This window comes from Mustela putorius, unplaced genomic scaffold, assembly GCF_011764305.1.
Source record: "Mustela putorius furo isolate JIRA1106 unplaced genomic scaffold, ASM1176430v1.1 tig00003881_pilon_pilon_pilon, whole genome shotgun sequence".
Lineage (NCBI taxonomy): Eukaryota > Metazoa > Chordata > Mammalia > Carnivora > Mustelidae > Mustela > Mustela putorius.
Window position 1 is genome coordinate 98,062 of NW_025422030.1, and position 72,089 is coordinate 170,150.

General features: G+C 43.5%; 1 protein-coding gene across 7 annotated transcripts; it reads right to left on the minus strand.

Moving 5' to 3' along the window:
* Positions 1 to 11,009: 11,009 nt before the first annotated feature.
* LOC123388147 (conserved oligomeric Golgi complex subunit 2-like) lies at positions 11,010 to 41,552 on the minus strand. 7 transcript variants are annotated; one of them, XR_006602703.1, is made up of 6 exons: positions 35,710 to 36,086; positions 34,493 to 34,555; positions 30,513 to 30,616; positions 28,129 to 28,237; positions 27,138 to 27,300; positions 24,966 to 25,480 (listed from the first exon to the last, which is right to left on the minus strand). XR_006602703.1 is itself a non-coding variant. In XM_045067361.1 (5 exons), exons 2-5 carry the CDS (start codon positions 35,764 to 35,766, stop codon positions 11,418 to 11,420), a joined length of 402 nt encoding a protein of 133 aa, XP_044923296.1. In that variant the 5' UTR covers positions 35,767 to 35,870; positions 41,515 to 41,552; the 3' UTR covers positions 11,010 to 11,417. The 7 variants fall into 7 exon arrangements, 3 of the variants coding, with proteins under 3 accessions (XP_044923296.1, XP_044923295.1, XP_044923297.1); XM_045067361.1 differs by lacking the exons at positions 27,138 to 27,300; positions 28,129 to 28,237; positions 30,513 to 30,616 and adding exons at positions 11,010 to 11,571; positions 41,515 to 41,552 and having other exon boundaries at positions 25,353 to 25,480; positions 35,710 to 35,870; XR_006602705.1 differs by lacking the exon at positions 28,129 to 28,237 and having other exon boundaries at positions 35,710 to 36,095.
* Between the last annotated feature and the right edge of the window lie 30,537 nt (positions 41,553 to 72,089).

Here is a 72,089-nt window from a genome sequence, read left to right on the forward strand (position 1 = left end):
TTAGGGTAGGGGTTAGTGTTAGGTTCAGGGTCAGCGTTCGGTTTAAGTTCAGTGTCTGTATTATGGTCAGGGTTACGGTTACCTTTAAGGTTAGGATTAGGGTCAGGCACACAGTCACGGTCAGGGTTAGGGTTAGGGTCAGTGTTAGGTCAGCATCACAGTTAGGATTAGAGTCAGGGTCAGGGTCAATGTTAGGGATGAGTCATAGCTAGGTTATCTCAGAGTTAGGTTTAGGTCCAGGGTCCAGATCAGGGTCAGCATAAGGCTTAGCTTTAGGTTTAGGGTTCAGGTCGGGATCACGGTCAGAGTTAGGGTCAGGTACAGGGTCAGGGCTCGGGTTAGGGTTGGGGGCAGGCTCACAGTCAGTGTCTGGGTCAGGGTTAGTGGTTACTGTTAGGGTTAGCCCCATTCCTGGGTCATGGACCCATCCCTTCAGGGTCTCAGTATAAACCCTGGGCAGAAGGGTGTAGACCCTGTACCCCATCCCACTTAACCAGCCTTCATCTGGGGTGTGAACATAACTTGCCCACCAGACATCTAAACCCTCTTCAGCCTGATCCTGCTTGGGGCATCTCCACCCACGATGGCATGGCCAGGTCCTCTTTACACACAGACACAGAAACGCAGAGGCATGCACACACACACACACACACACACACACACACACACACACAGAGAGAGAGACGGGGAGGAGACCTAGGGCTACGCCGGTTGATCAGAAGGTGTGGGACTCTCTGACTCTGAGCCCCCTGGTGTCACCTTTTGATTTTATTAGCCAAAGGTCCTGAGATGTTGGGGAAACCTGGTATGACCTGCCAGGGTGGGGACGTGTCTGGCGGGCGAGCTCTTCTCCCTGCATCCTCTCGGCTTCAGTACAGCAGAAGAACATGTCACTTCCTTTAGGATGTGCCTAGAAATGGGCTGGGCAGGGGTGTTTTCTCTGTAATGGGGTGCCTGGATACGTGGGTTCCATTTCCGTTGGGTTCTGTCATCATGGAAGTGAGGTCACCACTGCCGGGGGGCTCCTTACTGAACTTCCTGCTACACCAGAGCTCCTTGAGCCAGCGGTCCCCAGCTGCTCAGGCTCACCCACCACTGAATGCAGTGCCAATCCAATGACCTCCATACAGCCTCTCCCTAGCCCCTGGAAGACCTGGGTGCAGCTGTCGTCCCCGCTGGAGTGAACAGAACTGGGTTTAGACAAGGTTAGTTTAAGGGTTAGGGTTAAGAAAGACTTAGGATCAGGGTTAGGGTTAGAAGTCCTTGGGGTCAGGGTTAGCGTAAGGCTTAGGGTAGGGGTCAGGGTTAGTGTTAGGTTCATGGTTAGGTTTAGTGTCAGGCTCACAGTAGGGTCTCCGTTAGCATTATGGTCAGAGTCAGTGTCAGGGTCAGTGTTTGGGTGAAGGTTAGGTTTAGGGTCAGGTTCAGGGTCATGGTTAGATTTAGGGTCAGGTTCAAGTTTTGGTTTGGGGGCATGGTTCATGTCAGGTCAGGATTAGGTTTGGGACAGGTCTAGTGTCAGGGTTAGGGTCAGGGTCAGGGTTAGGTTCATGGTTATGGTAATGTCAGCTTTATGATGTTTAGGTTCTGTTTTATGAGTAGGTTCAGGATCAGGGTTAGCTTTAGGGTTAGATTCTATTTAGGATCACGGATTGGGTCAGAGTTAGGTTTACATTCAGGGTTAGAGTCAGTGTTCAGGTCAAGGCCAGGGTCAGGTTTAAGGTTAAGGTCTGACATAGGCAAAGTTCAGTGTTACTGTTATGATCAGGGTCAGGGAGAGGGTCAGGATTATTGTTAAAGTGGGGTAAGGGTTAGGGTAGGAGATAGGTTGAGGGTTAGGGTTAGACCGGGTTAGGGTCAGTGTCAGGGATAATGTTGGGGTTAGTTTTAGTGTTAGGTTCAGCGTTAGGTTTCGGGTCGGGCCCGTGTTAGTGTCAGGGTCAGGGTTATGTTTAGGGTTAGAGTTAGGGTCAGGCTCACAGTCAGGGTCAGGGATAGTGTTAGGGTCGGGGTCAGGGTCACTGTTAGGTTCAGGGTTAGGTTTATGGTCTTTGTCTGGTTCAGGGTCAGGGTGAAATGTAGTGCCAGTGTCAGGTTTAGGGCCAGGTTCAGGTATTGGTTTAAAGTCCACATTCGGGTCAGGGACAGCATTATGTAGTGGTCAGTGTTAGTGTCATGGTTAAGATTAGGGTCAGGGTCAGGTGAAGGTCAGGGCCTGGGTCAGGTTTAGGGTCAGGCTTTGGTTTATGGTCAATATTTGGTTCAGTTTTACAGTTAGGTTTTGGCGGTAGGGTTTGGGATTGGGTTTAGGGTTAGATTTAGAAGTAGGGTTATGGTTAGGGTTAGGGTTAGACAGCGTAAGGTCAGGGTTAGAGTTTGGTTTATGGTAGGGGTTAGTGTTAGGGTCAGGGTCAGCATTAGGTTTAGGTTCAGGGTCCATATTAGGGTCATGGTTAGAGTTACCTTTAGGTTTAGGGTTAGGGTCAGGCTCACAGTCACGGTCAGGGTTAGGTTAGGGTCAGGGTTAGGTCAGCATCAGGGTTAGGATTAGGGTCAGGGTCAGGGTCATGGTTAGGAATGAGTCTTGGTTACAGTAATATCAACATTAGGTTTAGGTTTGGGTCCACATCAGGGTCAGTGTCAGGCTTAGGTTTAGGTTTAGCATTCAGGTCAGGATCACAGACAGGGTCAGGGTCAGGGTCAGGGTTTCGGTTAGCGTTTGGGGCAGGCTCACAGTCAGATTCAGGGTCAGGGTTAGTGGTTACTGTTACGGTTAGCCCCGCTCCTGTGTCATGGACCCATCTGTTCAGGGTGTCAGGATAAACCCTGGGCAGAAGGATCTGGACACTCCATCCGATCCCACTTAACCAGCCTTAAACTGGGTGTGAACATAACTTGCCCACCAGACATCTAAACCCTCATCAGCCTGATCCTGCTTGGGGCATTTCCACCCACAATGGCATGGCCGGGTCCTTTTACACACAGACACACAGACACCCAGAGGTACACACACACACACACACACACACACACACACACACACACACATGCACACACATAGAGAGACGGGGAGGAGACCTAGGGCCACACCGGTCGATCAGAAGGTTTGGGACTCTCTGACTCTGAGCCCCCTGGTGTCACCTTTTGATTTTATTAGCCAACGCCTTCCCAGAGGCGTTGGGAAATCCTGATATGACCTGCCAGGGAGGGGAGGTGTCTGGCGGGCGAGCTCTCTTTTCCCTACAACCTCTCGGCTTCAGTACAGCAGAAGAACATGACTCTTCCTTTAGGATGTGCCTAGAAATGAGCTGGGCAGGGGGGATTTCTCTGTAATGGGGTGCCTGGATATGTTGGTTCCAATTCCGTTGAGCTCTGTCGTCAGGGAAGTGAGGTCACCACTGCCTGGGGGCTCCTTACCAAACCTCCTGCTGTACCATAGCTCCAGAGCCGCCGGTCCCCAAGATGAAATAGGGCAATACTATAGAAAATGCTTGAGAGAAATCTCTCTTATGATTGAGATAACCTGATATTTCCATTGATTCATTCATTCGTTCAACGATTATATCCTGAGTATTATGTATCAAATCCTCTTCTGAACACAGAATAAATCAGGAAAAAGCCCCCACAGATACCATTTTTATAGCACATGCATTCAAATAGAAGAGAGAGAACAGACAGTAAATAAATAAATATATAATATGTCACCTGTTGATAAGAAGTCAAATGTAGAGAGGGACAGAAACTATGTTGATTGTGATGGTGCTGGTGCTGTCTGTGTGTGCAGTTAGGGGAGATTACTCTGATAAAAAGACATTGGCAGATCCTTGAGTGGATTCAGAGAACAAGATGGGTACATTTAAGAAGAGGAAACAAGTGCAACCCCCCAAGGGAGGCACGCACTTGCTGTACTCTGTTAGACACTAAGGAGGCTGGGTGAGCGGAGGCAGAGCAGAGACAGCTGAGTGAAGAGGTAGGAGATGAATTGAGAAGGAAGTTGAGTGTTAAATTTTGTAAGACTGAATTTTGTATTGAGTGAAGTGGGGAGCCATTGGAGATCTTAAAGCAGAGAAATAACAAGGTCTGACTTTTGTCTTAAACGGATTGCTTTAACTGCTGAGTAGAAAATAAACTAGAACAGAGCAAAAATGGAATCCAGAAGACCAGATAGGAGACTATTACAATAACTCAGGCTATAGAAGACGGTGTTTTGGACCACAGTGGGAGTAACTGAAGTGTGGAGAACTAGTCAGATTTAGAATATATTTTGAAGATAGAATCCACAGCTTCTACCAAAGAATTAAACGTGGGCAGTGAAAGAAAGAGATGAATCAAGAATGACTCTACAGTTTCCTGTTTGAGCTATTGCAAGACCAGCAGAGCTCGAGAAGAATAAGAGCTTGGTTTTGAACATGTTGGGTTTAACTCATCTAGGTAGATCTGGAAAGCAGGCAGTGGAAGAAAGCTCAAAATCCAGGTCTGGACTGGAGGTGGAGATGTGGAGTCATCAGGAGACAGATGGTAGAAGAGGGACAGTCACCAAGGACTCAGTGTAGACAGAGGAGAAGTCTGAGGTTGGGTCCTGGAGCACATTCATACTCAGAGATCAGGGAAATGAGAAGAAACCCCAAGTGGAGGGGCTTGTCCTCACTCAGAAGGGATTGGAGTAAGGGTTCCACCCAGGTAAACTTAGTGGGATTCTGTGGGTCTTCTTTCCTTACCGATTTTTCTATTCAAGATTTATTTGACAGAGAGAGAGAGAGAGAGAGAGAGAGCAGGAGCACACACATGCAGGGGGAAGAGACAGAAGGAGAGGGAGAGAATCTCAATCAGATTCCCCGCTGAGCATGGAGCCTGAGGTGGGGTTCGATTTCATAACCCTGAGCTCATGACCTGAGCCAAGATTCACACGCTTAATCACTTAGCCACCTACACACCCACCCAGTTTGTTTTTCTTTCTTTTTTTAAAATATTTTATTCATTTATTTATTTGACACAGAGAGAAAGAGAGAGAGAGAGATCACAAGTAGGCATAGAGGCAGGCAGAGGGAGAGGGAGAATCAGGTTTCCTGCTGAGCAGAGAGCCTGATACGAGAGCCTGAGACCCTGAGACCATGATCTGAGCTGAAGCCACCCAGGTGCCCTCAATTTACTTTTCTCAGTGAAGTCATCAGAATGGTCGGTCATCAGCTGTATCTGATGGAAGGTGTTCAATTCTCACTCTGAACAAAATGGCTGTACATTAGAATCACTGGGAGAATTTTAAAAGCACACTTATATCCAGACCCTAATTGGATATTAATCTAATTGGTTCTACACCAATTAGATCAGATCCTCTGGAGGTGGGCACTCCTGTGTTTTAAAGTCTTCCAGGTGATTCAAAAGTGTGGCCAGTGTTGAGAAGCCCTGGCTTGAGGTTGGAGGAAAGAAGATGTGAAATAGTCAAAATATTTCACGAGAAGAGTGGAGATTCTGTTGGTCAGAGAAACATACTTGGATTTGTGGCTGAGAATTTAATGTGAAAGGGGCACCTGGGTGGCTCAGTGGGTTAAGCTGCTGCCTTCAGCTCAGGTCATGATCTTAGGGTTGGGTTTTTACCAGGGTGAGGTTGTATCAGGTATGTATGATGTATGATGGAGGTGAGAGTATGGGACAGGGATTATAGTTATGGGAGCGGACTCTGTGACAGCTGCGGAGGCCTGTGAGAATTTGGGGGAAGGATCAAGAACCACAGAAAATGAAATAGGGGGACACCTGGGTGGCTCAGTTGGTTAAGCAGCTGCCTTCGGCTCAGGCCATGATCCCAGCGTCCTGGGATCAAGTCCCACATCAGGCTCCTTGCTCGGCAGGGAGCCTGCTTCTCCCTCTGTCTCTGCCTGCCACTCTGTCTGCCTGTGCTCACTCTCGCTCCCTCTCTCTCTCTCTGACAAATAAATAAAATCTTAAAAAAAAAGATTCTCTTCAAAAAAAGAAAATCAAATAGGTAAATGGCTTCTTCTGAGTGACTTAGATAATTAATACTTCTTGAAATAATTTAGTGCAGCCAGACCCCTGCAAAGCAGCACAAACAACTCTGATGAGTGCTTCAATCTACCACTTCTTTCCAGGGCTTCAATCAATTGCTTTCAACAAGTGAACATTGAGATATTTAGAGCAAAGGAAAAAAAATAAATATTGGAAGTTCGCATTTTTTTTTAAGATTTTATTTATTTATTTGACAGAGACACAACGAGATAGGGAATACAAGCAGGGGGAGTGGGAGAGGGAGAAGCAGGTTTTTCCTCTGAGAAGGGAGCCCGACACGGGGCTGGATTCTCAGGCCCCTGGGATCATGACCTGAGCCGAAGGGCAGATGCTTAGCAATTGAGCTACCCAGGCTCCCCTGGAAGTTAGCTTTTTACATTCTTGGAAAATGGGATTTTGTATATTTATGTCCTTTTTCTGTCCCCTTGTGGATATTTTCCCTCTTGAAACACACCCAACCCCTGCTCCACAGTTGTCCAGTAAAATAAAGGGATCTGAGTGCCATCCCCAAAGTTCACTGTCCCCAGTCATTTTACTGGTTCTTGAAATGAGTGCACTTGCCCTAGGATGGCTTGGCCCCTCCCAGCAATCAGAAGCTCCCAGGATGGGTCAAAGATTACTTTATTTCCTATAATTCTGCAAGTTGAATGTATCTCTCAGCCATTTCCTGTGAATGCGTTTAAAGGAGAAACAATCCTGGGAAGCTGTTTTACACAAAAGAGTAGATTTCTCAGTTGTAGAAACTCAGGTATTATAAGAAAAAGGGAGAGATATTCCTTACTAGAAGGGGGACCTGCTCAGCGTTTCTCAATTCACATTGGTAGATTGTTGAACTGTTGTAGGTTGAGTGTTAAAATCACATTTTCCCCTCCGTTTTCTTACAGAGACAATGATGGTTCTTCCAAGATTGTCTGTGAAAGGATAGACACCTGCAAAACCACACATTTGACCTGAGCCATCACCCAAGTAGAATGTAATCCGCTCTCAGATCATAGGAGAAAAAAGAGAGAGAATCCCAAGAAGAAACACACACGTCAGGATTTTCATCAAATTTAGTGCACGTCTCACCATTTATCTTCATTTGCGGTAATTTTTTAAATAAACACTAATGTCGAATTGCCCTGCGTTAACAACGAGCAACTCAGTTATCAGAAAACCACGAGTCTCCAACGTTTGTTCTAATTACTAAAGCAGAAGAGCGGACAGAGTTTAGAAAATTTTCAACAAAGCTTAAACAAGAGAGATTTTCCACTTTTTTCTAATCAGGTCAACATAGATACCACTTTCCCTACAACCTTGTAGGCAGTTGGTATTTTTCAGAGATATCATTTGGTTCTTTATAGAAGGCTTAAAGTTGGAGGTCCATAAAAACGATAATCAACTTTTATGTGTGCCTTCTATAGGCCAGAAACTGTGCTAAATGAACAGTATCTAATTTAATCCTCCTAATAAGCCCTGTGAAGTCAATACTACTGACTATTCTCACTCCAAGGGGGGGCAAAGCAGATGCTTCGAGAGTTGAACTCAGTTTTCCAAGTTCATACAGCTCGTATATGATGGAATCAGGACTTGAGCTCAGTCTAATGCCAGGTTGGACCCTCAGTGGCAGCTACTGTAGTTTTTTTTGACCGTCACCTGCTTCCCTCCCCCCCCCCCCCCGCCCCCATCTCATTCCCATTTAGGGATAATCAGCCATACCTAAATGACAGTGGCCAGGCAGGAAGGGTCGCTACTGGGTTTAATTATTTATATCCAGGGGGAAGAGTCGCCTCGCCCCATACATTCTGCTTCAGCTCTTGCCCTGCCAGGGGAGTAGCCATCCTTCAAACCATCAGTGTTAATTGCTGGTGAGGGATGAATTAGGCGGCAGGGGTCACACACAGTTTACTAGTCATGCATATTTCTTTCAGAATACCTAAGTACCATTCCCTTGGAGATGAGAAGAAATGATGGGAGGGATGTTAAAAGGCACTCCCAGAAATATTTCTGGACCAGTCATGATCACTAGCCCTTATGATACTCTTGGAGTCATTTTACTGGTTCTTGAAATGAGTGCACTTGCCCTAGGATGGCTTGGCCGCTCCCTGTAATCAGAAGCTCCGAAGATGGGTCAAAGATTACTTTATTTGCTATAATTCTGCAAGTTGAATGTATCTCTCAGCCATTTCCTGTGAATGCTATTATGGGGCAGGCACAGGGGGATGACTATGGGACAGATACATATCAGGTGAGAGGAATCCTATACTTTTGTATGAAGGAGAAGCCCATTCTCCTTGGTGATGGGAGTTTCCCTTCTGCTCTGACTCCTCCCCAGCCGGGATCAGTGGGGAGCCTCCTCCTTTGGGCGACAGGTCTCCTTTCTAAATCCTCTTTTTTTGGGCCAAAAAGCAAGACTACCCTTCTTTTCATCTTTCATCTTTTTCATCCTGGCCAACGACACTCAAACACCCTTGCCCCAAATTTGGGCTGCGAGACTATGCCAAGAGGCCACATACTGGGTATATTACCTCAGGCCCAGTGTTTGGACTTCACTGAACCTTAATTGTAACATCTGAGAAGGGTTGGGGAGGCAGATGTTGTGAGGATTCATTAAGACAATGTTAAATTTTTATCACAGAGTCAAGGAAGATCTCTTGTTAGGAATGAGTTCAATCTTACCAGGATAGAAGGCAAAATAGCATTTTACATATATTTTTTTAATAAAGTATTTCTTTTTTAAAAATTATTTATTTGACAGAGAGACAGAGCAGGAATACAAGCAGGGGGAGTGGGAGAGGGAAAAGAAGGCTTCCTGCTGAGCAGGGAGCCCAATGTGGGCCTCCATCCCAAGACCCTAAGATCGTGATCTGAGTGGAAAAAAGACGCTTTAAGGACTGAGCCACCCAGGTTCCCTGCAAAACAGCATTTTTTTAAAGATTTTATTTATTAATTTGACAGACAGAGATCACAAGTAGGCAGAGAAGTAGGCAGAGATAGGGAGAAGCAGGCTCCCCGCTGAGCAGAGAGCCCGATGGGGGGCTCCATCCCAGGACCCTGGGATCATGACCTGAGCCAAAGGCAGAGGCTTTAACCCACCGAGCCACCCAGGCACCCTGGAAAACAGCCTTTTAAACAATATTTTTATTTTTATTTTATACATATATATGTAAACATAGAATTGAATGTATACATATAAATATAATTTGTAAACACATTTGATGTATATTTATGTTTATCCTAGGATGCAACACTGCCCTCCTGAGCAGCGCAAGAGGGTGGGTTTTTACAGAGAATCACCAAAGAGCTTGACCCAACTAAAGGGCCAGCCTTGCGCTGCTGCTTAAGAGAAAGCCTTGAGTTGGGAAAGGTTTGACAAATACTGAGAAAAACCAGTCAATTAATATGTTAAAAACACTACCCAACCACAGTATGAACCATTTAGACATATGGCTTTAATTTTGACTTTAGTCTCCAAAGCCTAGGGGTCCCTGGGGAAAGGGGGCAGAGGGAGAGACAGGACCAGCTTCTCTGTGGGCCAGGTTTCTGGGGTTGCTCCCAGCCCTGCCCCCAGAGGGAATGCCCCCACCCAGGGCTTTGCTCCCAGAAGGGCCCCTCCCCCAGAAAGCCCCTTCCCAAAGGGCCCTGCCCTTTGGCCACACCCTGAGAGGTCCCATTATCCACCCCCAATCCCCTCACACCCCCCTACCCCCGCCAAGCACCGCCCTCAGAAGGGTTCTAAGGTGAAGTCAGTGTGCTTCTCTCTCACTGTCTAGGAATTACTCAGTTTTATTTTTTACTTTGTGTTTTTTGAGCGAAGTGGGTGGTGTAAGGACCTATTTTATATTTTTATATTTTAGCCAGAGGCTTCCATTGAGGTTACACAATAACCTTGTTGTTTAACCCTTAAGCTGTCCCTGCTCCCCTTCTCCCAGAGGACTTACTTAAAAACAAGTCCCGGAAATCAACCTCAGGTAACAAAGCCCAAATACAAGGGTGGGTCAGGCCAGGTAAGACATCTGATCAGTGGAGGGTTGCATACTGTCTCCCTAGCTACCAAGGAGTATGGGTCCCGCCCTTTGTGAGTCTTTTGGGCGCCAATCCTAACCAAGGTGATAGGCTAGGTCAAATATCTACTAAAAGGTAAGTTGTAATTCAATTGGTCACCTAGCATCACTGTGCAGCTTTCTCTGTGTGTTACAATTTCATTGGCCACCTGTGCATGACCAGGCCCAACCACATGGCCTATGTCCTTAAAAGCTAGTCCGTAAAGGAGAGAGGGGTTGACTTCTCTGTAAGAAAAGCGGCCCTGGCTGGTCAGTTTTATTCTTGATGCTTGGTGTGAAATAAAGCTTTGTTTGACCTTCGCTTTGTATCAGTCTCGCTCTTTTAATCATGGACCCATTATTGGGGCATAACAGGTGGGACAGTGGAGCACGTACATAGCGGAGGGGACAGCCCACTGTGGGTATCCACCATTCCTTGCCTCCTCATTTGCATGTACTGCTCGCCCTGCCCGGGGAGCACAGCATGGAAATGGACACCTCGTGAGTGGTGGTCAACGAGACTCGCTGACCACGTGACGTCTATGACCGAGTCAACCGGAGCTCGCCTTCCCTACAGACCAGAGCTTGCTCTGAGCACCGGCAGGAGGCAGTGGCCTCTTGTGAGCAGCCCAGAACCCTGTCTTTTCCTTTCTCACTCATGTCAACTCCCTGTGTTAGCCAAGCCTTGGAAGTGGTGACTTAGGAGGGAAGGGAAAGAAAGGCAGCCCCCGGCTCCTGATCCTGTCAAGTTCCTTACTCATCAGGAAGCCGAGGGAGGCAGGGTCGGTGGAACATGTGTGAGTCCCCAGGTGAGGTAAAGATGGCAGAGCTGGTCTTGTGCAGGGTTTCCACGGTTCTGATAAGAAGAGGGCACATGGGTGTGCCCCAGCTGTGGAATCCCTGCGTGAATTATTTAACACTGACATTGCACCCTGTGAAGATGAATGGCAAGAATCATGCCCATAATCACATTTTAAAATTTTTATTTGCTTGGAATGACATTAAATGCAAATAGAAAACAGCAGCCATGCCCCTTCAGAAGACAGACCATGGAGGAAATGAGCTTTCTATTTTAGTACCTTTAACAAACACTTCCTCCCTGTTTTTGCCCAAAGGGCCCTATATCTTCATTTTGCATGGGGCTTGTAAATTATGTAGCCAGCCCTGGGGAGAGCTGTGCAGTGTCTCAATGACCCAGTGCAGGGAATGGCAGGAGCCTCCCTCCTTGATACAGTAGTATTACACAAGCCCCTGAAGCTGAAACAGAACTTCAGGATAAAGTCTGGGGGGGGGGTCCTCAAATTTCTGAGTCATGGGCTGTCGTAAACAAAATATCAACAGCCGGGTGGCTTAGGCAACATGCAATTTATTTTCTCATGGTTCTGGGCGCTGGAAGTCCAAGATCAAGGTGGCAGTAGGGTTCGATTCTTCAAACGTCTCTCCTTGGCTTGCAGATAGCTGTGTTCTCCACTCTGTCTTCAAACGATTGTCCTTCAGTCTGTACTGTCTGTGTCCTAATCTCTTCTTCCTGTAAGCTCAACAGTCCTGTTGGCTTGATGCCCACCCCCAGTGAGCTCGTTTTCCCTTTATCACCTCTTTAAAAATCCTGTCTCTGAATACTGCCACATTCTGAGATGCTGGGTGTTAGGACGTCAATGTAGGAATCTGGGGGCATCCAACTAAGCCCATAACAATAGTCAAAACTGGATCCGAAACTGAAATTTAGACACATTTTAAAATGCTAAAAGTGTGTATATATATATATATATATATATATATATATATATATATATATATAATTTTTGTGGTAGGCCTGAGATGGTTGGTAGGCTGAGATGTATTTGTAACCTTTGAGGGAAACATCCTTTGGAATGATCAAAGAGAGCTTCTATGTAATTCCATACATCCACAATTAAACCCCAGAGCTTTCTAATTTGGAATTTGGCTGTTTTGTGCTTGGTGGCAACCAAAACCAGCCTAGGGCTTTTCTTTTGTTTTGACAGAAAAGTAGGAGGCAGAGGACTTGAGCATTTAGACATCTTGCTGCTCTTTGGTTTAATCATACTCTACTGAGTTGCCCGAAACTAATTAAGCTCTTGGCTCTGTAGAGGAGAGATGATGTTCATTACATGTCATTGGCCACATTGTTCCTTTTTTTAATTGTTGTTAACATTTGTGTTATTTTTCAGTATAAGAGGCAAGCTTTATCTTAGTTTGGGCTGATGTAACAAGAGCACCATAAACTAGGTGCTTTAAAGACATACTTATTTCTCTCAGTTCTGGAAGCTGGGAAGTCTACGATCAAGACCCTGGAAGATTCCGTGTCTGTTCAAGTGCCCACTTCCTGGGTCACAGATGACCATCTTCTCCCTATAACCTCCAAGGTGGAGGAGGCGAGGGATCTCTGTGGGGTCTCTCTTATGGAGACACTAATCTCGCCCATGAGGACTCCACCCTCATGACCTAAACATCTCCCAAGGACCCCATCTCCTAGTTATGTCCCTTTGGACATTGAGTTTTCAACTTATGAATCCTGGAGGGATACACTGTCTACAGTGAGCTTCGTCAAACATCTTTTATGTTCAAGGCACTGTTTTTTGGCAAAATTAATCATTTCCTACACATCCTTTGAAGCAAGAGTATTTCTGCACTTTGCCTTCCTTTAGAACCTTTCTCTAGAGAGGATCCTAAAAAGTTCAGAAAAGACGCAGAAGAAACCTGCTGGTTAGCTCGTTTTTCACAGTAGAGCAGAATTCAGTTTGAAGTAGGTTAATCTTAGAAATCCAGGCAAAGAAACTTCACTTGAAAATCATCTCAAATGATCAGTTTTGTTAGTATGAGTAATAGTAACTATAAGATCAATAGAACAACTTTTTGTTCTACTGTGGCCTACTGTGTGCTGGGTACCTCGGATCATCTGAGTCGATCCATCTTGTGATCCTTTCAACAGCCCACTGAGGGTCACACTGTCTTCTCCTCCACGTTATGGATGAGCCTTAAGTCTGGGCCAGAAATGACACAACTTTCCCAAAGCCATATTGCTACTGAGGGGCCAGCTGGGATCTACGCCCACTCTGGTGCCAGAGCCTGTGATTGCAAACGTGGGCTGCACTAGCTGTTCAGAACAAAGGACTGTTCATGGAGGTGACACAGCTAACCCGTGAGACCCACCACCCTTTTCCCTAAGGTCATCCCGGTACAGCCTGCAGTGATGGCCCGAGTTAAGCATTCGAACTTGGTGCTGCAGAGGGCGTGTTTTAGGGACAAGATTGATGTTAAGGGGTTCTAATGAAGCCCAGAGGGAATGGAAAGAAACATACTTGGGGAAATATCTGGGTCCCTGGAGCAGTGATCTCCTTTTATTACTGTGCACCTCTCTTTCACAAAAATAAATAAATACGTAAATACATACATACATACATACAAAAATATTTGCGTACATACCACCAATTTAAGCAAATTTTTGATAAATTATAGACTCTACTACTCTAAATTATTATGCACATTATAAATGACATGCAAAAGCTAAACAGTTAAATGGATGACATGAAATATGAATAAAACTTATAATATTTTCTTCCAGCCCCTTACTGGACTATTTCTCAAACTCCCTTTGGAGAAGACTTTTTAAAGATTTGTTTATTTATTTATTGAGAGAGAGAGAGACAGCACGTGTGTGCACATGTGAGTAGGGGGATGGGGCAAAGGGAAAAGGAGAGAAGCAGACTCCCCATTGAGCACGGAGGCCTCACTAGGGCTCAATCCCATGACCCTGAGATCATGACTTGAGCCAAAATTTTGAGTCAGACATTTAATCAACTGAGACACCCAGGTGCCCTGGAGTAGACTTTTTAAGAAAGAGATAGGACACTTGGAATTATAGCAATAATTCCTAGAATTAATCTTTAAAAGTGGGAAGATAGAAATGGTTTTTTTTAATTTTTTAAAAGATTTTCTTTTTATATTCATAAGAGATGGGAGGCAGAGGCAGAAGCAGGCTTCCCGCAGAGCAGGAAGTCCAGAGTGGGACTTGATCCCAGGACCTGGGATCATGACCCTAGCTGGAGATAGACGCTGGAGATACTGATAAACCAAACTTTAGGGAAAAATACTGAACTTTACTGGGAAGATGAAGCAGAACAACAGCATATGGCAGCAACATGAGTTTTAGATAGCTGTTGGTCACCCAGAAGGCTTAAGGTGGAGAGAAAAACAAAAGGCTGTAGTGACCCAAAATTGTCCGAGTTGTGTAATTTGACCCAGGAACTTCCGGGTGACATAAAGATTTGTTTATTTATTTCGCGGACAGCGCCATGTGGGGAAAGAGCGAGGGGGAATGAGAATTCCATACAAACGTGTGAGTGGCTCTTCTCCCATCTCCATGGGGGAAGGAAGAGATTGGGTTTACTCCAGTAAGCATGGTGATGAGTTGGTGAGGTAGGTTGACTAGATGTCTGGACACCTGAAAAAGCCAGCTAAGGCTGGCTTCCTGGCCATCTTGTCAGTGTCTTATTGAAAGCTTGTCATGTGCAAGACTTTCTTTTAACAGGTTGCCAGGTGAATCAGACTACCGGCCGCCATGTGTCATTGCTCAGGTGGTCCATGACACAATGTCCTGCAACTAAGGGGATGCACTTAGCATTACAGACATCGTCCTGTCTTTGTTATTTTGAAATTTAGAAAATATCTTATTAATTTGTTCACTCCAAAGAGGCAATTTATTGCTTACTATGACAGTCTTTTGGTAGAAGACACAAAACTGCTTTCTTTGTTATGAAAATCAATGTGTTACACCAATTTTCTGAAAGATGGAAATAAAGTGCCTCCTTCCAGCTGGGTCAGGACATAAGTGTACCCTATGTATTGGTTTTTCAATAGAGTCCATTTACAGAATGTACATGTCTCTCAATACAGAAGACATTTGCTCACATTTATGTGTAGAACATTCCCGAACCTGGTCCAGGTTGCGGATGAAACCGTCACTCTGACTGGCAAGGCATAACGAAGAAGAGTTTTCCTGTAAACAATATGTGGTCATGGAAGGAATCAGCACTGCAATTCGTGGCTGATTCCAAAGGCTCTAAGAGGTGGTAGATGCACAGGCAAAGTGGTGACTTTTGCAGAGGAAGCAGGCTGGGGAGAGATAGCAAAACAGAAGTTTGAGAGGGCCCTAAAATCTCCTCCTGTGGGATTATTGGCCATTGAGCTTGAGAAAGGCTATGGTGAAAACTTGAAAGAGCATCAGATCAAACCCTTGGCCACTGGAGGTTGAAACTGACATGAGCAGCACTATCTCTATTCTTGACCCAAGGCCACAGGATGACAAGCTTTGCTTTTTCAATGTGGTCTCATGTCTCTATACTGCCGTATAAAGAAATTAATACAAATAAATGCTGAGAGTGTAAAGTGTAAGCAGAGTTCCCCTTGGCCATTTCCTAAGTTTTGTCCACTCCGAAGTGAGTATCACTTTGGTGAGTGCGTTGCAGGAAATGGCCTTAATGATCAATGGCAGAGCTCCACTCCAGAGTGACATAAAAAGCAATCTGCACCTCCTTCCTGATTTGTCTGTAATGAAACTTGCTTTCCTCAGGTCCCAGCATTCGAGGCAGATAAATATGTTCCCTTTCGTTGGCTCTTACTCATACTTCAGCAAGATTTCCCATGTGCTTCCCTTGGCTGGCTGGGAAACTGGACCACAATTTATGGCATCTAAGGGGACAGGCGCGTAGAATTCCAGTGGGATCCCGGAACAGAACCTAATTGGAGATTAGAGACCATTGCGGTGCGAAGCTTTCTTTGAGATCGAAAGAGGTGCATGTTATGCAAATATTAGCAAGTGTAAGTTCACACTGTCTATTGAAAATTTATAGACTCATTATGGTCAAGAAGGCTGGAAGATAAGTAGATTTTGGGAAAGATGCAGGTAAATTCAGGGAGGTGGCAAATTACCCCAGGGAAAGTAGAATGGCTAAAGAGTATGGCCCAAGCTTTTTAAAAAAGATTTTATTCACTTATTTGACACACAGAGAGCCAGAAAGCACAAGTGGGGGGAATGGCAGAGGGAGAAGGAGAAGCAGGCTCCCCGCTGAGCAGGGAGGCAAATGTGTGGGACTCGATCCCAGGACCCTGGGATCATGACCTGAGCTGAAGAAAGACACTTAACCGACTGAGACACCCAGGCACCCCCTGGCTCCAACTTCCAAAAATGGTGTATGAGATACCTTTGGTGGGAAGGAATGAAGATCAGCAACTGTCCTTGATTCTGCTTCTCAGGAAGGCATTGTGATGTGATGCCCAGGACTTTGGAGACAGACACACGCTTGGTGCCCTCCGGCTCTGCCGCAAAGCAACACCTTCCAGAGGGCAGCTGCAGGCACCGGGTGGTGTCACACAGGTCAGACCCGGGAGGCACTCAGCCACGTACCCATTCCACCATCCTGCTGGGTTTGGAAGAGCGCTATCAAAGTCCCTGCTGCCGAAGGACCATCCAGAGTGACATGTCCCATGGGGCACACCAGCATTCCTTTACCCCTTCAGGTTATTGGCAGCAAGGCTAGAATTTTTTTAAATTGCCTGGGAAAATGATAGCAAACGGCTCCAAAAAGGAGTTTCAAAACGCAGACTTCATACTATGTTTTGAGTACATTTCATTCATTTGGCAGGTACTGACAGGGTGCTTAAGTGCCAGGTGCTGCTGCATTAGAAACGGACTTGAGAAGTTAACAGCAGGGGGCTCCAGCCCTCAACCAGCACAAAGTCGATCAATGGATGCATGTGACAGACAGAGCACTGTGACGGGGAGTACTAGGTGCTCTCATAAGAAGGGTGTGCTAGGAGCTAAGGGAACACTCGGGGGGAGCCAGCACCAACACTCGGGGAGAGCTGTGGGAAATATGATGGATGCAGATGGCTCCAGGGGAAACCAGAGAACTGCTCAGATCCCTGCTTCTTAACAGCTCCAAGTGCCCGCTGCTTCAAGAGTGGGGGCTGGGCGAGCAGGGAGCTGGGGTGGGCGCAGCGATGCCTGATTTCCGACCTCCAGCCCCTGCGCTGTTTCACCTGTCCCTTTAGGAGTACAATGACATAGGATTTCACCAACGGAGGATCTACCCCTGCATCCTGGTACTGGAAAAGCACGCGAGGGCTGCGGAGCTGAAAGCAAGAGTTGGTAGTTCCAGTAATGTGTGCAGGGTTTTAAAAAACTATATACGGGAAAATATCCGGTCTTATTTGCATGTGTTTGTATCATGCACAATTTTTAACTGCAATCCTCCTTTTACCTTCTTCCCTGTTGTTAAGACTCTCCTCTCCTCACCGCTGCCTTTGTCCCTATAATACCTGTTGACAGCCTGGTGCTCATCCATGAGCTCATTCGCCTCTATCCACACACGCATGGGGCTCTGTCACTGTTTGACAAATATGGGCTCATTTTATCTACCTCTTGATCTAGTGCTTCCCGGTTAATAATCCCTCCATAACGTCCTTCTGTTTTTATCTTCATTTTTATAAAGAATGGCTGCTCACCTTTTATCAGGTGATTTTTTTTTTTTATCAAATGCATTTATTGCTATGGTCTTAAGAGTTTTTTCACAGTTAATTTAGTGATGAGGTAAATCTTATTGATTTTCTGGTCTTGAGCTCCCTTTATTTTCCTGGAATGAATCCAAGTTGGTCTCAGGATATAGTCCTTTGATAGATGCCTGACTTCTGTTATTTGCTAACATTAGTTCAGTTTCTGTTAACTAATCTGTCCTAAGCCAGATTTGTTAATAGCTTCCCCGTTCCTCCCTCTCAGGTTTGGGTATTAAAATTGTGCTCAGCTTCATCAAGTGAATTGACTTATTATTGTTTAATTGCCTGTTGCCATTTAACAGTAGAATGACAGTTATCCAGCTGCAAACCTGTCTGATCTTGGAACTCATCTTCTGAAATTTCCATTCTTGAATCATTTGGATGATTTTGTTTTCCTAGGAAATCATCGTTTCTTCTAGGTTATCAAATTGATTAGTATAAAGTGCCTTGCAGTTTAGTGATTCTTTTATATTATGCATTTGCTTTTATATCTCTGTTCCCAACCCTTATCTGTTTTGCAAACTCTCTCTCTCTCTCTCTCTCTGTCCCCTCCTCCCTGAAACCCCCCTTTCCCCATCCCCCTTCCCTCTCTCCCCACCTCCTCCCACACCCTATCTTCCCCCTCTCTTATCCTTAATAGGGCATGTGAAGTTTTTTATTATTATTATTTCATTAGTCTTTCATAAAAACAACTTTGAGTTTATTTGCCCCTCATATTTTTTATTAGTTAAAAAAATTATCTTTATTATAACTACTTCCTTTCTTTTGATTGAGCTGCCCTTTTCTGATGGTTTTTAAATGAGTAGTTTCTTTTATTCAAAAAAATGTTTGAAATTGAAGACATTTGACACTAAAGTCTCCTTAGAGTATAACTTCTGGTGTCTTCTGTAAGTTTTGGTATGAAATAGTCTCCTTTCCATTGCTTTCAAGATTTTCTTCAGTCGTCTTATGATTTCTTCTTTGACTGAAGACTGTATTTCTTAACTTGTATGTAGTTTCAATTTTTTGTTACCACGTTATCTAATTCTGATTCTACTGGATTGTGATCAAAGAACTGTTCTTTAAATCTTTAATTTGGAAGGCTTGTAAAGGTTTCCTTTGTTGCCTAGTATGCCATTAATCTTTACAAATATGGCTTTTCTTAGGTGTAAGAAAGAAATGTTTTCCGAGGGAAATAAGGATGTCTATTTTTTTTTTTTTTTTTTAAGATTTTTTTATTTATTTATTTGACAGACAGAGATCACAAGTAGGCAGAGAGAGGCAGAGCAGAGAGTGAGAGAGAGGAGGAAGCAGGCTCCCCGCGGAGCAGAGAGCCACGATGTGGGGCTCGATCCTAGGACCCTGGGATCATGACCTGAGCCGAAGGCAGAGGCTTTAACCCACTGAGCCACCCAGGCGCCCCAGGATGTCTATTTTCTGTGTGTCCTTTGTTTTTCCCTCCTTCTAGTAGATACTCCCATTTGAAAAGCTAAAATTTTACCTTGTTATTGCATTTTTAGAGTCTTTAGGTATTATGTTGTTAGATGTATACCTGCTTATACCTTTTACATCTTCTTTCCAAACTCTGCCTTTAAAAATGTCCCTCTTCATCTTAGTACCTATAACTTTAGACCCAACTTGTCTGCGATGAATTTTGCCATTCCGGCTTTCTCTTTTGCATGGTATCTCCTCACCTGATACATTCTCAATCCCTTTTGCATTTTAAGTATGTTTCTTGAACAGCGTGGATCTGTAACCCCCTGATAGGTGCTTTAATAGAAAAAGTCAGTCTGTACACATTTAAATTAATGATAAACAGTCATGATTTTATTCCTCCCATCTTATTTTGTTTTGTTTTTATTTTTCCCCATTTTTGATGTTTTTAATCAAGTTCATTCTTTTTCTACTTGATAAATATAGAAGTTCTTTGCATTTTTCGATGACAGCTTAATTGAGATATAATTCACAGGCCATACCACTCACCATCTAATGTGGACAATTTAATGGCTTTCACTATAGTTAACTATACTATACTGAACTACCCTACACATTTTCATCATCCTCAAAAGAAAACTTTAGCCATCACCACCAGTCTTAGGCAACCGCTAATCTACTTTCGGTCTCTGTAGATTTAGCTATTCTGGAAATTCCATATAAATCAAATTATGCAATATGTGGTCTTCTGTGACTGACTTCTCTCAATCAGCAGAATGTTTTCAAGGCTCCTCTGTGTCGTGGCACATATCAAAATTCTATTCCTTTTCAAGGCTGAATAATATTCCACTGGCTGGATGGATCACATTTTATTTATCTCTTCATCAGTTGATGAACATCTGGGTTGTTCTCACCTTTTCGCTATTACGAATAAACCCTAAACCTTCATGCACAAGTTTTTGTGTGGGCATAGTTTTTTTTTTCTTGGCTCTATACACAGGAGTGATATTGGTGTGTCATATGGCAACTCTGTGTTCTGCATTTTGAGGAGCTACTAAACCATTTCTAATGTGGCTGCGCCATTTTCCAAGCCCACCAGCAATTTACAGGTTCCAGCTCTTCACATCCTTCCAACACCTGCTTTTGGGTTTTTTGATAGTAGCCATCCACGTGGGGGTGGGAGGTGGTATCTCACCATGGTTTTGATTTGCATTTCCCGAATGATTAGTGATGTTGAGCATATTTTCACGTGCTTATTGTCCCATATATTTTATATATACCTTATATGTATCTTTAATATATATTTATATATATATATTTCATATTTTATTTATATTTAAATACATATTTAAGAATGTAAATATATTTACATAAATATTTTTTATATAAATATATGATAATGTAAAATATATTTATATATACATTTATATATTAATGTATACATTTGAATATTGGAGAAATGTGTATTCAAGTTCTTTGCTCAGCGGCTTTTTTTTTTTTAAAAGATTTTATTTATTTATTTGAGAGAGATTTATTGAGAGAGATCACAAGCAGGCAGAGAGGCAGGCAGAGAGAGAGAGAGGAAGAAGCAGGCTCCCTGCTGAGCAGAGAGCCTGATACGGGGATACGGGGCTCGATCCCAGGACTCCGAGTTCATGACCTGAGCCGAAGGCAGCAGCTTAACCCGCTGAGCCACCCAGGCGCCCCTCTTTGCTCATTTCTTAACTTGGTTGTCTTTTTATTTGAGTTGTAAGAATTCTTCACACAGTCTGAATGCATGTTCCTTATATATGACCTGCAAATATTTTCTCCCATTTAGTGGCTTGTCTTTTGACTTTGTCAATGGGGTCCTTGGAAGCACAAAACTGGGATATTTTGGTTGAGTCCCATTTATTTGTTTATTATTTTTTTTAAGTTGCTTGTACTTTGGTGTTTGGCTGAGGAGCCGTTGTTAGATTCAAGACCACTAACATTTACCTTTGTGTTTTCTTCTGAAAACTTTATCATTTTACTTTATTTTTATTTTTTAAAAGATTTTATTTATTTGAGAAAGAGACAATGAGAGAGAGAGCATGAGCGAGGAGAAGGTCAGAGGGAGAAGCAGACTCCCTGTGGAGCTTGGAGCCTGATGCAGGACTCGATCCGGGAACTCCGGGATCATGACCTGAGCAGAAGGCAGCCGTCCAACCAACTGAGCTACCCAGGCATCCCGAACTTTATCATTTTAATGCTTACATTTATGTCTTTGATGCATTTTGGGTTATTTTCTCTGTATGGTGTGAGGCAGGACTCCTGTTTCATTATTTGCATGTGGCTGCTTGGGAGTAAAATACTGTTCTTACCCCCATTGAATTGTTTGGCACCCTTGTCAAACATTAGTTGACTGTAATTTATTTTCCTTTTTTTTTCCCCATTGAGGCATTTCATGTGCCATGTATATTATATTTCTAGGAAAAAGGAATCCCAGGATTTTCCCTCCTGCCTGGATTCTTCCTTCTTCATGGTGCATGATGCCAGAAGAATTTTTCCATGCAGTGAAACCAAACTGAGGGGATGGAAATATTCTGCCACTTTTCTAGATCTTTCAGTTATACAAGTCTAGGGCTGGTCATGCCACACTTGTTTAACTTGCCCGTGAGGTTCACAGCAGTTTTCCCAGCTCTGTGGTCATCAATAATTTCAAATTTGCCAATGTACTCATGCTTCGTCATCACAGTGAGGAAACGGGACGATGACTTTGGTGCAGGGCCTCCTAAGAACCTGGCCTTCGCCCCCCCTTTCAGCAGTGTTAATGTTCTTGAGGGCATCTGTGGGACATTTGTTCACACTGTTACTGCGGCACGGAAAGATGGCAGAAAAAGCTTTTTTCCCTTTTATTAATATTTGGTCTTGTTCTCCTTCCCTTTCTCATAACCGAATGCGTATTTCCCCTCCGTCATTTGAAAACTGCATACTGTTCTCCAGCTGTTTTCCCCAGACGAGACCTTGTGTATCAAGAATCCTTATTGCACGGTTATTATACACAATCTTAAAGATTTATGACTGTCCTCTTATTTTACACATGCATACACACGAAGCACTAAATACGGACTTTATCTGAATGGCTAAATGTTGGCCAAGACAGAAGCCAGTTGTAGTGGGAACTTCTAGGATAAAGATATAGTCTGAAGTTTTTGTTCTTTAAAAAAAGCCTTCATGGGGCGCCTGGGTGGCTCAGTGGGCTAAAGCCTCTTGCCTTCAGCCCAGGTCATGATCCCAGGGTCCTGGGATCAAGCCCCGCATTGGGTTCTCTGTTCAGTGGGGAGCCTGCTTCCCCCTCTCTCTGCCTGCCTCTCTGCCTACTTGTGATCTCTGTCTTTCAAATAAATAAAATCTTAAAAAAAAAAAAAGGTCTTCATATTTTGTTAAAAATTTTAGGTGTCCGAATTCAAAAGTTTAACAATATAGTACAAGAATAATAATAATAATAATATATCATCTAATAATAATATAATTTCTCCTGCATAGTCACTGCTGCACACTAGTAAAATGAGATGTTTCTTTTCTTTTCTTTTTTAAAGATTATATTTATTTTATTTATTTGACAGACAGAGATCACAAGTAGGCAGAGAGGCAGGCGAGAGAGAAGGAGGGAAGTGGGCTCCCCGCTGAGCAAAGAGACCGACGTGGGGCTCTATCCCAGCCAAAGGCAGAAGCTTAACCAACCCAGGCGCCCCAAGATGTTTATTTTCATTTGGGATTATGGAGGGGCAAGGTGTTTTTGGCTCTCCTGCTGAAGTAGGGACTCAGTATTGTCTCCACCTTTTTCCCAAATAGTAGCTCTGGAAGATGAAGACATCCCTCCATCTCCCAGACATGAGGGTTTGACCAGGACATGGGATGATATAAGCTCATTGACATACTCTCATGAACTAAGCCCTGGTTTATTGGTCACAGTCGTTCTCCAAGTATTTTCAGGAGTAAACTTCAGGTGTTGCCCTTACTCTAATTTTTCTTTCTGAGATTTCTGACTGCAATCGCTACTTCCTGCAGTTACTCGAGGAGAAACGAGGCATGTGGCAGCGCAACAGTGTGTTTTTCTTTCAAGATGACAGAATCACTCTTGATTTCTGTACGCATCTCAGATTTTCATATACGAACATGGATTTTGGTGTCTACCCTGAGGAGATGATACGTACGGTGTGAGGCACACTTGTATTCTCATGACACGTCACCTGGGTTACCCAGAACTTTCTGGGCCCGGCAGAAAGGCAGAAACCCGGGTGAATTCCTCATTGTTCCAGCAGGCTGTCAGCCCTCAAAGGCCTTCTGGATGGTTTTGTGCATCGCAGTGTCTGCTGTGTAAGATACAGAAAGAGCACAGTAGTTCAGGGGGAAAATATCTAGGAACATATTTTCCAGGAGGAACCAGGATTCAGTTTGGGTGACTCTTGACCATTTTTCATCTTCTGACGACTGAAAGTGGTAGTTAATCTACAGTCATGGTTTTAACATGCATTTCGAATGTAATATTAGTTTCCATCAACATAAAACTATAAGAATTGTCTTCCTAAAGGGCATTCGTGTAAGGCCCGTTATTTTCCAGCTTGATTAATGAAAACAAAATTTTTCTGTAATGCTTTCTTCCTACTCTGTATTAGTTTTCAGGACTGGATTGAAAGTGATTTATTGTGGATAGGGTTATACCTGGTCGTGGAATTTTTTTTGTTCCTGGGTTTTTAAAGGTGGCAGAGTTGACTTTCTGATTTTAATTCATCTTCACTAGATGAAGAATTCACAAATAGGACTTTTTCTTGAAATAACCATAGCCTGGGGGCGCTTGGGTGGCTCAGGTCATGATCTCAGGGTCCTGGGATCGAGTCCCACATCGGGCTCCCTGCTCAGTGGGGAGCCTGCTTCACTCTTTGCCTCCCCCTCTGCTTATGCTTTCTCTAATAAGTAAATAAATAAATAACCTAAAAAAAAAGAAGTTGTATTTGACTGGAGCTTCATGTGGAGTGACAGATCAACAGAAAGACAAAGGGATATGAGACAGGAAGCAATGAAGGAAAACACAGAGGCGCACAGTATAGACAGATGTTCCTCGGCTTATGACGGCCTCGGCTTCTAATAAACCCATTGTTCAGCTGGAAATCTCTTTAGTTGAAAATGCATGGAAAACACCTAAGCGACTGAACATCAGAGCTTAGCCCCACCTAACTTAAATGTGTTGAGAACACTTACAGTATTGCACAATTGGGCAAAATCCTCTAACACAAAGCCTATTTCACAATAAAATGTCTGGTATCTTATGTAACTTACTGAACACTGCACTGAAAGCCAGAACAGGACGGTTCAAGTTGTGTTGGTTGCTGACCCTCGTGATCACGTGGTTTTGCCTGGGGGGGGCTGTGCTCGCTGCCCCTGCCCAGCATTACAAAAGAGGACCCTACTGTAGATCGCCAGCCTGGGAAAAGATCCAAACTAAATGCATATCACTTCTGCACTATTATAAAAAGTCAAAAAACCATAAACTGAACCAAGGTGAAGTCAGGGATCTTCTGTACCAGGTGTGTTAGGGAAGGTCAAGCGCTCCTGTCTGGCCAGGAACCATAGTGGTATGGGGGGAAAGTTCCACAGTAGAAAGTTCTACAGCGGAGAACCACTAGGACTCAAGCACCAAGGGTCACAGGTTGCGCCAGGAAGACTGGATGCTCCTCTGTGGGCGATGAGAAGCCACGAGCGACTCAGGAAGGCTGCAGAGCTCTGGGCAGGTGGGACAGCTGAGGGCTGCAATGAAGAGGGACAGGTGGAGCTGGGAGACCAGGTGGGGAGAGCCCGCTACCCTCGAACAAAAGGCGACAAAGGTCTGGACTGGGATGACGGAGATGGTGGAAGGTAATGGGATATTCATGAAACAGAACTGGAAAGCCATGGAAATGAAATAAGAGAGGGAGGGAAAACCGAACATGACTTTAATTGCCATCAGTATAAAACGTGTTGAATTAAAATGAATTGGTATTTCTAGACCGATGATGACATCACAATAATGGAAGGAAACCAATTTTGATTTTGAACCTGGTTAAGGAGAAAGTATAGACAAGAGAAAAGCAGAGGCTCTGGAGTCACACAAATGTCACCGTTGAGATTCGTCCCCACTCTTCATTCCCTTCCCTGTAAACCCAGGCAAGCGACACCTGCCTCACAGCACTGGTAACAAATAGGGAAGAGCACACGTTCCCACGTTCCCGGGTCAGACAGGACAGCCAGGGATCAGCGGCACATGAGGAGGTGACAGGTGGTCACTAAACTGAGCTCAGGTGCATACACAGCATTTTACGTCACCTTGAGATGGCTCCTCCTGTGACCTCTCGAAGAAGGCGGCAGTGGTGAGGAACGAACTCCAGGAGCTTATTAGCATACATGATCTTCAGGCCGTCCGGATGAGACTCAACGATCTGCTCTACAATCACCTAGCAGAAGGAAGAGCGTTTTATTTTTATTTATTTATTTGTTTGTTTGTTTGTTTGTGTTTTTGTTTGTTTTTAAAGCACCTAAAAGAGAAGTATGAACTATACACTACAGAGAAAAGAATCGAGTAAACCTTAAAAATGCACTTCGTCCTTCCTCCTCCCCACTCAGTATGCTTTCTAAACAGGAGGTAAGTAACAACGGCATAAAAATCTAGGTCCCGGGATTTGGGAATACTGCTCCAACCCTGGGGGACACAGAGGCTGAGGGACAGAGACGGCCTGAAGCTAAAACATCACACACACTCATCTGCTTCCCTTCTGAGCTTAAAAGCGAAATACTGTATCTGCAGACAACAGCTCTGTACCATCTTCACCCTGGCCTTATCCTATACCATCTCCAGAACAGGGAAAGGGCTGAGATGGAAAGTGATGGAAGAAAAACACATCTTATTTTGCTTTAGTATTTTTTTTTTTTTTGGAGAGGCTGAGTTGCAGGAGGTGAATGACAAGCATACAAACTTAAAATACAAACGTGGCCACAGTTCATTTAATGATACGGAAATGTAAAGTACTTCCCTAATTTAGCATATTAGATTCAGTTCAATGAAAAGGGCATAAATTAAATAACTAAAATATTTTCATTTAGTGACAAAGAATAATGTGATCTCTTTCACCCCCACAGAGAGAGCTATGAACTATAATAGGATACATACAAAGAACTGACAGATCATTTACTTTTAGTAGTCTTAATGAAGCTGAGAAGATTACTGAAATTAATCCTTCAATTTCACTTCTATCACTGGGATACTGTCTCGTTTTAAAACTGGAAGCCTTTCATCCTGAAGTCATGGTGGGTAGCTTTATACTTATTGGACAGAAAGAGCACTCGCACTGGCAGGTGACTGGAAGAAAGCCCTCAAACGCTGAGACTGGCTTCATGACTTCTGTCAGCCTGAACTAGATGAAAGCAACGCTCTCTAAGTTGGAAGCTGCTGATTGCTGGCGGCCTCACATGGTGCAGCCCATACTCCGGCCGCTCAGAGGCAGGATACACTGACTCCCTGTATTTAACTGTATCCTTATAGGTCAAGAACACTGGGTAACCAAGTTCCGGACTTAAGGTACTATCCTGCTAACTCACCCTTCAAAGCCCTTTATCTTTGAATATTCCCTCCCTCCCACCTTCCTAGCCTGGCAAACTCCCCCATGGTCTTCAAGACTTAAGCCACATCAATTCTGCGAAGACGCCTCCCCTCACAGACTTTCCCTGCGCACAGAGCTGTCTTCCAGCTCCTCCACTGGGCATGGGCTCCTTGGTGGGGTCACGCTTTTCGGCAACTTCATTAACGTATTACTTATGGAAATGGAAATTGAACTGAAAATGTTCTGATCCGTACCTTCTTCCTAGGCAAGTCCCTCACCCCTACTAAATTAAGATGATCCCTGAGTTATGGCATCACTGGAAGAGACAAGAGCGCATGCCTGATTCCTGCCATGCTGATGGGCACCAAGCGGGACCAACAAATTCTTACAACCAGAAGAGCAGGAACTAAGAGCATCTTCAAGGAAGAGCCCTGAGCTCTCTCGCACCCAGTCAAGAAACGAAGCCAGATTAGATGCTCTGTGTTTGTGGAATGAGGTGCATGGGGGCACAAACCTCATCCATGTACGGTTTCTCCAGTACTTGACCAACGAACGCCTCTGCATCCCGTGTCTTGTCAAATGTAGCTTAAGTCCAGAGGCAGTGCCGTATGATGTCCACATTGGAAGTCTGAAGCCCTTCTAGCAACAGGCCTCATGGCCGTAATGTGGGCTATACGCTGCAAGAACAGAGAGACCAGGAAAGAAGGTCCAGGCACCACAGTTTCTAAAAGCTCAAATATATGTGTATATAATTTATATACATATGTGTTATATATATAAAGCGAGCCTCTAATTCTACCAGAATATATGTAAGATTAAAATCCCAACATTTCCTAGAGAATAACAATGAATCTCTTCTCCCCATGATTGCTTTCTTTCTTTCTTTCTTTCTTTTTTAAAGGTTTTTATTTATTTATTTGTCGAGAGAGAGCACAAGCACATAAGGAGGCAAAGGCAGAAAGAGAAGCAGGCTTCCTGCCAAGCAAGGAGCCCAAGGTGGGACTCGATCCCAGGACCCTGGGATCATGACCTAAGCCAGAGGCAGTGGCTTAACTGACTGAGCCACTGAGGCGTCCCCTCCCTATGATTTCTTTGAAAGTAAGTCGGCTTCATCAAAGTGAAGTTTAGACAATTACTGAATGACAAAAAGTTATTTGCCTCTTAAGCTACGGAGTAAATCTGACAAACGTGCATTTAAACCCAGTCAAGGGCTTTGGATAAATGAACTCTGACTACATCATATGATGTGTCAAGTTACATGAAATTCAGAATTAATTTTACTTGCATAGTTTGGAGACTACGCTTGTGTCTTTACACAAAATCTATCTAGTGTGACATAATGGAAGCAGGGTCCCAAGCAGGAGATACTAAAAAAAAAAAAAAAAAATTCAAAGCTAGCTTCAAAATCCTGTAGAGTAGCAATTATCAGGGGGCAATGCTAGGTCAAACCAAAATCATCCAGGAAATTCGCAAACAGCAAATTGAAAATCGAAACCAACACTTACTGGTCTTACTTTGTCCAGAAGAGGCATGCCTTTGCTCTGAACAGCATGAAAGTGTAACTGGTTAAATTCTGTGGCAATTCTCTCCAAAATCTGTCTAGTCCAGAGAGGGCTAGTAGAGACAATTAGAGAAGTGTAATTCCCAAAGTTAAAACCTGCCACCCCCACCGCCCCCCCCCATGCCTTACAGCGCTCAGGCACCTGCAAATGCACGCCATCAATTTTCAGGACAAACTCTCTGTGCAGCAGGCCCCTGGTGCGAGGGGTGAGGAGCGGGGAGGTCATAGAAGCCACCGACGCAGCCTGGCCCGGGCCACAGGGCCCAGGCAAGGGGATGGAGCTATTTTAGGTCAGTGTGGGTACAGCTGCATGTTTCTACCACGTTTCTCGGGCTCTCCCATTCGTGCCCTTCTTATCCCATTCTCTAACCCCCTCCTCTCTCTTGCCCTGTCCTACCCTTCATACGCGAAGCCCCCTCTTCTTCTCTGCCTGCCTCATTCTCCCTCCCAAGTACCTCCCCAGTACCAACTACTGCTGTCTCCTCAATCAGCTAAAGCTGACCGCCTAGCAGCAACCTGGGAAATCGCTCAGAGCAGTGGACTCCAAGTTTACATTTACCCAACAGCAGAAAGAGCAAGCTCGGTGCTCTGGGAGCTGGTGAGAAATCACTCACAGTGCATCTGCCATCAAATGGACTGGATGCACTTCCCTCTTGCCCCCCACATTAGAAAGCATCAACCCCATTCAAAAGGAAGCCGAACAGTGAAAGAAAAAAAAAAAAACACAACAAAGACCCCAAAGCCCCTGCTGGGCTCTATGAGGCATCCCACATCTGAGGATGGGCAGTCAGGTAGTGAGGAAACACACTGTAAGGAAACCCAAAAATGTCTGGAGACCTGCCACGGTGTGCCCCGTCCCAGAGCATCAGAACTGGTGTGGAGGGAAGGCAGGCGCTAGGCAGGACCAATGCCAAAGCCTAATCCCAACCTCTACTGACTGATCCCATGCGCATTTCCTATTTATCCTTATCTCGGCATTTCTGGGCCTAGCAGAGCATGATGGATTTACCGTGTGCTGACGCTGCTCTGGCTTTCCTGACTCCAGAGCTCAGAGCTGCTCTTCTGGAGAAAAAAGTCCTCCAAGGTAATTCTGAGCAAGAAAGCGCACAATGTCTGTTTATCAAGGACAGTGCTGCAAAGGACAGGATTGTAGACACAGAGCTCACTGAGGTGTTTCTATCCGAGGAGCACAGCAGCAACAGCAAAGATGGGAAGAACACTGGAGGGCCAGCTCCCCAGGGGCCGAACGTGGACATGGCTGGAGGGGCTGCAGGTGCTGCCAAGGGCTGCAGCAAAGCAGAGCCGCTGGAGACACATGGGCTGCAGAAGGGCCGCATACAGACTGTCTGCTAAGTGTGGACGAACCGGGGCAGAAGCACGAGTGCAACGGGCTAGAGACACAAGCACAGTGGAGGCTGACCACTTAGTTGAATGCCTTGATGTGAAAGGGGGCAGAGACCTAGGACCAGAGAATCGCTTCCTTTGGGATGTGTCCGTTCTTAATCTCCATCATGAGACATGTGGAGCATATGGTCTCTCAAGTTCCTTCCAAATCTAAAACCTTAATTCCTAAAATTTAGAAACCTAACTCCGCCTGCATCGGGGGGAGGGACTGTTAGCCTCACACAACAGAGCACGCAGGGCACGCAGGGCAGCCTCCAGGCAGGGACCTTGACGCAGGCAGCAGCTGGTATGTGTGCAGAACCAGCCCGGGCTACTCCCACTGCACCACTGTGTGTCTCACGGTGCTGACAGGACCTAACTACTCATTTTCTGAGTCACTCATCTACCCTGGCTGATTGAAAATTCACACCAGGAAGGGAACAAGACAATCACAGTATAACAAAGAGAGCCATCATCTTTTTCCTATTTCATAAGCTTTTTCTTTCCTGTTTGTAAATTTCAACTGGATGTGTCCTATACTGTTTCATAATAATATAATGCTGGTGCAAAATACATCAATGGTAATACTCTGGGCATGTCTAGGGGAAAAAAAAAATGAGATGGGAGAAAAACCAAGATGAATGGTAGGTATGCCTTAAAGATCAACAGGACTTTGCTAGTCCTCAGGGAAGGTGATTCCAAATATACTTTTCCACTGCAAGCATAATGAAGTTTTGGAACTCTGGTCTATAACCAAAGGGTTTATAGGAACATGTTATAGATTTCACCATTTCATGCTCTCCACTCTCCTGGAGCTACATTCTAGCCACAAACCTGGATTTTCTTCTTGTTTAGAAATGAATTCTAACTAAGCCATCTCCGCCTAATTAGACTGGATGTGAAGTATTAATTTATGTGCTACTTAGTTAAAAAAAAAATGCGTACCTGCTTGCTTCTAGTGCAGAGGTTTCTTTAGAACTTTGTGAATTTAAGATTTTTTCAATCTTTTCAACTGATCAAATAACTTGTATAAGCCTCAACACACACATCTATAAAAATAAAAATTAAGCAAGGAAAAAACGTCACCATCTTTACTCTTAATCATCTTTATTTCCCATGCTAAATGCAGGAAAATATAAGACCAAAAGTTAACTTCAAATATATAGGGCATGCTATATTTTGAATATTTCTATGAAACACAGAATTCTCAAGAATGCAAATCTTAGTTCTAGAATAAGCATACTTCCATATTCTATTGCAAGTTTATAGAGAAAAAAAAAACCCTAGACTTTGCTTTCTCATATTCTATACTCTTATTTCTTCTTTTCCCCATCCTGAATCTTTCTATGGGCATTTCTTTCCTATTTTTTTAAAAAGATTTGTTTATTTGAGAGAGAGAGAGACTGCATGTGTGTGTGCAGGGGAGGGGCAGAGGGAGAGAGAGAATCTCGAGTAGACATCCTGCTGAGCATAGAGCTCAATGTGGGGCTCAATCTCATGACCCTGAGATCATGACCTGAGCCAAAATCAAGAGTCGGACATTTAACCAACTGAGCCACCAGGCACCCCTCCATTTGTTTTCTTATGGCCCTTTATTCATGTTTTAACTTTGGCTTCCGATCGTACTGACCCTCTCAATTTACATGTGCATATACCTATATGGCCAAGCACCAAATCATTAAAGACCTTTTAAACTACAAATATTATCAAAGAGGTTGAGGGACATTATGAAAACTCTCATCCTTAAAGAACAAAAAAATACAAAGTCATCCATTCAATAAATAGTTACTGAACACCCCTGGGAGCTCGACATTCATTCCGACAGGGGGTGGGGGAGGAGGGGGACACGAGAAAATAAAGCAAGAAATATACCCTGCTCTCATAAAGCTTACTGTTTTGTCTGGAAGCGCATGACAAGCATTCTTTGGACAAAAGCTGTGAGGAGATCCAGAGGCGAATTAAACAGAAGGTCCCTCAAACAGGCTTTCTCCCCACTGAGATTTTAACAAATATGCTAATAATACACATAGGAAACATAGTACAGAGCAGCAGGCGAGAGTCAGAAGCCCAGACTCCCAATGCCCGCTGTGCCCCTACATCGTTATGATCATGAATGACATCGGGGACACTTGAAACTGGAGATAGCACTAAGGGGCACACTCCCAGGGTGAGTCCTCAGATGTACAGAGCCGTTGCCTGTCTCACACACCTGAAACTAAGCCAACATCACATGCTAACTACTGGGAATCGAAAAAATTAAAGTTAACACCAGAACATAAAGAACACAGGATCAGAAAATAACAACAAACCTACGGCAGAATCCTGAGTTTGCTTTGGAAAGCCCACTTCTCCCCTAGTCTCTAATATAGGCCTATTTTCTTTACAGGGCCACTGACAATTTATACAGTCGTTAACTGTCAAGCGTTGCACCGACAACAGTTATCACGGTTTCTTGTTCTGGAAAAAGTGGGTGATCTTGAGATTGTGTGGGTACCTCTGAAATTCTGTCTTATTATTTCAGGTAGATAACGTGACGTAATGCATAAAATGCACATGTGTGAGAGCTTTGAAAAAAAGCTGAATAGTGCTGACAAGTTCGTGGAGAAAAGAGGAGAGGGCTTCAACTGGCATGCAGCATAAGAAATCTACTGGAGGGTACCTTTTTCTTCCTTATGTCCTGTTGTTTACACATTAGTTCATCTACTGCCCGAATTCCTTCACTGACTCTTTAAAAGAATAAAAAATAAAACGTATTACAGACATTGTTTTGTCACATTATCAAGTTCCTACATCTCATTCAATTCCACAGAACTTAATACCTGTGCTCCAGTACTATGCAGATATTGACAAAAAAAATGATATACCAGACATAGTTACTGTTGAGGGGACTCATGACCTGGGGGCATAATGACACGAAGGCAGGGTCGCATGGCCAGAAGAAGAATGACACATATACAGTGAAAGTTATGGGGATGAGGGGGCTTAGAATGGAGAACAGATAATATGAAGCAAAGTACAGGAGAGTCTGGAAATGCGACGGGGCTTGAATAGGACTCTGAAAGCCATGTGTACACAGCTGCCGAGGTGGGGAGGGGATGGGGAGCAGATGTAAGTGCAGACATACTCAGGGGCAGGGTCAGACAGGCACACAGCCATGTGCACTGCAGGCTTCCTTCTGGAGAGAAGCAAAAATAGGAATGGAGGGCCAATTTCACTGAGATGAGGTCTTTAGATTCTGCATATTTTGGAGAATGAGAGAATGTCAAAGCACTGATGCATGATGATGAAATATGGGTATGGAAATACCAGGAATCAAGAATGAAGAACAGAAGACCAGAAAAAGGCAGAGCACAGAGGTAGAGAAACATGTCCAGAAGCTAATGAATAAAGAGATAATTAGGAATTAGGGCCAAAACAAAGGTTAACAGAAACAACTAGAATGAAGTAGGCATATCACAAAAATTCCACAGGAAGGTGAATTAATTCACTCCATCAACATTATGAAACACCTCCTTGATGTCAGTATGGTGGCAGCCCACAGGGATACAATGAAGACAGATATAGTCGTATCCCTCAGAGGTCTGAGAATCTCACAGAACAGCTTCAGAGTTGGGACCAGAAAGGCAGGTCAGGCCTGTGGCTGAGCAGGACCAAAGTGGCCATAAAAACAGGCCATGGAAAAGGGAGGGGATACGGTGATGGCAGGGGGTGAGGTGGGACGGGAGCCTGTGTGAGTAGAGCAAATCTGCCTCCAGGGAGAGAAGAGTGGGAGGCCAAAGGAAGGCTAGGCTTGGGAAACAACACCACTATGAGGCCCCGGGAAGAAGAGGCACACCAAGGAGGCAGTGGGAGAGCCCCACAGCGGCTGGTGTGGAATCCAGCAGCGGACCACGAAAATCCCTTCCATTCCAAGGAAAAGTACCTTTAACAAGATTTTGTAAAATTCAAATGAGACATAAACCATGGAAAGTATTGGCTACCTCAAGGCACAACTCAAGATTTTTACCTGTTTCACGAACTCTTTCCTGCCTGCCCCTCCCCTAGGCTTCTCAGCACTGATATTTCCATTACTCTGCATTTTTCTTGGTTCTAACCATGTACTGTGTCTTCCCTTAAATTATGTTCTCCTTATATTCTCTCTAGGATGCAGGCACTGTCTTAGGGGAGGGATGCACGAGGCCACTCAAGCTAGAGGAGACAGATAAGGAAGGATGGTGTCGTTTATGACAAATTTACGACAGGGCATCAGAACGGACAGAGGCCGTAAGTCAGGGCACCAGACACAGACGGGGGGGGGGGTGGCGGGGGGAGACAGGGCAGCACAGTTTTCTGTTAGAAGTGATGCCACAACTGCCCCTCCACTGTTCACCCAGGTGGAGTTCCTATTCCCAATGGCTTAGAGGTGGGGAGTCCCATTCCCACAACAGAGATTTTTCTGAGAGAACATGCAAATGTAACATTTATTAAGTATTACATTTTATTTATATTATCCTTCAGTTCCATTAGGGATTACACAGTTTTTGTAGATCAGCCCAGGAACCTAACCACATGTAGATTATGTGGGGTGGGGGGGGATATTTACAAGATTACAAACTGTTAAAATACAAGTCATTCGTAAGTTAGAAACCACTTACATATGACCAAAGAATAAGTTGAATTTGGAAATATGCTTCCTCTCCCCTGACATTTCAAGGTTGTCTACTCTGAGAATATGTCATCTTCAAATCGAACATGTTTTTTTAGGTTTTTAGCATATGCAAAAACAAAATCATTTACAACTCTTCTGAAGGTGAATATTATAATCATGAACCGTTAAAATACAACCACCAGTACCACCAAACTAACAGGTGAAAAGAATTCTTAGAGAAAAGCCGACGAGGACAACAGGCGTCACAGCAGACTGTTTTCATTAATTGGGGAATTACCAGAACTTCTCGTAACTGTCCCAAAGGCACAGAAAGTTCATTGAGGGCTTTGTCCATGCCAACCTAAAGGCAAAACCAGGTTGGCACAAACACATCACGATAAGGAGTAATAGTGACGTATCTATTTAACGATCAAAGCAGTACCAGATTTAAGTTATTTTTTTGGCACAACCGTATTTTGCTACATAACTAGCTAAACAACAGAAGTGTTATTTGGCCATTAATGTTGTTCATAGAATATGAAAAAAATCTGTTGAAATACATGGAACTATAAAAATAAGGGAAGTCATGAGAAACGAAAGTTTCCTTAAGAACAATTTGCCTTTAGATGACATTTTAAATGAATGTGAAAAATTTTCAAAGAAGGTGAACAGTTCTCTGTCTGTAATTGATGATACTCAGCCAGCTGATGTAGCCCATCAGGGCTACATCTCTCTTAAACATTATTATAAGCCTTGAGAAAAATAGAAATTAAACAGAAGTAAAATTTTCTAGGTTTTTAATCCTATTGGGATATTTATCTTAGTGGTATATTTCTCAAAAGCAAATGTGCATCATTAATTTTAATGCTTCTTGAAATTCCCACGGAGCTGCAACTTTCTGTGCTTCTCTGGACAAACAGATTTAAAACAAAATGAAGCATCAACAAGGAGACTTTTCTGCCAAGTAACAAAATTCAACATTTCTAAACAGCTTTTACAAACAATTGATAAGCTCACTGCAAATCATTCTTATATTTTTATAAAACCAAACTTTTTAAATATCAATATTGGCCAATGTTCCCTCAACCTAGCTCTGGCTAACAGATATACCTGGGAGTAAATTAACATTGTAAGAGTGGTGGACATTTGCTCCTACAAATTAGTCTAAATCAAGGAAGACTTCAGGGTAATCACTTAGCAACTAATAAAACAACCCCTTGGGTATTATTATCCTTTACTTTTCACTGTTGACTAATGAATTTGAAACATAATCAAACTAGAGCAACCTTAAATGAATAAAAACTAAAACAAACAAAAAAAATGTATTCCAAAAAGTTTAGTTCTTTTATTAATGAAATTGGTAATTTCTTCAAGTTTCTGGTGGGGTTGGTGGGGTAATCAACTGAAAGGTTTCTAAAAACTCTGCCCTTTTAATAAATATGAAGGAGAGAGAAAATGTGTGTGTGTGTGTGTGTGTGTGTGTGTGTGTGTAGGACTTGTGAATTTCAGGTTTACCAAGTTTGTGGAAAGGTTGACAAAATCTGCATAATCCTTGTTGATGAGATCGACCATGGCTGTTTTAAAAGTTTATAGTAGAGTTCCAGATCTCCTCTTAGTTCCTCCAGCTGGACACGCTTCCTACAGTCAGACACAAAGTGATCGACATCGAAATCTTCCTGAAAATCAAACCAGAAAGAAAAAATGATTGCACTGATACCACATTTTACATAGAAAAATAAGATCAGAGAAAGAATAAGAGGCCGTATTACTGCAGGGGAACACACACAGGGACATCAGGGGGTCTGCTCACTTCCTAAGATTATGGGAAAGGGGGCCCCTCACCAAGACCATTCTCTCCAGTTGCCTAACTCTACAGGCATTTTATTTCTTTTAATTATACATTTCAAAGAGGCTCTTCTCAAAATAGAAACAGATTTTCTTCTTAATTTTATTTTATTTTTAAAGTTTTTATTTATTTATTGGACACAGAGAGAGAGAGACCACAAGTAGGGAGAGAGGCAGGCAGAGAGAGAAAAGGGGGAAGCAGGCTCCCCGCTGAGCAGAGAGCCTGATGCAGGGCTAGATCCCAATACCCTGAGATCACGACCTGAGCCGAAGGCAGAGGCTTAACCCCCTGAGCCACCCAGGCGCCCCTTCTTCTTAATTTTAAAAGTAACAAATGTTCACTGTCAAACTTTCAACCAACCAAGAAATACTTATGGAAGAGAGAGAAAAAAAAAATCACCCACTCTCTAATGCTCTGCAGTTAAGCACTGTTAATATTTATTTTTCTTCACTATTTAACACAGCGATTCACATCCTTCCAGACTTTGTTTTGGTCTTTCTCTTTACTTTTTTTTTTTTTAAGATTTTATTTATTTGAGAGAGAGAGATGGAGAGAACAAGTGGGAGGAGGGGCAGAGGGAGAAGCCGGCTCTCTGCTGAGCTGGGAGCCTGATGCCAGGGTTCATTCCAAGACCCTGAAATCAAGATCTCAACCGAAGGCAGACGCTTAACTGACTGAGACAGCCAGGTGCCCTAGTCTTTCTCTTTAAAATATAAATTACTTCTGGGGTGCCTGGCTGGTTCAGTGGGTTAAGGCCTCTGTCGTTAGCTCAGGTCATGATCCCAGGGTTATGGGTTCAAGCCCCGCATTGGGCTTTCTGCTCAGCAGGGAGCCTGCTTCTCTGTCTCTCTCTCTGCCTGCCTCTCTGCCTACTTGTGATCTCTGTCTAATAAATAAATAATTTTTTAAAAAATAAAATATCAATTCTTTCAAAGAACCAGCTCCTAGTTTCGTTGATTTGTTCTATTGTTTTTTTGGTTTCTATTTCATTGATTTCTGCTCTGATCTTTATGATTTCTCTTCTCCTGCTGGGCTTAGGGTTTCTTTCTTGTTCTTTCTCCAGCTCCTTTAGGTGAAGGGTTAGGTTGTGTACCTGAGACCTTTCTTGTTTCTTGAGAAAGGCTTGTACCGCTATATATTTTCCTCTCAGGACTGCCTTTGTTGTGTCCCACAGATTTTGAACTGTTGTATTTTCATTATCATTTGTTTCCATGATTTTTTTCAATTCTTCTTTAATTTCCCGGTTGACCCATTCATTCTTTAGAAGGATACTGTTTAGTCTCCATGTATTTGGGTTCTTTCCAAACTTCCTTTTGTGGTTGAGTTCTAGCTTTAGAGCATTGTGGTCTGAAAATATGCAGGGAATGATCCCAATCTTTTGATACCGGTTGAGTCCTGATTTAGGACCGAGGATGTGATCTATTCTGGAGAATGTTCCATGTGCACTAGAGAAGAATGTGTATTCTGTTGCTTTGGGATGAAATATTCTGAATATATCTGTGATGTCCATCTGGTCCAGTGTGTCATTTAAGGCCTTTATTTCCTTGCTGATCTTTTGCTTGGATGACCTGTCCATTTCAGTGAGGGGAGTATTAAAGTCCCCTACTATTATTGTATTATTGTTTATGTGTTTCTTTGATTTTGTTATTAATTGGTTTATATAGTTGGCTGCTCCCACATTGGGGGCATAGATATTTAAAATTGTTAAATCTTCTTGTTGGACAGACCCTTTGAGTATGATATAGTGTCCTTCCTCATCTCTTATTATAGTCTTTGGCTTAAAATCTAATTGATCTGATATAAGGATTGCCACTCCTGCTTTCTTCTGATGTCCATTAGCATGGTAAATTCTTTTCCACCCCCTCACTTTAAATCTGGAGGTGTCTTCGGGCTTAAAATGTGTTTCTTGGAGGCAACATATAGATGGGTTTTTGTTTTTTTTATCCATTCTGATACCCTGTGTCTTTTGACAGGGGCATTTAGCCCATTCACATTCAGGGTAACTATTGAGAGATATGAATTTAGTGCCATTGTATTGCCTGTAAGGTGACTGTTACTGTATATGGTCTCTGTTCCTTTCTGATCTACCACTTGTAGGCTCTCTCTTTGCTTAGAGGACCCCTTTCAATATTTCCTGTAGAGCTGGTTTGGTATTTGCAAATTCTTTCAGTTGTTGTTTGTCCTGGAAGCTTTTAATCTCTCCTTCTATTTTCAATGATAGCCTAGCTGGATATAGTATTCTTGGCTGCATGTTTTTCTCGTTTAGTGCTCTGAAAATATCATAAACCCCTGGCCCGACTTATCAAAAAGAAAAGAGAAAGGACCCAAATAAATAAAATCATGAATGAAAGAGGAGAGATCACAACTAACACCAAAGAAATACAAACTATTATAAGAACATACTATGAACAACTCTACGGCAATAAATTTGACAATCTGGAAGAAATGGATGCATTCCTAGAAACATATAAACTACCACAACTGAACCAGGAAGAAATAGAAAGCCTGAACAGACCCATAACCAGTAAGGAGATTGAAACAGTCATTAAAAATCTCCAAACAAACAAAAGCCCAGGGCCAGACGGCTTCCCGGGGGAATTCTACCAAACATTTAAAGAAGAACTAATTCCTATTCTCCTGAAACTGTTCCAAAAAATAGAAATGGAAGGAAAACTTCCAAACTCGTTTTATGAGGCCAGCATCACCTTGATCCCAAAACCAGACAAGGATCCCACCAAAAAAGAGAGCTATAGACCGATATCTTTGATGAACACAGATGCGAAAATACTCAACAAAATACTAGCCAATAGGATTCAACAGTACATTAAAAAGATTATTCACCACGACCAAGTGGGATTTATTCCAGGGCTGCAAGGTTGGTTCAACATCCGCAAATCAGTCAATGTGATACAACACATCAATAAAAGAAAGAACAAGAACCATATGATACTCTCAATAGATGCTGAAAAAGCATTTGACAAAGTACAGCATCCCTTCCTGATCAAAACTCTTCAAAGTGTAGGGATAGAGGGCACATACCTCAATATCATCAAAGCCATCTATGAAAAACCCACCGCAAATATCATTCTCAATGGAGAAAAACTGAAAGCTTTTCCGCTAAGGTCAGGAACACGGCAGGGATGTCCGTTATCACCACTGCTATTCAACATCGTACTAGAGGTCCTAGCCTCAGCAATCAGACAACAAAAGGAAATTAAAGGCATCCAAATCGGCAAAGAAGAAGTCAAATTATCACTCTTCGCAGATGATATGATACTATATGTGGAAAACCCAAAAGACTCCACTCCAAAACTGCTAGAACTTATACAGGAATTCAGTAAAGTGTCAGGATATAAAATCAATGCACAGAAATCAGTTGCATTTCTCTACACCAACAGCAAGACAGAAGAAAGAGATATTAAGGAGTCAATCCCATTTACAATTGCATCCAAAACCATAAGATACCTAGGAATAAACCTAACCAAAGAGACACAGAATCTATACTCAGAAAACTATAAAGTACTCATGAAAGAAATTGAGGAAGACACAAAGAAATGGAAAAATGTTCCATGCTCCTGGATTGGAAGAATAAATATTGTGAAAATGTCTATGCTACCTAAAGCAATCTACACATTTAATGCAATTCCTATCAAAGTACCATCCATCTTTTTCAAAGAAATGGAACAAATAATTCTAAAATTTATATGGAACCAGAAAAGACCTCGAATAGCCAAAGGGATATTGAAAAAGAAAGCCAACGTTGGTGGCATCACAATTCCGGACTTCAAGCTCTATTACAAAGCTGTCATCATCAAGACAGCATGGTACTGGCACAAAAACAGACACATAGATCAATGGAACAGAATAGAGAGCCCAGAAATAGACCCTCAACTCTATGGTCAACTAATCTTCGACAAAGCAGGAAAGAATGTCCAATGGAAAAAAGACAGCCTCTTCAATAAATGGTGCTGGGAAAATTGGACAGCCACATGCAGAAAAATGAAATTGGACCATTTCCTTACACCACACACAAAAATAGACTCAAAATGGATGAAGGACCTCAATGTACGAAAGGAATCCATCAAAATCCTTGAGGAGAACACGGGCAGCAACCTCTTCGACCTCTGCCGCAGCAACATCTTCCTAGGAACAACGCAAAAGGCAAGGGAAGCAAGGGAAAAAATGAAACTACTGGGATTTCATCAAGATCAAAAGCTTTTGCACAGCAAAGGAAACAGTTAACAAAATCAAAAGACAACTGACAGAATGGGAGAAGATATTTGCAAACGACATATCAGATAAAGGACTAGTGTCCAGAATCTATAAAGAACTTAGCAAACTCAACACCCAAAGAACAAATAATCCAATCAAGAAATGGGCAGAAGACATGAACAGACATTTCTGCAAAGAAGACATCCAGATGGCGAACAGACACATGAAAAAGTGCTCCATATCACTCGGCATCAGGGAAATACAAATCAAAACCACAATGAGATATCACCTCACACCAGTCAGAATGGCTAAAATCAACAAGTCAGGAAATGACAGATGCTGGCGAGGATGCGGAGAAAGGGGAACCCTCCTACACTGTTGGTGGGAATGCAAGCTGGTGCAGCCACTCTGGAAAACAGCATGGAGGTTCCTCAAAATGTTGAAAATAGAACTGCCCTATGACCCAGCAATTGCACTATTGGGTATTTACCCTAAAGATACAAATGTAGTGGTCCAAAGGGACACATGCACCCGAATGTTTATAGCAGCAATGTCCACAATAGCCAAACTATGGAAAGAACCTAGATGTCCATCAACAGATGAATGGATCAAGAAGATGTGGTATATATACACAATGGAATACTATGCAGCCATCAAAAGAAATGAAATCTTGCCATTTGCAACAACATGGATGGAACTAGAGCGTATCATGCTTAGCGAAATAAGTCAAGCAGAGAAAGACAACTATCATATGATCTCCCTGATATGAGGAAGTGGTGATGCAACATGGAGGCTTAAGTGGGTAGAAGAAGAATAAATGAAACAAGATGGGATTGGGAGGGAGACAAACCATAAGTGACTCTTGATCTCACAAAACAAACTGAGGTTGCCGGGGGGAGGGGGTTTGGGAGAAGGGGGTGGGATTATGGACATTGGGGAGGGTATGTGATTTGGTGAGTGCTGTGAAGTGTGTAAGCCTGGTGATTCACAGACCTGTACCCCAGGGGATAAAAATTTATGTTTATAAAAAATAAAAAATTAAAAAAAAAATAAAATAAAATATCAATTACTTTTTAAAGAAACTGACATATAATGGACACATGTTAGTTTCAGGCGTACAACATAAAAATTCCATATTTTTATCTGTTGTGAAATGATCACCCTAAGACTAGTTAACATCCATCACCAAACATACACATTTTTTTCTTGTGCTAAGAACTCTTAAGCTTTAGCAACTTTAAATATATAATAATATACGGCACCTGGGTAGCTCAGTGAGTTAAGGCCTCTGCCTTCGGCTCAGGTCATGATTCCAGGGTCCTGGAATCGAGCCCCACATCAGGCTCTCTCCTCAGCAGGGAGCCTGTTTCCTCCTCTCTCTCTGCCTGCCTCTCTTCCTACTTGTGATCTCTGTCAAATAAATAAATAAAATCTTAAAATATATATATATATATAATATACTATGCAGCCATCAAAAGAAATGAAATCTTGCCATGTGCAATGACGTGGATAGAACTAGAGGGTATGCTGAGTGAAATAATCAGAGAAAGACAATTATCATACAATCTCCCTGATATGAGGAATTTGAGAGCAAAGTGGGAGGTGTGGGGGTAGGGAAGGAAAAATGAAACAAGATTGGATTCGGAGGGGGGCACCTGGGTGGCTCAGTGGGTTAAAGCTTCTGCCTTCAGCTCAGGTCATGATCACAGGGTCCTGGAATCGAGCCCCACATCGGGCTCTCTGCTCAACAGGGATCCTGCTTCCTCCTCTCTCTCTGCCTGCCTCTCTGCCTACTTGTGATTTCTGTCTGTCCAATAAATAAATAAAATCTTAAAAAAAAAAAAGATTGGATTGGGAGGGAGACAAACCATAAGAGACTCTCAATCTCACAAAACAAACTGAGGGTTGCTGGGGGGAGGGGTGTAGGGTGAGGGTGGTGGGGTTGTGGACATTGGGGAAGGTATGTACTACGGTGAGTGCTGGGAAGTGTGTAAGCCTGACAATTCACAGACCTGTAACCCTGGGGCTAAAAATACATATTTCTAATAAAAAAATAATAAAATTAATATACAATAATACACAGTATTATTTACTACAGTCACTATGATGTACATTACATCCCCAAGGCTTATCTTATTAACTGGAAGTTTATACCACTGGACCCCTTCATCTATTTCCTCCACAACCTCGCCTCTGGCAACCACCAATCTGTTCTCTATGACTTCATTTTGTTTTGTTTTTTAGATTCCACATGTGAGGGAGATCATACAGTATTTCTCTTTCTCTGTCTGACTTATTTCACTCAGCACAATATCCTCAAGGTCCATCCATGTTATTGCAAATGGCAAGACTTCCTTCTTTTTATGGTTGAGTAATATTCCATCGTATACACACACATTTTCTTTATCCATTCACCCCGGTGGTGGACACTTTAGTTATTTCCAAGTCTTGGTTGTTGTATATACTGTGATACTCACTACCGTGAGTGTGAGTCTTGCTGGCCGCTAGAGCCAGGTGATCTAGATGTATACCCTGGGTAGCAACTGCAAACCTCGGGGCATCATACGAGCATTCAAGCTCCTTTCCAGGAGATACCAGAAAGCAGAAGCGAGGTAGAGGGACAGCGCAAAGATGGTACCCATCAGCTCCATCTTTGGAGAATACCTTACTAGGCTCCCAGATCCATGTTAAATTAGATGCCTGCCCCTCAGGGCTTTAAGATAAGCAAATGAGCCTCTTTCACAGAAATCTGAACCCATTTCAGTCTGCTGCTTCTGTGCTGAGTTCCAGGGTGGGTCAGTCTACTCGCGCGACTGCTTTAAGAACTGTTTCTCAGTTTGCTATAGCCTTGTGGGTCTCATGGGTGCAAGCTCTGATGGCTTTCAAAGCTGGATGTTTTGGGGTCTTGTCTCTTAGATGTACGTCTTGGAAGTTGGGGTGCCAGAAGTGGGGCTCAAACCCTTTGCTCCTCAGGGAGAAGCCTGGGGTTTTGAGTACCCTCCCAATCCCAGGTCGCTGTACCAGGGGTGGGGTTTATGGCAAGACTGATTCTTACTTCAACATAGGCTTTTTTCCTTACTCACCTAATGTGTAGGAGTCACTCAGCTAGTTGTAGGGTTTTTTCCATCTTGAATGGAAACCCCAGACCTTCTCTATGTATGTGTGTACACACACATATGTGTACACACACACACACACACACAAATATTCATGCTCTTCTAAACTATTTCCCATCTAGGGGCACCTGGGTGGCTCAGTGGGTTAAGCCTCTGCCTTCAGCTCAGGTCATATCTCAGGGTCCTGAGATCAAGCCTCACATCAGGCTCTCTGCTCAGCTGGGAGCCTACTTTCCCCCCTCTCTTCTGCCTGTCTCTCTGCCTCCTTGTGACCTCTCTCTCTCTCTGTCAAATAAATAAATAAAATCTTAAAAAAAGAATAAAAAAATAAAAAATAAAAACCCATTCTATTAAAAAAAATTTCCCATCTAAAAATATAACTTGAATGTCTTTACATAAAACACATACATTTCTATTAATATTTTATGTGCATGCTGAGTGTCCCATTGAACAGATGTTCCAAATCTTTCATAACCTATTTCGAAGTATTGGTCTCACAGGATTAGCTATCCTGTGTTTCCCCTTTACAATACTGTGATACCCCGGTAGGCTTATATGCTTAGAGGCAATAAATTACTATCTAATTCCCCTGTGACTCTGCTACTCCATGACCTGTTTAGTCAGCAAGAATCAAATGTGATGATTCCCAAACTAGTTAAGGACACCTACACTTACTTTTCATTAAACACTATGTAAACCAACAAAATATGACTGCAAAAAAAAATCACTGTTCTTTTGAAAACTAACACAGCTACTTTGGAAAGATTTGATACAAAGAAATCAATAAGAAAATTTTGGCTAAGTTAGGTATGGGTGAGATGACCAAGTACCAGGCAGGGAGGGAGTGATCACAGGATTCTCACTCAATGCAGTTAAAGAAACTGAAACTGAATGCAAAAAAAGACAACATAGAAAGCTTTTTTTAAAGATTCTTTTTATTTATTTGAGACACAGACAGACAGTATGAGCAGGGAAAGGGGCAATGGGAGGAGATTCCCTGCTGAATAGGGAGCCCAATGCGGGACTCCATCCCAGGACCCCGAGGTCATGACCTGAACCGAAGGTAGATGCCTAACCTATTGAGCGACCCAAGTGCTGTGATAACTCAGAAATCTAATCTGCAGGCCAGTTTCCAGAGAAAAGACCTAGCACTGTTTCAATGGAGAATAAATGTACATATGTTTTTTTTCTAAATAAAATGCTAAAAACTGTATGTACCATTCCCTAAGAGTACTTGTTTAAACTGACTTTTTTAGTTAATCAACCAAAGACTGACCCTGCTAGTGTCGGAGAGAAGGACTTCATACCAAACCGTAATTTCACAGTCATCTACAGAGAGCCACCTGCTCCTTACAATGGTGACCAAATTAGCCTGGACCTTTCTCTCCTGAGACCATTTCAGACCTTACATCATAGTTATGTAGTACATCATGGGAGGGGGTCTCGGTTCATAATCCTGGCCATCCTACTCACCAAATGTATACCTTTAGGTCGATCACTTTCCCTGCCTCAGTTACACATTGTTGAAGTTCTTGAACTTCATGATGGCATTCTAAATTGTATAACTGGGGTGCCTAGGTGGTTAAGCATCTGCCTTTGGCTCAGGTCATGATCCCAGTCTCTTGGGTTTGAGTTCCACATCAGGCGCTCTGCTGAGCAAGGAGCCTGCTGCTCCCTCTGTCCCTTCCTCCTGCTCCCACACTCTCTCACTCTCAAATAAAATCTTAAATAAATAAATAAATAATATAAATTAGCCTCAGTGAACAAATGCTATTAGGTAATATTAGTACTCAACTTACCATTTATGCATTTGTTCTCACACCAAAGTTCTGGATTAAACAAGAAATTAGATGGCACCTGAACACTTGGTTTAATATTCTCCAAAGGACTATGCAACTTATTTCTTACATTATGACATTGTTTTACAAAGATCCACACTTTTATAATGTTAGTATTTTTAATAATCAATAAAGTCAATTAATCATGATTAAAAATCAAACATAAAAATTTCTACTTTTTGCTTTTGCCCCCTCCATTTAGAACTTATTTATAGCCTGATAATTCAAAGGTCCCTATGTTTATGAAAATCTGGACAGAAATAGCTCTAAGATCCCATTCAGAACTTGATATTAATCTAAGTCTTCTGGCTCCATTTATCCTGAGAGCAAAGAGTAGAACAAAGGATTTGAGTACTGTTAGTTTATCTGGGAGATTATCCAAGGTAGAAAAGAATGGGAAAGTGATACAGTGAAGAAGCAACTTTGTCAAAGAGGTACATTGTTGATATAATTGTTGTTGAAAGAAAATGAAGGCTTGCTTTTACTAAAAGGTCCTGAGAAACTTCTTTAAGTTGTGCTCATGAAGAATTGAAAACTGACAATTTTATCTATGGTTCTTATTTCCACTTCACTGAGAGCTGTCCTCAGAGGACATTAACTCTCCTACACTTTGGGGTTGTGTTGGAGACATTCTATAATGAGAGAGAGAACATGAGGTGCTATCAGTGTTAAGTAACTGCAATTTCCCATGGAACTATCCACCACAGGTTTGGCTATAATCAGGTGTTGGGCCTTGATATCAGAGGGATTTGAGGCAGTATCATTTTAGGTTAATCATTATATCTGAAATTTCCAAAAACTTCAACTGATGAAACTTTGATTATAAATCTATAAATATATCAATAAATCTACAGTATTCCAATTATTTTCATAGAAATACACAGACAAAGCATCAATTGATTAATATTTAAATGTTACAAAATACTGAACTGAAAGAATTTGGTCATATAACAACGTGTAAGAAGTAGAACTTAGGTTTAGGTTAGAACTCAGGATGCATTTGAGACTCAGTTAAGAAATTGAATGGAGGGAAGCCTGGATGGCTCAGTGGGTTAAGCCACTGTCTTTGGCTCAGGTCATGATCCCAGGGTCCTGGGATCGAGTCTCGCATCGGGCTCTCTTCTCAGCAGGGAGCCTGCTTCCTCCTCTCTCTCTCTGCCTGCCTCTCTGCCTACTTGTAACCTCTGTCAAATAAATAAATGAAAATCTTTAAAAAAAAATAAAAATAAAAATAAAGAAAGTCAAGAGAACTATCTTAGAGGTTTTCATGGCTTTTTATTTACAGTTGCAAAAATTGCTGTTGGAGTTCTCACTATTAAGCACACATTTCTGACAGAAAGATAGAGGTAAAAGAGAATGATAGCTTGTACGACTGATACTTTGTCATATGGTTACAATATAACAAGAAAAGAGACAATAAAATATTTGATGTTGTTTTAAGTTTCCTTGTTGTCAATCCCTCAGTGCTTTCTGATATTAAAGGAAAAAGTAGATGGATATTGACCTGGCCACTATCAACACCTGTCAGTCTCTCTTGGATAACCAATATCTCAATAATCTCTTCTTCCCAGTAAAAAAAAAAATAAAATATATTCATAACCCACACTGTGCCATCTCAAGTTACTGCACCAAGATAAAATTACAATCATTTTCAGTTGTCCAAATGGACACAATACCCTCCTTATGATATCATGTCTTATAAGATAGATAATTGGCTTGCTACCAATATACCGGATGTGACTGTGGAAGAGACAGGAAAAAAATAATAATATTTATCTATTCCTTGGGTTGACCCTGTTTACACAGATGCATTACTATTAGAAAAGGTTGGTTTGGGACATTGGAATGAATATACTTAATGGGTCTGTATGTAATTGTGTTGGAGGAAATTTTTAATTTCTACAAAAATTAGAATTCTATCTTATTCTCTTGTTAATTTTCACGTTAACAAAGCCAACGTTTTTGTCTAGCAGACAAGATCTTAAATCCTAACAAAACTCAATTTTTTCCTTTTTTTTTAAGTTTGAGAGCATCATGTTCGCTCATGCTGCTTTAAATACAACTCAAAGAAAAAGGAGCTAAATGGGGCAGTAAAACCAGACTTTTTATTTAATCTTATTTTCAATTCATTGAAGATTATTTAGGAAAAACTTGAAAAATACAACTTGATAAGGATTCCAATAAAAGATTCATAAGCAATACAAGTTTCAGAATTTTTAGTATATTTTCCCTAAAAAGCCATTTAATTTAAAATAAAAAGAATTCTATTTACCTGCCACTTAAATAAGAGGAAATTATTTGGTTTTATAATAAGTCAATAAAATAAATTAACATATCTTTAGAAAATAGATATGCACACTAAGTTAAAAATAATAGTGCTTAAGCTGTTCAGCAAACATTTGTAAAATTCCTTGCCATCAGCTAGCTCTGGAGTTCTGCTAGGTGAGTAAGGCCATGTATGTTACTGCTCAGAGTACTGACGCAAAGCAATTGTCCCCTTCCCATCCATTTTTTGCCGTTGATATGTCATGCTATGTTGTTTAGAGATACATAGATGGCCCTACATGAAAGCCTTTTTTGTGTGTGTATATGGGTGACTGTGATTTAACTTTCAAATCAGATGGCTCCTGATTTACAATGATTCAACTTATGATATATTTGGCAATGATGTGAAAGTGAAAGTGATACAGTAGAAACTGTACTTTGAATTTTGAATTTGGGTCTTTATAAAAAGGGCCAGTGACATGTGGTATGGTGCCGTCTTGTGATGCTGGGCAGGGGCAGTGAGCCACAGCTCCCAGTCAGCTAGAAGATTACAGGGGTGAACACCAGATATTCTTACAACCATTCTATATATAACCATTCTTCTTTTTTTAGTGTAATATTTAATAAATTGCATGTGATATTTGATGCTTTGTTATAAAATAGGCTTTGCTTAAGATGATTTTGCCCAAATGCAGGCAAATGTAAGTGTTCTGAGTATGTTTAAATAAGCTTAAGGTAAGCTATGATATTTGATAGTGTAGGGGTATTAAATGCATTTTCAATTTTTTATGTGTTTCTCTGTACATAGCCCCCTTGTAAGCTGAGGAACATCTCTATATGTATATGTAGCCTTGGTATGGCTTACATATTATTGGCATGAAAGATCTAGAACAGTACGTGTGCCATATAATTGTCTACAACATCAAACAAGTTTCTTGAAAACTTGTACCAAAGGGGTTATGTCTTTAAGGATTCTTATTTCAGAAGGGTTCTCTCAAACGTAGGATTTTTCAGAAGTTAAGTGAAAATCTGACCAAACTAAACATTTTTCCATTTTCCCTAGTGAGCAACGATAGCTAAAATCTATCTGCCATTTTCAACACTGTACTCAATGATTGTAATTCTAATTTAAGAACTGATTATTTATATCAAAACCACATGTTGGCCTAATCTTACACAATATTCATAACTCTCACTCAGAGCCTTGGACACTTTTATTTGTTGAGTCTATATGGTACTATGGACATTCATCTCTTTTGACCTCATAGCTTCATGTATGTCTATACTTTTGAAAATACATGCATCATAGTTCCATTGTAAAATGTCTGGGTTATAAAATGTGCTATGCTATCAAAATGGTAATAAGAACATACAAATGACCTGATGTAATGAACTGGACCAGATTGCCAGATATCACATTTCATACCAGAAAGATTCAGTGGTAAGTTTTAAAATGGCCAGTTATACTTCGACTGAATTATAACTCATTTAACTTCTTTCTTTCTGTACAGTATTATACATTAGTCAGTACTATAGTAAATAAGTACTTTGGACAGATGTAAATAGGCTGTAATAAAAAATGTTTTTCTTCTTTCTTTTAGTCCTTTTTTCTTGTAAGACTAACCACAAATACCATGCCTCCCCCAAAATAATTTGCAATCCAAATTTATCTCTAAATGAATTTATTGCACAGAAAAAATATATATATATACACTTATAGTAGACATGTTCAAAAATAGTTACACAACAGCAGGGCCCTAAATGTAAGCAGTATAGTTGTTTTGTTTTGTTTTGTTTTGTTTCTTTAAAAAATAAGAGGTTATGTGAAATATTGGAATTTTATTTCGAGGCCTAGTATTTCAAGACAGTTAACTACACTTACGGTGTCAACAGACTCTTGTTGGCAGTATGATTTTATTGGCTTCATGGAATGACAGCAAGAATTTACTATTGCTTCTTTCTTTTATGACACACACAGAAAAAAAAATTGACACATTTGCTCAAGAGCAACCAGAATCATTTTAACCTATCAAAATTGATGGGAGGCCTTCACTGCCAAAGTCACTGCTGGGTTTTCACAATTCATTGCAGACAATCTGCTACTCCCATTATGATAAAGGAGAGAAGAGTCATAATCAGGGAAGAAAGCTAGATTAATACTTGTAATTATCATTGAATTATTTAACCTGCTATAGGATTATTATTAGTAGTGCCATTTGATAATTTTCTCTCATTTTATTAAACACAACTGTGAGTAATTACCCTACCTAATAATTCTCTGTATTGGCTGACTAGCTAGCAAACATTCATGAAAATATCCATTAGCCACACATATAAAATGCTGCATTATGATGCTGTTGAATCAGAACATACCACTACCTGATCCTGTATCTCTTTGAGGATTTGCAAATCAATTAATTCTATGTTTATTGGATTCTTCCCCTACAATTAGAAAATTTATAATAGACTCCATGAACATTATTAGTTTTACCATTTTAAACCAGCAATCCCACTTTGATTTTTACAACAAAAGCAGAAATATAAACACACACATTTGGGTCAGTTTTCTCTTAGTCAGTCTGGACTTCAAAATCCTATTCCTCAAGATAATGCACACCAAAGTTCTGGATTAAACAAGAAATTAGATGGCACCTGAACACTTGGTTTAATATTCTCCAAAGGACTATGCAACTTATTTCTTACATTATGACATTGTTTTACAAAGATCCACACTTTTGTAATGTTAGTATTTTTAATAATCAATAAAGTCAATTAATCATGATTAAAAATCAAACATAAAAATTTCTACTTTTTGCTTTTGCCCCCTCCATTTAGAACTTATTTATAGCCTGATAATTCAAAGGTCCCTATGTTTATGAAAATCTGGACAGAAATAGCTCTAAGATCCCATTCAGAACTTGATATTAATCTAAGTTTTTTGGCTCCATTTATCCTGAGAGCAAAGAGTAGGACAAAGGATTTGAGTACTGTTAGTTTATCTGGGAGATTATCCAAGGTAGAAAAGAATGGGAAAGTGATACAGTGAAGAAGCAACTTTGTCAAAGAGGTACATTGTTGATATAATTGTTGTGGATAGAAAATGAAGGCTTGCTTTTACTGAAAGGTCCTGAGAAACTTCTTTAAGTTGTCCTCATGAAGACCTGAAAACTGACAATTTTATCTATGGTTCTTATTTCCACTTCACTGAGAGCTGTCCTCAGAGGACATTAACACTCCTCCTACACTTTTGGGTTGTGTTGGACGCATTCTAAAATGAGAGAGAGAACATGAGATGCTATCAGTGTTAAGTAACTGCAATTTCCCATGGAATTATCCACCACAGGTTTGGCTATAATCAGGTGTTGGGCCTTGATATCAGAGGGATTTGAGGCAGTATCATTTTAGGTTAATCATTATATCTGAAATTTCCAAAAACTTCAACTGATGAAACTTTGATTATAAATCTATAAATATAACAATAAATCTACAGTATTCAATTATTTTCATAGAAATACACAGACAAAGCATCAATTGATTAATATTTAGATGTTACAAAATACTGAACTGAAAGAATTTGGTCATATAACAACGTGTAAGAAGTAGAACTTAGGTTTAGGTTAGAACTCAGGATGCATTTGAGACTCAGTTAAGAAATTGAATGGAGGGACGCCTGGGTGGCTCAGTGTGTTAAGCCACTGTCTTTGGCTCAGGTCATGATCCCAGGGTCCTGGGACTGAGCCCCAAATCGGGCTCTCTGCTCAGCAGGGAGCCTGCTTCCTCCTCTCTCTCTGCCTGCCTCTCTGCCTGCTTGTCAACTCTCTCTGTCAAATAAATAAATACAACCTTAAAAAAAAAGAAATTGAATGGATGTCTGACTATCTTATAGGTTTGCTAAAAATCAGTGACTTTGTGTTCACGTGTGGCTATGCAGGAATTTTTAACTTTCTCTAAGAAGTTATTAGATTTGATTATATAATGGCAGTAAAGGATGGGGAAAAGCAAAGTACAAACCCCATAAAGACAAAGACACTGAGTATGAGAAAAGAGTAATAGATAAGAAGAATCAATGCATTTGAGGAAAATGGGAATTGAAATACACATTGATTGTTGATTTTTTTAGATGGGGAAAACAAAACTAGCTTGCAAGAAGGAAATAACAGAAGACATGTTGTGATGTGAGACAGAATCCTGGAAAAGGCAGTAACGTGGAATAAAGGAGTAGGGAGAGCATATCAGGTAATTTGGATAGGAAGGAGTTAGGAGATAATTGCTTGATAAATTTTATATGGCCCACCTAAATGCACAGATTTCTCTTCTTTAATTTATATGGAAAACAGGGTGTCCTTTCTCTTCCCTTTCAGAGCACCAGAGGTGTACTCTTTCAGACTGAAAACCTGAAAAGCTCAGGACTCAGTTGCTTAAGCACAGCTGAGAGGACATATTTCAATTAAGATTTACATTTTGCTGTATGTAGTAGACTGTCAAAAGTGGTTTAACCATATTTTTTTCATTTAACAAGAAGACTACAGAGAGTGTTTTCTGGTGTTGGTTCAGAGTGTCCATCCCTCTGAACAGATTTTTCTCTCAAAGTCTGGGGCATGAAATCAATTGTTACATATGTATTTACTAAAAAAGCAGCTGGAAGATGCTGAGCACTGTGGCCCATGAGATCAAGGCACGAGCACACACTTGTGAGTGGTGAGCTCCCAAGGCTGGAGGAAAATTCTAGAATAAAGTGCTTATTAGAGAGCCTTACCTTTTCTCCTGTTTCATTACCTCTCTGCACTACCCTCTTGTATCCACAGCATTGGAAATGCTTTTAGCAACACAGCACACTGAATCACCACAAATTATGTGATTCTCTTGGTGGAAAACCAAACACTGTGTAAAAACTGTGGTTTTCTACTTCATGCTTCTGGATTGAAAATAATTCAGAATAAGCTGATAGGATTAGCCAAGAGACATTTAATCTTCTGTTTGGAAAATGCCTTCTATATAAGTGAGTAGAGGAACCTTTAAGAATTATTCATGTTTAGGGGCACCTGGGTGGCTCAGCGGGTTAAGCCTCTGCCTTTAGCTCAGGACATGATCTCAGGGTCCTGGGATCAAGCCCCACATCAGGTTCTCTGCTCAGCGGGGAACCATTTTCCCCCCTCCCACTTTCTGCCTGTCTCTGCCTACTTGTGATCTCTGTCAAATAAATAAATAAAGATTTTTTTAAAAAATAATTATTCATGTTTACATATATGCACCAGAATGCTATGTCCCTTGTCAAATAGGCTTCAAATCAACAAAAATGATAATATTTTACTTAATAAGTTTTTTAATTCCTCTGTTAACATTTTGGAATACATCATTTTAATGCACATCTGCAAATTTGTAATCACTTCATGTGAGACAAGGAATGCTTAAAAAGGCAACCAGGGGCACCGGGGTGGCTCAGTAGGTTAAGCCTCTGCCTTTGGCTCAGGTCATAATTTCAGGGTCCTGGGATTGAGCCTTGCATCAGTCTCACTGCTCAGCCGGGAGCCTGCATCTCTCTCTCTCTTTCTGCCTGCCTCTCTGCCGGTTGTGATCTCTCTCTGTGTCATATAAATAAATACAATCTTTAAAAAAAAAAAAGGCAACCAGAAAACATTTACAGTTTTGGACAGGAGTTTCCCTTACGTTTGGATAAGGATGCAAATTCAACTTCATAATAAATTACACTGCATCATAAATATTAAATGCACTTGGGATTGCGTTCTCTCCTCCCTCCATCCTATCATACACACAGCTGTCCGACTAATCTTCCAAAAACACACATTTTCATGTGCTGCTTTTCAAAACTAGCTTCCTGTCTTCCTGTTGCCTGAAAAAATAGTCTCAAATGCTTTTGTCTGGCATTCAGGGCTCTCTAGGATGGGCACTCTGGCCAACACATCACTGCTCGTTTGTTCCTCCACACACAAGTGGATCTCGGGCTACTTATTCAGAGACCCACCTCCTCACCGACCCAGCAAAGGTCTCGTGCATCTACTAAACTCACAGCTCACTCAGTGATGTTCTCAAAGGCCATTAGTGGGTGACATGCCACTGCTAGAGTCAGGAGCCAGTGTGAAGTTGCCGCTGCCTAAGTGCATGGACTGAAAGCGGGAACGTTGATTCTCCAGGAGAAAACTGGGGCATTGTTATGAGAAGGCAGACGGCAAAACCACCCAGGTCCCCTATGACTGCTTTAACACACTCTGGACAAAATTTAAGGAGACAAGGGAACGTATTAACTCCCACTTAGGCTGTAGAAGGCAAATGCAACGGAGGGAAGGCGTTATCTTCTTCTGGAACAAACCACTTATCTCCAGCTACTTTTATAAATAGATCAGACCCTGTCCAGGAGCCCACTTAGCTGGGTTCATTTGTATACAATGTCCATACCCTCAGGAATATTAACAGTTTATCGCAGATTGCATTAATTTAAATAAAACTTAACAAAAATGGTGTGAAATGAACAAAAACACCATATTCTGTGATGAATCAAATGAAATACATTTTCAGTTGCTGTTTTCTCCATTTAAAGATAAAATTTCTGATAACTGTAATTATTTGTGAAAAGACACAAGACCAACAGTTTGTGTGTATGTGTGTTTTGGTTTTAGGTTTTTGGTTTTTTTCTTCCCCTTAAGGCTATAGCCATATTGTCACTAATAAAGATCTCAAATTTGCCTGGAAGCTTTCATGGCAAATTGTCAGTCTGAGGGTAGTCACCATCCAGCCAAATGGCTTTAAACATCATCAGTGCCTTTCTTCCACACACATTCTCTTCCTGGTTTAAACATTAGTTACCCTGGTTCTACACTGACACAGTATTTGCATCTCTCTCCTGTCCGTAACTCCTAAAAGTTGGGGACCCCTCACTTTGGTTTCCCCAGAGCATGACATTTTATTTGGTGCTTGGGGGGCAATGGGCAGTTCAAGAAGTATGTTAATACTATCACTCAATGTATTGATCCATGCTATGCACCAACAGTGTAGTAAATATCGTTCATTTCTTGTAACAAAGGCAGTAGGAACTTCTCCCAAGGGACAGAATTCCAAGGACAGAATGAAGGCAAGAAGGGAGCTGGTCTATTTGGACCTACTTTGTGAGAGACACTGGTTTAGGTATTTTTATGTATACATTATACCACTGAACTGTCACAATCCTGCAAATTCTTACATGCTTGGGTTTCTATGTAGCAAGTTTAGCAAGCCACCCAAATTCACAGTGACAGGCCCGTGAGTCAAATCCAGCATGCTTGACTCCATGATTGTCAAGTCCACTAGCCCCATATATCATGAATCTGAGATTCATGAGTGTGTAGGTGCTATCAAGAAATGTCAAAAATTCCCATTTCAGGGACACATGGATGGCTCAGTTGGTTAATTGTCTACCTCCAGCTCAGGTCATAATCCCAACATCCTGGGATCAAGTCCCCCATCAGGCTTCTTGCTTACCAGGAGCCTGCTTCCCACTCTGCCTGCCTCTCCCTCTGCTTGTGCTATCTCTCTGACAAATGAATAAATTAAATCTTTTGTAAAAATCTTGTTAAAAAGGCCCATTTTAAAGAATGTTTTAAAACATTGTTTGGACAGCAATAGAAGCGAAAGCAGAATGACATAATGTAAGGACAGATAGTTTATGTGGGAGCCCTTTGGGTACTCCGGTGGATGAATGTTTTTATATTAGTTTTTCATGGACATGGGGAGTTAGAGAGGAGAAGGGAGGTGGGAGAAATTGGAAGGGGAGCTGAACCATGGGAGACTATGGACTCTGAAAAACAATCTGAGGGTTTTGAAGGGGCGGGGGCTTGGGAGGTTGGGGTACCAGGTGGTGGGTATTATAGAGGGCACTGCTTGCATGGAGCACTGGGTGTGGTGCAAAAAGAATGAATACGGTTATGCTGAAAATCAATAAAATATAAATTTAAAAAATTAGTTTTTTGTAAACTGCCAAAAAAGAAAAGCACTCCCATTTATAGCGTACACTTTATGGTTCACAAAGCACGTGCCAACAATAAAAATAATGATGGGTTACCATTTAATTCATAGAAAAGGAGGTACAGGGAAATTGAATGAAAGGGAATAACAAAGTAGGTTCATAAGTCAATCTTCTTTTTAAAAATATTAACCAGAAAGTGCGTTTCTGCCACCTCTCTCCTGTTTGATCTGATAAAGAATGACCACGATACATGAATTATAGTTCGGGGTTTTGAAAAGCATAATAGCTTTATACCAACACTTGAGCTTTTATTTATTTATTTATTTATTTATTTATTTTTTGCTAACAAGATAGCTCAATTTGATATGCGGTTCCTGACAACCAACCTCAGAAGTAATTCCATCTTCATGAGAAGTCTGAAAGAACCACAAACCAAACCTCAAAATAGATTCAGAGAAAATACTCTTAAAAAAATTTCCCTTCCTGGGGCACCCGAATGGCTCAGTGAGTTAAAGCCTCTGCGTTCGACTCAGGTCATGAACCTAGGGTCCTGGGATTGAGCCCAATGTCTGGCTCTCTGTTCACCGGGGAGCCTGCTTCCACTTTTCTCTGCCTGCTCTCTGCCTATTGGTGATCTATGTCTGTCAAATAAATAAATAAAATCTTTAAAAAAAAATTTCCCTTCCTATCAGAAGCAGACCAAACCACTAACAAATTCCCCAGAAAGCTTCATCTAAAAGGTTGTACTTTCTTCAGACACCCAGCAGGACCTTCTTCTCTGGGCCTGGTATTTCTTCAATGGCCTATTCCAGAGAATAAGACACTAAACTACTGAGCGCCATGGGCCTCAGAACCACGAAAGACATGATGAGGGGCCCAAAGCACGCCTCTGGTCACCAAGAGGGTGTGTAAACGTTTGCTGCTTTTCTGCATTTTTCAAAGCTGAGTTTTTAGCTGGAGGCCGCTCCTTTAGGATAAATTGCTGATACCATATAGTAAAAGCCATTATATGATCTTTTACAAACCATTTCCTATCTTTGCATTCTCATGTGCCAAGACAGACACAGATTATTTAAAACCCCGAAGAGTGTGCTATTGCCTTTAAATTGCCTGTAACCTTCATGCAATAGATTTATGATTGATGATAGATTTAGTTAAAATATAACTGTTTTAATTATTTATTCTCAGTAAACGATTTCAACCTATGCTCATTTAAGTAAGTTGCTGCATAATCCCTTTTCTATTAAACCATAGTGCAAGGACCAATGCCACGCTTCTGCGAGAACCCCAAGCTCTTTTTCTGGAATGGCCATATGCGTATGTATCAGGCGTCCTCTTTTCACTCGCTTTGTGGAGCACCTACCATGGAGGTCATGTAATAACCAATGACCAAAAAACAAACAAAAAACCCAAACATCCAGGTCGAAGTGATTTGCGCCTGCCATCATGCAAAGGCAGACCCTGCCTGGAGACCAGGAGACTGCTCAAATAGCAGGCAGGCATCTCAGCCCAGGCCTGTGCTGGGGAGGTTGGTTCCGGGCTTCTGGCGCAATCAGGAAGCCAGCAAAGTGACCCGAGAGTGCAGCCGGGTTTAGGGCTGATGATCTTTTCGCAGCCAGGCTGCACCCCGACACCCGCTCGGGGAGCCAGGCTAGGAGGCCGCTGAGCGCTGGTGCTGGCCACGCTCGCAGGCCCCCGGGGCTCACCCCGTGCCCAGGCCCCGGCCTCCGCCTCAGGAAGGAAGGGGTGGGGGCGGGGGCAGCCCGGAGAAGGGGCTTTGCTAATTGCCGAAGCGGGTAGTGAGCTCGCAAGGACGTGGCGGAGAGTCTGGGAGGAGGTGGAGGGGCTGGCGGAGGAGGGGCGTGCAGCGCCGCGGTGCTGTGCTGCGGCCCAGTCCGGAATGGAGGACCCACAGGACTCGCCGTCCATGCGCTCCTGCGCTCCAGCCCAGCCCCTGAGCCTGTGCTGTCCCGCTCCCGCGGCCCGCTGCCCCTCCGAGCCCCATGGCGTCTCCAGAGGACCCTCTGCGCGCAAGCAAATTGAAACCGCGCCGCGCCCTCACCTGGAGCAGAAAGCGCGGGCCGCGAGATCGCGGGGGGGTGTGGGGACCCAGCCTCCCGCGACCCCGCGGCAGCGGGACCACCCTGGACGCCGCGCCGCACCGGGTCCGCACGGGATCGGGCCAGGGATGGCGCCGCCTGAGGTGCCCCCCGCCAGTGGGCGCGCTAGCCCCCATCGTTCGGCAACCCCATGCGTGCATGCCAAGGTCCCCCTTCCCTTGCCTCCACCATGGCCCCTCCGCTTTTGTTCTGGACTTGGGATCCTAGGTGGAAACTAGTCCCTCAGACCTCCCTGGCAGCAAGGAGCGCAGGGAGGGATTCTCGGTTTTTCCACCCTGGCTCTTCCTCTCTCCACATTCACATGCCTTCTTGTGTCCTTTCCTCTCCTCATTGTCACTTTTATTAAATGGTTTTGTTCTGCATGTTGACCCGCAGAGCGATTTCATGAATGAATATACAGGAAACTGAGTCGGAGCCCACCTGTGAGAGCCCACCTGTGGAGGCCTTTCATTAGAATGGTCTCTGGTGCTAGCCTCAGTTTAGTATACTGCGTGTACCTGAGGACTGAGTCCAGATGTTTCTTTCCTCTCTGACTTGAATTTGAAATCCTCCTCAGACTTCAGCTTCCAGAATTGCTCCCGTCCTTGCTTTCCCACTGTCTCGGTGGGGTCCGCCATGAGTGTTGAACACAGGAATGAATGAATGATATATACCCCCAGGTCGCTGGGGCTTTTTCTTGTTTTGCTGAGGTTGAAAAGGCTTGGGAGAGACCCCCTGTATGCAGATACAGAGCTGCATGCAATTGCTTAGATAAACGTGTTCCCCACTTAATTGCTTGGGCATTGAACATTTCGCCCTTAACCTGTGGCTTGAGCAGTTAGCAGGAGAAAATCTGGAGGTGAATCAGAAGATGGCTGAATCCACATGGTGGTGGGCTGGGTTTGGGAGATTTTCCTGGAGATTCTAAAGAAAGATCTAAATTCTTCCAATGGGGAGTGGTAAACATTTTATCAGTGGGAGATGGAAAATAAACTGTCTGGTTAACCTTTCCCTCCCCCTCAAAACCCATTATTTGAAAAAACAAAAAAGGAAGCAAAGGGAGAAATCCTCCCACTCCCATCCCCACTCACCTCCATAGCCACCTCCTCTTCCAAGAACTAACAGACAAGGTGCCAAGAAGTGTTAGGTACCAGCAGTGGTCTCAGAGCTCATTCAAGGATCATGGTGAAAGTCATTCAAAGAGATTGTGGGGGCACAGGGATCCAATTAAGGGGGACAAGTTTAAGGTTTGCCTGGTCCCCTAAAAATTAATGGCACTAGAGAAGATGAGCTTTGGGAACTATAGCTTAATGGATACAACGTGTAAAAAGCTTCAGTGAGTCATGGTGGGAAGAGGCCATGAGGGCAGCAAAGACAGTCTTAGATGATGTTATTAATAGCACTACAGGCTCTAGATTTCATGTGGTGGTGTTCTTGGCAAGACCAGCCCGGCCAAAGTGGATACTCACAACCTGGAACAGAGGGTCTTGGAGATCCCAACAAATGTGGTATGATGAGAGCGTAAAATGATAGGAGGTGTCCTTTGGAATGACTGTCTTCTTGACTTTAAAAGGGAGAACCCAAATCTGTAGGTGAAATCTTCTTGGCTACAAAGAAGGCCGAGGCCTCCTAAGGTCAAGGTCTCCTCATCATTTTAAAAGATGTCAAAGAACATATTCAGACATTTCAAAGATGTCCTCATGTCCATCTGTTCCCACTCTGGAATTCTATCAATAAGGTGAGAGTTCCTCTAGTTGGAAAAAAGATCTAAAAAGACTTCCCTTTCTCATGTAATTTCTGTAACCTCCAGGACACACCCACCTACCCCTTCCAGCGCTGTAATGAAGCTACAGCTGGTGCCAATTTGTGGAACTCATTAAAGGCTATTTTCCCTTATATACCCCCGGACCAAGTTCCCATGCTCCCTCACCTGATTTCCTGCACTCACCTCCCACCTGGTGTGTTCACACCTGCACATGCCTTTTACCAAACCCTTTGCCAAAAGGCAGCCAGAGTGACCTTTCAAAGACCTATCAGTTCCTGGCATTTGTCTCCATAGAAAACTGCACTGATCTTCTAACAAATTCTCAGTCCTCCAAAGGCATCCATAATCCTCCCATCTGTCCCTTCTTACCCTTCCAATTGACTGATGCCTGTTCTGCCCTGTCTTTCTGCCCTTCAACCACGCTGCCTCCCTCTTGCTGTGGAGACCCCTCATGGTGCATGCCTCCAAGCACAGGTGATTCCCATTGATGGGAAGACCCTCTTCCTCTACCCCATCTCCCCACTCCAGTTACTCCCACTTATTCGTGAGCTCACAAGCCCCATGGTACACACTCTCCATGCAGCCTGCTCTCTCTTTTCTAGCACTGCCCTCCGTTTCTAGCTGTGGTTGTGTCATGGATGTCCCTCCCCAGCCTGCCTCCAAACTCTCCGTCCACTTAGCTCCAACACCTGACACAGTAGTAAGCCCTGGCTAGCTTCTAAGAGCCTCACTGAGGGACTGAAAGCATTTAAAAAATGTCACCACGTAGGCTCCAAACTGTAGGCAGAAAAAGCTTAGCCTGGATTGACATTTTAGAGATGTATTCGTCAAGTTAGATGTGTTCACTGACTTTACCTTGTAAAATTAAAAAAAAAAAAAGACCTCTGTATCGCTTCACATCTAACGAAGGCACATGTATACTATTAGACCACGTTATGAGCTTAATGGAAGGAGACAAGATTTTTTTGCTAAGAAAATGTATAAGAATGTTGAGGTCATGTGGGAGGAAATAGTCCGTTTGTTAGAGCATTGCTATCTTACTCTATCACAGCCACTAATAAAAATCTGACATGGGGTGAGTCAGAATTGTCTGTCGGAGATGAGATAGATCTGGCTCATGTTCATACAGACATGAAAGCCAGGAACGAAGAAGCAGGCTTTGAAAGCCTGGGTTGAGGAGGCGGTGTGGTTCACTGCGATGAGCTAAGTGCCCAGGGCCACCGGCAGACATGCGGGCCTGTGTCCTTTGTTCTGGGGTCCGTCTTGCACCATGTGGTGAGGCTAGCAGCTGGGAGCAGCTCAGGACAGGAGCAGATGGCATCTTACCTCTCCCACCCTCCTGTAGGCTCCAGTGGGCTCCAGTGGATCCCAGGGGACAGCCTGCCTTCCTTGCAAAGCCCAGTAGCACTGGGAGCAGAAACTGGGACCTAAGAGTGAGCACCCTGTTTGACAAGCTGGACCAGCCTCCTCTTCTTCAGATGCATGGGGAGCCCTGGCGTGCTGCCCCCTCCCTTCTTCCTTTCCCCTTTCCTCCCTCCCTCCCTCTTCCCTTCCCCTCTCTCCTTCCCTGGTGGTGCCCTTTCCCGATGCCCACTTCATCCCTTTTTTTTCTTACATGCCTGTCTTCTAGAGTTTCTTCTTTCCTCCCAATTACTTCCCTTCGTCTGAATCTCCTCTTTGGTCCCTTTGTCCCCACTCTCTGCTCCTCCTCCCCTTCCCTGGCCCCTGTTCAGCTCCATCCAGACTGCAGGCAGAGCTGGACTAACACGCTCACTCGCTAGCTCAGCCACCCTCCAGAGAAGTCACTCTTTGGGGGCCACCTTCCTGACCCCTTGGTCCTTTCTCCACTTATTCAGCTATTGCTCTGAAGTCTGAGGAGGACAGAGCGGGGCTGCTGCAGAATCAGGCCAGAGGAGAAACCAAACCATGTGTCCACACTGTCCCCCAGTACTGCTGCTCTGAGAGCTTTCGGAGTCCTCAACAGGGTTAGGATTTAGGGGCTTCTTCAGAACCGGGAGTGAAAACAGCCATAGGTCAAAAGAAAAGCTATGGCCCCCACACAAAAATAATAATCACAAATGAAAACTAAGTTAGCTCTGAAGTCCCAATGTCAAAGAATTGCCTTGAATCTGTCACTAGAAAGCACCCAAGGCCTCACTCTCTGGGTTCTGCGTGCCCTGGGAATGGCAGGAGGCTTTGACTACCTTCCCTCTTCATCCACTCCCAAAGAACGTCCTCTGAGGTGGTCTTCAAACTTCCTCTGAGAAACTGTCTCTGGGAACTGTAGGCCCTGGGCTGCTGGGACAAAAAGGGTGATATCAGTACCTGATGGGCAGCTTTACCAGGAGACTGTGGCTTCTGGATGCAGTCCTCAGGTCCCATGGAAGGGTGAGATCAGGGACTTTCAGTGGAGGAGGACAGATGAGATTTCAGATTTTGAGTTGATTCTGGGATGATTAGTGCTTTGGAGGGCATTGGGTATTTTGCACACGGGAAGGACACGAATTTGGGGAGCCAGAGAGTGGACTGTTAAGAGCTGACCTGCATTACCCCCAGAAACCTTGCTGCTGTCCTTATCTCTGGTACCACAGAACGTGACCTTATTTGGAACTAGAGTCCTTACAGATGCAATCACATTACAGTGAGGTCCTTAGAGTGAGTCCTAATCTCCTGTAACTGACCTCCTTACGTAAAGGGAAAATCTGGACAGAGAGATGCCCCTACTGTCAGTGGTGGGCAGTGCATGAACTTCTAGAACCCTGACAGTAGTGGAAAACAGACTCAGGCTGGGCACTAGGTAAATGGGAGCTCTAGTGGAATTTCAGATGAAGATGAATATGACCTCGGCTTCCCAGGTCATATTGTCGTTTGGATTTCAAATTCAAGTCAGAGATGAAAGAAACATCTGGACTCAGTCCTCAGGTACACGCAGTATTCTGAACTGAGGCTAGCACCAGAGACCATTCTAATGAAAGGCCTCCACAGGTGGGCTCTCACAGGTGGGCTCCAACTCCGTTTCCTGTATATTCATTCATGAAATCGCTCTGCGGGTCAACATGCAGAACAAAACCATTTAATAAAAGTGACAATGAGGAGAGGAAAGGACACAAGAAGGCATGTGAATGTGGAGAGAGGAAGAGCCAGGGTGGAAAAACCGAGAATCCCTCCCTGCGCTCCTTGCTACCAGGGAGGTCTGAGGGACTAGTTTCCACCTAGGATCCCAAGTCCTGAAAAAAGCGGCGGGGCCAAGGCAGGAGACAAGGGAAGGGGGACCTTGGCAGGCACACATGGTGTTGCCGAAGGATGGGGGCTAGCGCGCCCTCTGGCGGGGGGCACCTCGGGCGGTGCCATTCCCGGCCCGATCCCGTGCGGACCCCAGTGCAGCGCAGCGACTGGGGTGTTCTCGCAGCCCCGGGGGGCGCATGAGGCTGGGTCCCGACACCCCGCGATCTCGCGGCCGGGGCTTTCTGCTCCAGGTGAGGGCGCGGCGGGCGCGGTGTCACTTTACCTGCTCGCAGAGGGTCTTCCGGAGAAGCCATGGGGCGTCCCGGGGCAGCGGCCCCGGAAGCGGAACAGCGCGGCCACAGGGGCTGGGCGGGAGCATGGGAGTGCGGGGGTCCTGCAGTGCGGACTGGGCCACAGCACAGCACCGCGGCGCTGCGCGCCCCTCCTCCGCCAGTCCCCCGAGCTCACTTCCGGATTCCGCAATTAGCAAAGCCCCTTCTCCCAGCGCGCTCCCGCCCTCGCCCCCCTCCCGCTCCGTCCTGAGGCGCGGGCCCGGGCACGGCGCCAGCGAAGCCCTGGGGGCCTGCGAGCGTGGCCAGCGCCGGCGCTGAGCGGCCTCCTAGCCTGGCTCCCCAAGCGGCTGTCAGCGCGCTGCCTGGCTACAAAAAGATCATCAGACCTAAACCACGGCTGCACTCTCGGGTCAATTTGCTGGTTTCCTAATTGTGCCCAAAGCCTGGAACCAGCTTCCCAAGCACAGGCCTGGGCTGAGATGCCTGCCCGCGATCTCTTTGAGCAGTCTCCTAGTCTCAGGCAGGGTCCGCCATTGCATGATGGCAGGCGCAAATCACTTCGACCTGGATGTTTGGGTTTTTTGTTTGTTTTTTGGTCATTGGTTATTACATGACCTCCATGGTAGGTGCTCCACAAAGGGAGTGAAAAGAGGACGCCTGATACATACGCATATGGCCATTCTAGAAAAAGAGCTTGGGGTTCTGGCAGAAGCGCGGCATTGGTCCTTGCACTATGGTTTAATAGAAAAGGGATTATGCAGCAACTTACTTAAATGAGCATAGGTTTGAAATCGTTTATTGAGAATAAATAATTAAAACAGTTATATTTTAACTAAATCTATCATCAATCATAAATCTATTACACGAAGGTTACAGGCAATTTAAATGCAATAGCACTCTCTTCAGGGTTTTAAATAATCCGTGTCTGTCTTGGCACATGAGAATGCAAAGATAGGAAATGGTTTGTAAAAGATCATATAATAGCTTTTACTATACGGTATCAGCAATTTATCCTAAAGGAGCGGCCTCCAGCTAAAAACTCAGCTTTGAAAAATGCAGAAAAGCAGCAAACTTTTACACACCCTCTTGGTGACCAGAGGCGTGCTTTGGGCCCCTCATCATGTCTTTCGTGGTTCTGAGGCCCTTGGCGCTCAGTAGTTTAGTGTCTTATTCTCTGGAATAGGCCATTGAAGAAATACCAGGCCCAGAGAAGAAGGTCCTGCTGGGTGTCTGAAGAAAGAACAACCTTTTAGATGAAGCTTTCTGGGGAATTTGTTAGTGGTTTGGTCTGCTTCTGATAGGAAGGGAAATTTTCTTTTTAAAGATTTTATTTATTTATTTGATAGAGATCACAAGTAGTAAGAGAGGCAGGCAGAGAGAGAGGAAGAAACAGGCTCCCTGCTGAGGAGAGAGCCTGATGTGGGGCTCGATCCCAGGACCCTGGAATCATGACCTGAGCCGAAGGCAAAGGCTTTAACTCACTCTGCCACCCAGGTGCCCAAGGGAAATTTTTTTTTAAAGATTTTATTTTTATTTATTTGACAGAGATCACAAGTAGGCAGAGAGCAGGCAGAGAGAGAAGTGGAAGCAGGCTCCCTGCTGAGCAGAGAGCTAGACATGGGGCTCAATCCCAGGACCCTAGGATCATGACCTGAGCCGAACGCAAAGGCTCAGTGAGCCAAAGACACTGAGCCACTCGGGTGCCCCAGGAAGGGAAATTTTTTTAAGAGTATTTTCTCTTTGAATCTATTTTGAGGTTTGGTTTGTGGTTCTTTCAGACTTCTCATGAAGATGGAATTATTTCTGCGGTTGGTTGACAGGAACCGCATATCAAATCGACCTATCTTGTTAGCAATAAATAAATAAATAAATTAATTAATTAATTAATTAATACTCAAGTGTTGGTATAAAGCTATTATGCTTTTCAAAACCCCGAACTATTATTGATGTATTGTGGTCATTCTTTATCATATCAAACAGGACAGAGGTCGCAGAAACGCACTTTCTGGTTAATATTTTTAAAAAGAAGATTGACTTATGAACCTACTTTGTTATTCCCTTTCATTCAATTTCCCTGTACCTCCTTTTCTATGAATTGTAACGGTAAACCATCATTATTTTTATTGTTGGCACGTGAGAATTAGAGATCAATGCCAAAAGTGAAAGCAGAAGGCAGGTTTATTAAAGCAACAGCACACTTTCTAAGGGACAGCAGGTGGTATTCCATGAGGCGGAGCTGACCCTTACCTTCTTTTGGGATTCGATGAAGAATATTTTCATCAGCAGAAAAGGACAAAATGACAAAGTTCCAGGATCAGAGTAAACATATGGGATTAAAAAATAAAAAATTTAAAAAAAAAGATTTTTTTGAAAGGACTTTTTTTTTAAAGGAATTTAAACAAAAGTCCTTTTTGAGACGGTTGGCTATTTAAACCAAAAGTACAACACACTGAGAGATTCGCCGCATAATTTATTGGGGTGGAAATGACCTGGAATGTAGAAAGACCCATTCTGCAGAGGAAAAAATAGAATCACTAACAGGCCTCATGCCCTGCACAGTCAGTGGCTAGAATCCCTGTCTCATGAGACCCTGTGCTAGAAGGCCGCTAGAACCATCTCAACTATGTTACTCTATCTTGGAAGCCAACAAGTGTTTGCCCAGTTAAGAGCACGGTAACAATCAGTCACGTTATGTTATAATGACTGTCAATATCTTTAAAAGTCTTGTCAAGTTCCTTGTTGAGTAACCCTCACCACACCCTTAGAGAAATTTATCTGTGGTTCACCTCTTTGAAATACCTCATTGTTGTTCCACATTTACCATAGCCAAAAAAAAAAAAAAAAAAAAAAAAAAAAAAAAGCTTTTTATTAAGAAATTGTTCAGAAGGGGGCGCCACTGTAAAAAATGAGAGTTTTCGCTGCCAGGACAACTTTGTTGCAGAAACAGCTGAAAGCAATCAGGTCAGACAGAGCCAAGGGCTGGAGTGATCTTTAGGATTACAAAAACTGAACCAAATCAAACCAAAACAAAAATCAAAACCAATGGCCAAGATTTCAAGTTTGCTACTAAAGGTATGACATTCTCCTAAGACATGCGTGTGACTTGATCAATATATTTATATATTTATATTTGAAGAAGAAGGAACTATTTGATGCAGCAAATTCACGTTGATTAAAAATTACCAGATATGGGGGCTCCTGGGTGTCTCAGTGGTTTAGGCCTCTGCCTTCAGCTCAGGTCATGATTGCAGGGTCCTGGGATGGAGCCCCACATCGGGCTCTCTCCTCAGCGGGCAGCCTGCTTCCCCCTCTCTCTCTGCCTGCCTCTCTACCTACTTGTGATCTATCTGTCAAATGGGTAAATAAGATCTTTAAAAAAAGAATTACTAGGTGTGAAATACATCGAGGGTATGGGAAGGAAAATGATTTCACCTGATCAGACTAGGACGTGGTTGAAGCCTGTATTAAAGTGCTATAAAAAGAGTAAAGACCTGGGAAATATATGGGGGAAAAATCCCTAGAAAAACAGCAATAATAACTGGCTGCTCTTTATTGATCCAGATCCTGCGGTAGGCAAAGAAGAGCTGGTTTTAGCCAGAGGATGAAATCCGTTTGTATTCATGATCTGGCATTTCCTGCTAGCCAGGCATGGGGCTCTGCACTAGAGCTGCAAATGCTGGGGGGCCCTCACTGTCCCTTTTCTCTTCTCAGGGGGACAACCGGCATGTCCATGGTGCAGTGTGACAGGCTTTACCACAGGGAGATAAAAGACTGCCAAGGGTCGGTTGGAGCTGGGAAAAGCCACTTAGGAACAGATTTTCAGAGGAGGTGATAGACAAGGGCAAAGCAAAGAATGAGGATGAGTGTGTCAAGTTTCAAAGTGCCAGGAGGCAGCACAGTGCATTCGGGAAACTACAGCAAGTTCATGACAACCGACAGCTGATCTCACAGCATCACCTGGGGATGGAGGCTGAGCCCCGGGGTTAACACTGGGATGATGGTTTGTATACAATGCCAAGGTGGTGAGGTACTACACTGTGGGGGCACAGGGAGCTACCGGAGGATTTCAAATATCAGAATCGTAACCATAATAGAGTATTTCATTGCATCCTAGCTTTCATCAAGGGTAAGATGCACTATAGTTTATGTTCAACTAAGAAAGAGAAATGCTGTCAGTTAAACTAGGATATATCCTCAAGTGCAAGGTGAGTGCCACCTTACGAGATATTAAAATGCGGTGGGGAGGACAAATCTTAGTACAAGTAAACTGTGGAACTTGAATAATTAAGAAAGTGCGAACACTTGGATCAACAAAATAAGTGATTATTGCTTACCATGTGCACCAAACTATATTAAGTATTAGAATAAGAGACATTCTCATCTTGATGCCCCGCAGCTGTTAGACCCAATGTACAGAGGGCAGTAGCCAATGACCAGCAGGCCCCAAGTGCCATGTGCAGACTCTAAGAGCAACTGCCTTTGAGAGAGGAAACGGTTGAGAGTGGGCTTTCTGAGGTAGAGAATTATTAGCTGGGAAAGTAGGAAAATTGACACAGAATCGGAATTGATGCCCCTACATGACAGAGTTGGTGAAACTTCAGTTCTCAGAGATCTTGAGGCTCCTCAGAAATGTATTTTTCATTTTGAATGGAACATTCAGGATAAATATGATCTGTTCGAGTTCCTGGTTCTCTCATCAGGACTGTTTCTTAGGCTTCAGTGGCACAAGAAAAGGGTTTTGATAGTCCAGAGTAAATCCTGACAAAAGCAAAGCATGGTATCTATGTAAAACTAACCACTCAGAAGAGAACAAGAGATAAAAGGCCAGGCTGACCTGATCCTGCAGGATAGGTAAGGTTGTTCCGGCAACAGGGGTAGAGGGGAAGTACCCATCTCCTGCTAGAAGAGCTAGAGAAGACCCCTTCCGGAGAGACCACCAGGAGAGGAGAGCAGTAGGTGCTGATGATGAAGAATATTTTAATCAGCAGTGAAGGTCAAAATGACAAAGTTCCAGGATCAGAGTAAACCTATGGGATTAAAAAATAAATAATTTTAAAAAAAGATTTTTTTGAAAGGATTTTTTTTAAAGGACTTTAAACAAAAGTTTTTTTAAGAGACAGTTGGCTGTTTAAACCAAAAGTACAACTCACTGAGATATTTGCCGCATTATTTATTGGGGTAGAAAGGACATGGAATGTAGAAAGACCCATTCTGCAGAGGAAAAAACAGAATCACTAACAGGCCTCATGCCTTGCACAGCGAGTGGCTAGAATCCCTGCCTCATGAGACCATTTTAAAATCTGTACTCATAATGGAACGGAAGGTGTCATTTCCCTATAATTATATATATGTCATTAATTTTCTGCAAAGCCCAGTAGCACTGGAGCAGAAACTGGGACCTAAGAGTGAGCACCCTGTTTGACAAGCTGGACCAGCCACCACTTCTTCAGATGCAGGGGGAGCCCTGGCGTGCTGACTCCTCCCTTCTTCCTTTCCCCTTTCCTCCCTCCCTCCCTCTTCCCTTCCCCTTTCTCCTTCCCTGGTGGTGCCCTTTCCCGATGCCCACTTCATCCCTTTTTTTTCTTACATGCCTGTCTTCTAGAGTTTCTTCTCTCCTCCCAATTACTTCCCTTCATCTGAATCTCCTCTTTGGTCCCTTTGTCCCCACTCTCTGCTTCTCCTCCCCTTCCCTGGCCCCGGTTCAGCTCCATCCAGACTGCAGGCAGAGCTGGACTAACATCCTCCCTCACTAGCTCAGCCACCCTCCAGAGAAGTCACTCTTCGGTGGCCACCTTCCTGATCCCCTGGTCCTTTCTCCACTTATTCAGCTATTTCTCTGAAGTCTGAGGAGGACAGAGCGGGGCTGCCGCAGAATCAGGCCAGAGGAGAAACCAAACCATGTGTCCACACTGTCACCCAGTACTGCTGCTCTGAGAGCTTTTGGAGTCCTCAACAGGGTTAGGATTTTAGGGGCTTCTTCAGAACCGGGAGTGAAAACAGCCATAGGTCAAAAGAAAAGCTATGGCCCCCACACAAAAATAATAATCACAAATGAAAACTAAGTTAGCTCTGAAGTCCCAATGTCAAAGAATTGCCTTGAATCTGTCACTAGAAAGCACCCAAGGCCTCATTCTCTGGGTTCTGGGTGCCCTGGGAATGGCAGGAGGCTTTGACTACCTTCCCTCTACATCCACTCCCAAAGAACGTCCTCTGAGGTGGTCTTCAAACTTCCTCTGAGAAACTGTCTCTGGGAACTGTAGGCCCTTGGCTGCTGGGATAAATGAGGGTGATGTCAGGACCTGATGGGAAGCTTTACCAGGAGACTGTGGCTTCTGGATGCAGTCCTCAGGTCCCATGGTCTGGGTGAGATCTTGGTCTTTGAGTGAAGGAGGACAGATGAGATTTCAGATTTTGAGTTGATTCTGGGATGATTAGTGCTTTGGAGGGCATTGGGTGAAGGTATTTTGCACACGGGAAGGACACGAATTTGGGGAGCCAGAGAGTGGACTGTTAAGAGCTGACCTGCATTACCCCCAGAAACCTTGCTGCTGTCCTTATCTCTGGTACCACAGAACGTGACCTTATTTGGAACTAGAGTCCTTACAGATGCAATCACATTACAGTGAGGTCATTAGAGTGGGCCCTAATCTCCTGTAACTGACCTCCTTATGTAAAGGGAAAATCTGGACAGAGAGATGCCCCTACTGTCAGTGGTGGGCAGTGCATGAACTTCTAGAACCCTGACAGTAGTGGAAAACAGACTCAGGCTGGGCACTAGGTAAATGGGAGCTCTAGTGGAATTTCAGATGAAGATGCTGTGGACCTCGGCTTCCCAGGTCATAGTGACTTTAGGATTTCAAATTCAAGTCAGAGATGAAAGAAACATCTGGACTCGGTCCTCAGGTACACGCAGTATTCTGAACTGAGGCTAGAACCAGAGACCATTCTAATGAAAGGCCCCCACAGGTGGGCTCTCACAGGTGGGCTCAGACTCAGTTTCCTGTATATTCATTCATGAAATCGCTCTGCGGGTCAACATACAGAACAAAACCATTTAATAAAGGTGACAATGAGGAGAAGAAAGGGAGGCCAGAAGGCATGTGAATGTGGAGAGAGGAAGAGCCAGGGCGGGGCGGAAAAACCGAGAATCCCTCCCTGTGCTCCTTGCTGCCAGGGACGTCTGAGGGACTAGTTTCCACCTGGGATCCCAAGTCCAGAACAAAAGTGGCGGGGCCACGCCACGGGATGAGGGAAGGGGGTCCTCGGCACCCATGCGTGGGGGTGCCAAACGATGGGGGCTATTGCGTTCGCTGGCGGGGGGCACCTCGCATGGCTCCATCCCGGGCCTGACCCGTGGGATCCCGGGTGCGGCCTGTCGTCCAGGGTGGTCGCGCTGCCCCGGGGGTCGCAGGAGGCTGGGTCCCGACACCCCCGCGAGCTCGTGGCCCCGCGCTTTCTGCTCCAGATGACGTCGCGGCACGGTGTCACTTTACCTGCTCCCAGAGGGTCCTCCGGAGAAGCCATGGGGCGGGGCGGCACAGCGCGGCCTCAGGGGCTGGGCTGGAGCGCGGGAGTGCAGGGGCGGCAAGGCAGGGGGTCCTGAGTCCCGACAGGGCCTCAGCACAGCACCGTGGCCCTGCGTGCCCCTCCTCCGCCAGCCCTTCCACCTCCTCTCAGACTCTCCGCGGCGACCTCCGCGAACTCACTTCCCACTTCTGCAATTAGCAAAGCCCCTTCTCCGGGCCGCCCCCGCCCCCTCCCCCTCTGTCCTGAGTCGCGGCCCGGGGCACGGGCGCCAGCGAAGCCCCAGGGGCCTGCCAGCGTGGCCAGCGCCAGCGCTCAGCGGCCTCCTAGCCTAGCTCCCTAAGCGGGTGTCCGAGTGCTGCCTGGCTGTGAAAACATTATCAGCCCTAAACCCGGCTGCACTCTCGGGTCACTTCGCTGGCTTCCTGATTGTGCCCAAAGCTTCACCAGCACAGGCCTGGGCTGAGATGCCTGCCCGTGATCTCTTTGAGCAGTATCCTAGTCTCAGGCAGGATCCGCCATTGCATGATGGCACGCGCAAATCACTTCGACCTGGATGTTTAGGTTTTTTGTTTGTTTTTTGGTTATTGGTTATTACATGACCTCCATGGTAGGTGCTCCACAAAGCGAGTGAAAAGAGGACGCCTGATACATACGCATATGGCCATTCTAGAAAAAGAGCTTGGGGTTCTCTCGGAAGCGCGGCATTGGTCCTTGCACTATGTTTTAATACAAATGGGATTATGCACCAACTTACTTAAATGAGCATACTTTGAAATCGTTTACTGAGAATAAATATTTAAAACAGTTATATTTTAACTAAATCTATCATCAATCATAAATCTATTACACGAAGGTTACAGGCAATTTAAATGCAATAGCACTGTCCTCAGGGTGTTAAATAATCCGTGTCTGTCTTGGCACATGAGATTGCAAAGATAGGAAATGGTTTGTAAAAGATCATATAATAGCTTTTACTATACAGTATCAGCAATTTATCCTAAAGGAGCAACCACCAGCGAAAAACTCAGCTTTGAAAAATGCAGAAAAGCAGCAAACTTTTACATACCCTCTTGGTGACCAGAGGCGTGCTTTGTGCCCCTCATCATGTCTTTCGTGGTTCTGAGGCCCTTGGCGCTCAGTAGTTTAGTGTCTTATTCTCTGGAATAGGCCATTGAAGAAATACCAGGCCCAGAGAAGAAGGTCCTGCTGGGTGTCTGAAGAAAGAACAACCTTTTAGATGAAGCTTTCTGGGGAATTTGTTAGTGGTTTGGTCTGCTTCTGATAGGAAGGGAAATTTTCTTTTTAAAGATTTTATTTATTTATTTGATAGAGATCACAAGTAGTAAGAGAGGCAGGCAGAGAGAGAGGAAGAAACAGGCTCCCTGCTGAGGAGTGAGCCTGATGTGGGGTTCGATCACAGGACCCTGGAATCATGACCTGAGCCGAAGGCAGAGGCTTTAACTCACTCTGCCACCCAGGTGCCCAAGGGAAATATTTTTTTAAAGATTTTATTTATTTATTTGACAGACAGAGATCACAAGTAGGCAGACAGCAGGCAGAGAGAGAAGTGGAAGCAGGCTCCCTGCTGAGCAGAGAGCCAGACATGGGGCTCAATCCCAGGACCCTAGGATCATGACCTGAGCCAAACGCCAAGGCTCAGTGAGCCAAAGACACTGAGCCACTCGGGTGCCCCAGGAAGGGAAATTTTTTTAAGAGTATTTTCTTTGAATCTATTTTCAGGTTTGGTTTGTG

Coding starts and splice junctions, on each gene's coding strand:
- LOC123388147 (XM_045067361.1), bottom strand. CDS start 35,766: ATGGTCGATCTCATCAACAAGGATTATGCAGATTTTGTCAACCTTTCC. Junction 34,556..35,709: donor TCAACCTTTCCACAAACTTG/GTAAACCTGAAA, acceptor TTTTGCCTTTAG/GTTGGCATGGACAAAGCCCT. Junction 25,481..34,492: donor GACAGTTACGAGAAGTTCTG/GTAATTCCCCAA, acceptor TCCTTCTGCTAG/GTGATTGTAGAGCAGATCGT.